At 34.2% G+C, this 72,089-nt stretch overlaps 6 protein-coding genes and 1 pseudogene across 7 annotated transcripts in view; all 7 read right to left on the bottom strand.

Moving 5' to 3' along the window:
* The window catches only part of LOC112801820 (disease resistance protein RPV1-like), a 2,803-nt gene extending 2,599 nt beyond the window's left edge, over positions 1 to 204 (bottom strand). Inside the window, exon 1 of the mRNA XM_025844760.3 lies at positions 1 to 204. This exon is cut by the window's left edge and continues 405 nt beyond it. Coding sequence (XP_025700545.1) covers positions 1 to 95 — 95 coding nt within the window. The 5' untranslated portion in view covers positions 96 to 204.
* A 23,316-nt stretch (positions 205 to 23,520) lies between these two features.
* LOC112801819 (disease resistance protein RPV1) lies at positions 23,521 to 26,364 on the bottom strand. Its single transcript, XM_025844759.3, has 4 exons — positions 25,778 to 26,364; positions 24,983 to 25,576; positions 24,330 to 24,903; positions 23,521 to 24,041 (listed from the first exon to the last, which is right to left on the bottom strand). Exons 1-4 carry the CDS (start codon positions 26,269 to 26,271, stop codon positions 23,958 to 23,960), a joined length of 1,746 nt encoding a protein of 581 aa, XP_025700544.1. The 5' UTR covers positions 26,272 to 26,364; the 3' UTR covers positions 23,521 to 23,957.
* A 15,371-nt stretch (positions 26,365 to 41,735) lies between these two features.
* On the bottom strand, positions 41,736 to 48,146 carry LOC112801818 (TMV resistance protein N). The gene is made up of 7 exons (XM_029298411.2): positions 47,524 to 48,146; positions 45,442 to 46,540; positions 45,055 to 45,330; positions 44,023 to 44,820; positions 43,174 to 43,924; positions 42,952 to 43,076; positions 41,736 to 42,860 (listed from the first exon to the last, which is right to left on the bottom strand). Exons 1-7 carry the CDS (start codon positions 48,009 to 48,011, stop codon positions 41,835 to 41,837), a joined length of 4,563 nt encoding a protein of 1,520 aa, XP_029154244.2. The 5' UTR covers positions 48,012 to 48,146; the 3' UTR covers positions 41,736 to 41,834.
* A 336-nt stretch (positions 48,147 to 48,482) lies between these two features.
* LOC112801817 (TMV resistance protein N) lies at positions 48,483 to 55,043 on the bottom strand. Its single transcript, XM_025844757.3, has 6 exons — positions 53,995 to 55,043; positions 52,441 to 53,536; positions 52,072 to 52,353; positions 50,787 to 51,989; positions 49,609 to 50,158; positions 48,483 to 48,889 (listed from the first exon to the last, which is right to left on the bottom strand). The coding sequence occupies exons 1-6, from the start codon at positions 54,486 to 54,488 to the stop codon at positions 48,846 to 48,848; spliced, it is 3,669 nt and encodes a 1,222-aa protein (XP_025700542.1). The 5' UTR covers positions 54,489 to 55,043; the 3' UTR covers positions 48,483 to 48,845.
* A 62-nt stretch (positions 55,044 to 55,105) lies between these two features.
* Positions 55,106 to 60,413, bottom strand: LOC112801816 (TMV resistance protein N). Of its 2 annotated transcripts, none has more exons than XM_025844756.3 (7): positions 59,767 to 60,413; positions 58,533 to 59,640; positions 58,039 to 58,320; positions 57,168 to 57,965; positions 56,451 to 57,066; positions 56,245 to 56,337; positions 55,106 to 56,089 (listed from the first exon to the last, which is right to left on the bottom strand). In XM_025844756.3, the coding sequence occupies exons 1-7, from the start codon at positions 60,264 to 60,266 to the stop codon at positions 55,239 to 55,241; spliced, it is 4,248 nt and encodes a 1,415-aa protein (XP_025700541.1). In that variant the 5' UTR covers positions 60,267 to 60,413; the 3' UTR covers positions 55,106 to 55,238. The 2 variants fall into 2 exon arrangements, with proteins under 2 accessions (XP_025700541.1, XP_072093520.1); XM_072237419.1 differs by having other exon boundaries at positions 58,533 to 59,637; positions 59,767 to 60,394.
* A 459-nt stretch (positions 60,414 to 60,872) lies between these two features.
* Positions 60,873 to 66,790, bottom strand: LOC112801814 (TMV resistance protein N-like; annotated as a pseudogene).
* Positions 66,791 to 70,268: 3,478 nt separating this feature from the next.
* The window catches only part of LOC112801815 (CDT1-like protein b), a 4,822-nt gene continuing 3,001 nt past the window's right edge, over positions 70,269 to 72,089 (bottom strand). The window contains exons 6-8 of the mRNA XM_025844755.3: positions 71,280 to 71,481; positions 71,105 to 71,195; positions 70,269 to 70,837 (exon numbers count right to left, since the gene is read on the bottom strand). Coding sequence (XP_025700540.1) covers positions 70,771 to 70,837; positions 71,105 to 71,195; positions 71,280 to 71,481 — 360 coding nt within the window. The 3' untranslated portion in view covers positions 70,269 to 70,770. The remainder of the gene's footprint in view (positions 70,838 to 71,104; positions 71,196 to 71,279; positions 71,482 to 72,089) is intronic.

Below are 72,089 nucleotides of genomic sequence, written 5' to 3'. Positions count from 1 at the left end.
CCTCTGAAGTTGATGAACACATCGAATTCCCACTCCCTGTCCCTCTCCGTTAAGGAAGGAAAAGAACAAGAGTTGGAAGCTTGCTGAGTAGCCATGCCAGCTAGCTGTTAGTATGACGCTGCTGTTTGCATCTTGATTGAAAACCGTATAAGTACTTAAATAAGAAGATCATGATCATGATCAATCAGTATAATAGAAATGCTTAGTAAGTGTTAGAAATATATAAATGTTAAATAAGAGTGTTTATTTGTAACTGAGAATTTAATATCCATACCTATTTCTTTTATTTTAAAGGTAGTTCTGATTAGTCGCCATCTTTTGAGATCCTTCTTTTAAATTGTAACAATTTAACTTGACTTTAAATATAAGTGATCTGTCGTCAACTCTTTTTCTCTTAGCAACTATCTCTCTAACTGTAAAATGAAATCTGAAATCTCATCTTTTACTGCACGAATTTGCTGTTCAAATTCTCCTTTCTTTTCCTCCAAACATGCCAACTTAGCACACAAACACAAGTCTTTAACTTCAAGTTCCTCCTGGTAATGCTATTATTTCATAAGTCACTAGAATAAAAAATGCGTGCATTGTTAGTTATCACTACAAGAATAATTTTTGTTGCCTTCCTTATTGTGTTTGTTAAAAAGTTAAATGAAATTTGTCACACTAAAAAATAATTAACTATTTTTAAACTGATTTAATTAAAGTACTCTTTCTGCTAGGGTTTAGGTATGAGTGACGGAGTGAGCGGAAGATTTACGAAGAGGGTGACATACAGTGAGGTAACCGGTAATGTCAGTGGTAGAACTAAGGGGAAGAGCGTCGAGGGGTTGTCTCTGGTGAGAAGGAGGAGGGTACTAGGGTTTCTAAAAAAGAACATAGCTTTCAAAAAGTTTCCTTCCGCGACATGGTGACTGGACAAAAGTCTCCGTCTCCTATGCTTTGGAATGAGGATTTAGATGGAGAGAGGCTAACCAAGGTGATAAAAGGGAACCACGGGGATTCGCATCCTCCTCGGGTCATCTTCTCAGAAAAAGGGCTGGCGGCGTTATCTGTACCATATAAGGAAGCGATCGTCGTCAAAGTATTAGGCAAGCATATGAGTTACACGGCGATGGTGCATAAGCTGGGTATGGTGTGGAGATTGAAGGGTGGGTTTCAAGTTCTGGACGTAGAAAATGGTTATTTTCTGGTGAAGTTTGATGCTTTCGAAGATCGGGAGAGGGTATTACTTGGTGGTCCTTGGATGATATCTGGGTTCTATCTTGTTGTAAAACCATGATCACCTGAATTCTATTCAGAGGAGGAGATTTTTGGATCCACCATTGTATGGGTATGCTTTTACGGCTTAGAGATTCGTTACTACCATGAGAAGGCTATGTTGAGGATTGCTGCTGCGGTGGGAAAGCCCGTGAAAGTCGATGTAGCAACTAAGATGGCAGCAAGAGGGAAGTATGCGAGGACTTGTGTGGAGATTGATTTAGGCATTCCTATTACTCGTAGTGTTGAGGTGGATGGGAGGGTTTTAGATGTTGAATATGAAAGCCTTGAGTTGGTCTGCAATACGTGTGGTTGTTATGGGCATGTTGGTGTGGACTGTAAATTGATTAGTTCAATTTCGACGAACATTGATGAAACAGGGGTGAATGAAGACAACGAACAAGATCATGAGAAGATGGATCAGGTGCCATTTTCTTCTAATATTGAGAAGCCTTTTGTTTTTGGTAGTGCTACAATTGGGATAGAGAAGAATAAGGATAAGGAAGTGCAAGTAATGGAATGGCACATGCAGGGGATACAACGTGGACCAAGGTGGAAAGAAAGACAAAGGGCAAAAAGGTCTTTTTGGGTAGGCATGACCAGAATAAGTCTAAAAAAGCTTATATGAATAAATCTTCTAATTATGTTGCTAAAGGAGAACCTGCTATGAAAGGCATAAGTGGGGTTGAATCATCTTTACACATAAGTAAGGGAAATCAAGTGTTAAAACAAGTGAGGAACTTTAAATTAGCTTCACCAGGTTCTACCTCTGCTCAAGGTGTGACGGGTGGCAAGCAAGGACCTAGTTCAGAACGGGCAGGGGCTTATTCGCAAGGCACGGAAACTTCTAAAATGCCATTCAGAAGCAATTTAAAGAGATTAAGGCCTAATTCTCTTCAGAATTCCCCAGTTGAGAATGGGAACAGTGTGGTTACAGTGGAGACCCCACTTACTACCCTCAAATAATCTGAGGTGTGGGTCTCACTCCAAGTAATATTAATATAAATTGTGCAAACATTATAGCTTGGAATGTGAGAGGAGCTAGAAATAAGCTAGCTCGGGTGCATCTGAAATAATTGGTAAAGAATTTTCATCCATACATTTTAATCATTTTAGAGATTCATTGTGCTTTCCAAAAGGTGGTTGTCTTTTGGAACAGATTAGGTTATACTTCTATTCATATTGAAGAAGCTCAGGGGCATAGTGGAGGTATTTGGGTGCTCTCTGCATGGCCCGGAGTATCTTGCAATGTCGTGGCAGTGAGTTTGCAAGTGGTGTGTATTGAGTTTTTGAATGACGGTTTCTCTTGGGTCTATGCAGCGATTTATGCAAGTCCCATTCCTAGCATAAGGGAAGAAGTTTGGAGGGTTTTGACAGATTTTTTTAGAAATTATTCAGGTCCTTTATTAGCTATTGGGGATTTTAATGAGATCCTTCTTTCATCTGAGGTTAAAGGTGGGAACTTTGTCTCTCGAAGGGCAGAGCGGTTTGGAGCTCTTTTAGATGAGTGTGGTTTGATTGATTTGGGAGCTCATGGATCTTTGTACACTTGGTTCAGACATATGCAGGGTAATCGGTTCATCGTGAAGAGGCTGGATAGGGCTGTGGCTACTGATGCTTGATGTTTTCGTTTTTTGGAAAGCTATGTGGAGAATTTGGCGAGGATGCATTCTGACCATTGTCCCATTATGGTACGATGTCAAGGTAATGATAGAAGAGTCGGGGTAAAACCTTTTCGTTTTCAAGTAGCTTGGTCTTATCACCCAAGTTTTTCGTCAGTGGTCAGGGGTGCTTGGGACAAGGGTAGATCCAATCCTATTTGTTGCCTTTCTCAGGTCAGAGATGATGCTTTAGCCTTTAACCGAGATGTCTTTGGAAATATTTTTAAAAGAAAGAGAGAATTGGAGAGGCGTGTGACTAGTATCCAACAGAGAATGGAGAGAGTTGATACTTTATCCCTTATACAGGAAGAAAGGGAGTTACAGGCTAAATATAGTAATCTGCTTATGCAAGAGGAGTTGTTTTGGTATCAAAAATCCCAAGAGCACTGGGTCAGATTTGGAGATAGGAATACTAAGTTCTTTCATATGTAAACCATTATGCGGAGGAAGCGTAACAAGATCCAGGGGTTGTTTTTGGAGGATAGAAGATGGAGTACTGATCCGCAAGAACTCAAAGACTGTGCAATTGGATTTTATAGAGATCGTTTTTGCAATGTGGAACAGGTAGACCTTGATATGCTGAGGGATCATGAATTACCTTCTTTATCTCGTGAGGCTATTGAAGTCTCACAAAAGATGTTTCTAAAGAAGAGGTTAGGAAGGTGGTTATGGGCATGAACTCTTTAAAGCCCCAGGTGCCGATGGTTTTCAGGCTTTTTTCTTCAAGGAATATTGGAAAGTGGTCGGTACAGAGGTATGGAAACTTGTTAAGAAGGCTTTCACTGGGTTTGATGTGGATAGTGCTCTGTTTGACACTTTGGTGGTGCTGATTCCTAAAGTTGATAACCCGTCTCGCATGAAAGAGTTTCGTCCTATCAGCCTTAGTAATATCATCTACAAGATTATAACTAAGGTGGTTGTGGAGAGGTTACGACCTTTTCTACAAAATATCATTGGCCCTCTGCAGGGAGGGTTTATTTCTGGAAAGGGTGCCCCAGATAATATCATTGTAACCCAGGAGGTTCTCCATTTTATGAAGAAAACCAAATCAAAGAAAGGTGTTCTTGCTTTTAAAATTGACCTAGAAAAGGCTTTTGACAGGGTGAGCTAGGAGTTTTTGGAGCAATCTCTTCTAATATTTGGCTTTCCAGGTACTATTGTTTCTCTTATTATGAAATGTGTCAAGTCTTCCTCCCTTTCTCTAATGTGGAATGGTAACCGGTTGGATGGTCTTCAGCCAAAGAGGGGTTTGAGGTAAGGAGATCCTATGTCTCCTTATTTGTTATTTGTATGGAGAGGTTAAGTTGCCTCATTGCTAGGCAAGTGGAGGTTGGTAGATGAAAACTACTGACTGTGTCTAGGGGAGGTCCTGTAATCTCCCATCTCCTTTTTGCAGACGATCTTATCCTTTTTTGCAAAGCGAAAAAATCTCAAGTGCTTCATGTTTTAGACACTATGGCCACCTTTTGCAAAGCATTTGGTATGAAGGTGAATTTTGACAAATCTCGTGCTATCTGTTCTATGAATATTTCTAGACAACGCAAGGATCTCTTCGCTGGTATTTCTTCTATCCGCTTTGCTAATTCTCTGAAAAAATACCTTGGTGTCCCCCTTAAGCATGGCAGAGTTACTAAAGCTGATTTTAATGATGTGGTTGATAAGCTTACTAATAGGCTAGAATCTTGGAAAGGTCGATTCCTTATTAAAGCTGGTTAGATTTGCCTTGTTAAATTAGTTTTATCTTCTATACCTATTTATAGGATGCAAGTAAGCTTTCTTCCATCAGGTGTGTGCTCTAACATTGATAAGTTTACTAGAAGTTTTATTTGGTCTGATAGTCATAATCACCGTGGTCTTCATTTAGCATCTTAGAGAGTTTTGACGACTCCAAAAAAGTTTGGAGGTCGTGCTTTGCGGGAGTCGCGGTTGGTCAATTTTTCTTTATTAGGAAAGCTAGTTTGGCAAATTTTGATGAATCAAGAGAAACTGTGGGTTAAGATTATGCTTCAGAAATACCTCCAGAATAGAAACCTATTTGCAGTTAAAGCAATGGGTTCTTCATCATATATATGGAAGTCTATTGTGCACACAGCTTCCATATTAAAGGAAGGGTTTGTTTGGGAAGTAGGAGCTCTTTCTAAGAATTTCTGGTTTGACTCTTAGTTGCACTCTGGGCCAGTAGAAACGAGGGTTGAATTTCTTGATATCTGTGAGGCTGCTTTGACCATTGAAGATGTTTACCGTAATGGAGTTTGGCATTTGGAGAGGATTTACTCTTTTATTCCTAGGGACTTAAGGGAAGATATTCTTAGTTTAGTACATATTTTGGCTTCTGGTCATGATTTGGATTGGAGTTAGAAGCACACTCTTTACCCTGCTAAACAAGGATATTTATGGTTAATTCAGAATAAGTTGAATTGGGATAGGAATATCAATTGGCTTTGGCTTTGGAAAGGTTTGGCTTGGGCTTGGGAGGCCGGTCTTAAGTTTGTTGTCTGTGAGACAGATTGCGCAGCAGCTTTTGAGCTAGTGACTGGTTGGCAAGTTTCACTTTGGCATCTTGAAAAATGAGTGATACAACTAATTTTTGAGTTGAAGTTAAAAAGGGATGGAATATTCGTTTTGAGCTTATCCCAAGAAAAGCTAATGTCGTGGCAGATCGGTTGACAAAGATAAGATCTGGAGGTATCAGAACTGATGAAGTTTACTTTTAGCACCAACCGTCAGAAGTAGTTTGTCTTCTCTTGTTATTAAAAACCTGATCTCTTTTTTTTTTCTACTCTTTTGTTTTTTCTTTTGGTTGTTCACCAAAAAAACTGATAAATCACAATTATATCTTCGTTATAAAATACGTATGATATTTCAATAGTGTGACTCTCTAAACTTAATTTTGCACAATGAAAAATCAACTATATAGAAGTCAGTTTTTTATCCTTTATAGTTTATTATAGAATGGCCCGCCAGACATATAATTTTCTTGTAAATTATTTGACCTTTTATGTTAGAGATAATAATGTTTAGTATAATTGATGCATGATATAATATATGATAAAAATAAAATAAAATATTAAAATTGAATAAATAACATATATAGTAGTAAACATAAATAAAAAAGTCATCATATTATTTATTTTTTTCCGTAAAAGGTAAAAAGTGTTAGAAATATTAGCCAAGAAGACATTTAAATTACTTGGACTCAAATTGTCACTATCCAATTCGACTATGACTGGAACTTAAAAAAAAAATCTTTTTTAGGAAGTTTTAAAAATTGATTTTACAGAAACAGAAACAAATAGAATTTTTAATAATATCATATATCTAGACATCATATTTAATATATACTCAGTATATTTATAGAAAATTATACTTTAATATTTATAGCAAAGCCTGATTTATTAGTTCTATTTACTAAAATATTTATAAAGCAACATACTTCAAGTCACTAAATTTGGGTTATATGAATCAGTTTAACAAGTCTAAAAAACTTTCAGGCTATTTACACAAAATATCAAGTCTTTAAATAATAAAAGGCTCACAAACTCGAGCAAAACTAGAACAGAACTGAAAAAAATGAAAAACAATAGAGTAAATTTTACAACTCAGTGATAATAAGAGCATTTATAATTCCACAAGAGACAATTGTATAAATAATAAACTTTTAGTTAAAATAAGTTCACTTTAATAATAGTGATAGATATATACTCAAACATATTGATAATTAATTATAGATATCAAACATTCAAACATTTTTATTTTATAAAAAATATGAGCAGAAGATTATCTAATACAAAAAAGTCAAAATAATAGACAGAAATCACACTTAGGTTTTTTTTTTGTGAATTCTGAAACAGACATATTCCACTATTTTTGTGGACATGAAACGAACAAATACCAATTTTCAACAATGCTAGGGAACCAAAAGGGTATTAGCCAAAAACCAGCCAAATAGCTCTGGGTGAATCCAAAATCTTTACGAGTTAATATATATGGATGTTTCTTCTGCTAAGTATCAGAATGTTTCTTTTTCATACTAAATGGATGTTCTTTTATATATTTTTCAAATTTTTTTGTATTACAAATGTGAATGTCTCTATTTCTTTAAGAATTTCATATTTTTTTTAATTTTATAGATATTTAATTATGTTTACTAAAATATAACTGGATATTTCTTTTGTTAAGTGTTAGAATATTTTTTTATATTAAATAAATATTTTTTTTATATTTCTGTAATTGTTCAAGGACTCCTTTTGGCTAAGATCAAGTGTGTAGTTTGCAGGACGCATTCTTTTGCTACAACACATGCAATGTTTCTTCAACTTGCGTTTGACATCATACTAACATTTTTATGTTTCGTACATACTTCGGAATCTACATAAATCACAATCTCACCGAAGTGTGATTCTATGTGTGGAGAATTTGAGATCCCTTACCCGTTTGGAATGAATGATCACGCATGCTATGCGGGTAAGTGGTTTGAAATAGAATGCTTGAACATATCCATGAACAACGTTCCCACTCTCACCCCTTACCTAAAAGCCACAGACCTAGAAGTGAGATCCATCGATGTGTTGCGTAGCACGGTTACAGTGGGGAGGCGGAGAGGGCCTGACAGCGAGAGAGACAGGTCTGTGTGTGTGATTGTTGGAGGTGAGTAGGTTAATGTGAGAGAGAAGAGGAAGGTTTTTATAGGTTTTAATTAGGTTTACCTAATCAATTTTAAATTTAAAAAATTTAAAATTAATTAATTAATAATATAAATTAATATGGTTTTGTTTAGTTTTTTGGCTGAAACCTCTTGGTTCCATATACTTTTCCATTTTCATTTCATATGACCCTGAAAATACAATTTGTTGAGTTTGGAAAAATTGAATTATAATAATGATCAAACATTATTAATATTAATTAGAAAATTGTTATTTCAATTTTTAATTTCAATTGTTTGGATGATAATTTTGCTAATGTGCAGGTTTTGATTATTGGGCTAAAGTCACATAAGCCCAATGTGATGAAAATAATCAGCTTCTATCCAAAAATGTTTCATACTAAGTGGCTGAAATATTTAAAAGTATATCAAAGCTATTTGGGCCAGAAAATATATACATAGTCCAAAACAAACCTTTTGGTAGATGATAAGTGGATAATTTATACACTTTTTGTCATTGTTTTTAGGTAGTTTTTAGTAGGATCTAGCTACTTTTAGGGATGTTTTCATTAGTTTTTATGAAAAATTCATATTTCTGGACTTTATTATGAGTTTGTATATTTTTCTGTGATTTCAGGTATTTTCTGGCTGAAATTGAGGGACCTGAGCAAAAATTTGATTCAGGCTGACAAAGGATTGCTGATGCTATTGGATTCTGACATCCCTGCACTCGAAATGAATTTTCTGGAGCTACGGAACTCCAAATGGTGCGCTCTCAACTGAGTTGGAAAGTAGATATCCAGGGCTTTCTAGCAATATATAATGGTTCATATTTTGTTTGAGCTTAGACGATGCAAACTGGCATTCAACGCCAGTTCCATACTGTATTCTGGAGTAAAACACCAGAAACACGTCACAAACCAGAGTTAAACGCCAAACAGACGTTACAACTTGGCGTTTAACTCCAAGAGAAGCCTCTGCACGTGTAAAGCTCAAGCTCATCCCAAGCACACACCAAAGTGGGCCCCGGAAGTGGATTTCTGCACTTAGACTTATTTCTGTAAACCCTAGTAACTAGTCTAGTATAAATAGGATATTTTACTATTGTATTAGATGTCTTTTGATTGATCTTTAATCAGTGTATCCGATTTAGACCTTCAAGGGGGGCTGGCCTCTCGGCTATGCCTGGACCATCACTTATGTATTTTCAACGGTGGAGTTTCTACACACCATAGATTAAGGGTGTGGAGCTTTGCTGTACCCCGAGTTTTAATGCAATTACTACTATTTTCTATTCAATTCATGCTTATTCTTATTCTAAGATATTCGCTGCCCTTCAACATGATCGAGAATCGACAGATAATTAGTCGTGCTGTGACAGAGCATTTGGACCATTTTCACTGAGAGGATGGGATGTAGTCATTGACAATGGTGATGCCCTACATACAGCTTGCCATGGAAAGGAGTAAGAAAGATTGGATGAAAGCACTAGGAAAACAGAGATTCAGAAGGAACACAGCATCTCCATACACTTATCTGAAATTTCTACCAATGATTTACATAAGTAATTCTATCTTTATTTTCTGTTTATTTATTATTATTTTTGAAAACCTCTATAACCATTTATTATCCGCCTAACTGAGATTTACAAGATGACCATAGCTTGCTTCATACCAACAATCTCCGTGGGATCGACCCTTACTCACGTAAGGTTTATTACTTGGACGACCCAGTGCACTTGCTGGTTAATTGTGCGAAGTTGTGAAGAATGTGAGTGAACCATAGTAGTGTGCACCAAGTTTTTGGAGCCATTGCTAAGAATTGTTCAAGTTATGAAAAGAGTGAATCACAATTTTGCCTATCAGTAGACCAACAAAGCCTTTGGTTCGAAATTAAAGAAAGAAAGAATGGAAAGAGAAGTGGTTCTGTTACCAACTCCTTTTTTATGGTGGAATTCAAATTTGAATTAAATTGAATGCATGCATTAGTTTCTGGAACTCAAATTCTAATTTGATTAAATGCTCTCATAGGTAACCGAAACTCACATTTCAATTTAATTTAATTTCACATTAAATGTGTCACAGCCCAAAATGAGTCATGACCGGCGCTCACGAAAATATTCCTATAGCAAGTCTAATATACTCAAATATAAATTGAATACAAAAGTTACAAATATTTTACAAGTTCTAAAATAAACAGTTATACATTTTAACAAAAATTAAAATAATTAAGAATAGTTGGACCCTGCCTGTGTCATATGGAGCATATATACATTTAAGAACTCGTCAACAAATAAGTACTCATTGCAGATCGTTACATCTTGAATAGAAAGCCTCACATAGACAAGTAATTGTTCCTGAAAAATGTTTTAAAAAAAAGGGGTGAGTTTTTTAACTCAGTGACTAGACAATATATCTATAATCGACTTGAGATCATATAAATATTATATCAAAATAATTTTAATTAGGAAATAATAGTTGGTAATAATAAATAAATCAATAAGGGAGTTCTCATACAGAAATCAAATCAAAAGTCCACAATTGGGCGGCTGTAAAGTCCTAACCCAACTTACAAGGAGATTTCCACAGAATTATAAAACACAACATAGATGTACAAAGGAACTCTAAGGACATCTATGGCTTTTTCTTTTAATTTTACACTCTCTGCCTTTTTCTGCTCTATGGCTTTTTCATACAAACTTCACTATTTGCCTTTTTCCATGAGACTCAAGACATGACAAAATTAAACAGAAAAATACAAAACAGAATACATTGAAGGAGAAGAAAATCTGTACGCTTAGGTAGCTATGAAACTTCTGTTCCTTGCACTTTCACTGCTTACTTCTAACTCCTTGAATCAAACTGTGGCTGTTCACCCTTTTTATAGAAGAGGGAAGCCTCCACAGTTAAAACCAAAACCCAAGCTTAACTTCTTTTCCTTCATACATAACCGGTTCGGCCAGAGAGAGAAAAGAGGTAACTCATGCAAAACCCAACATGCAAATACCTCTAGTTCTTCCTTGGTCATCAGACTTTATCAATCCGAGTGCTCCATCCTTGGCTTGCTCTCCAAGATGAATTTCTGGCCCTTGATGCTTCATGATGATGATAGTTCATCTGCTTCAATCTCTACCTCTTCCATCACGTAGCCACCCTAGCTACTTCCGATGGTGGTTGAGCAGAATCAGAGACAAGCCATTCTCCAAGGATCTTCACCTTGCTGGCCGAATCTCCTTATACCATTTTTGGTATGGAGAAGCCAAGATCTCATCACCATATCTTACCATAAGTGATAAGAATCTCAGCCACAGCATACTTTTCTTTTTTATGTTTTCTTGCCATCAGCTTGATGGTCTTGTTGCATGTAGCTTCTTCTTCCTTTTGGTAGCTTAACTTAGCTTTCATAATTTTCTGTGATATGACCGAAGGAAGAAGGAGAGATTAGAGAGAGAAAATTGCTCTTTAGTGAAGATAGGAAAGAGAGTGAGATAAATTAATTTGATTCGAAACCCAAGCCTAGAAGCGTGTAGTGCACTTAAGGTTATCACATCATTTCTCCACTTTCTCTTTCCATTTTCCAAAGTCTGCATTAAGTATAATAGAATAAAATTTGAAATCCATTCAAAAGTGAATTTGATTTCCGTGGAAACATGCATGGAGCTCTTTCTCTCTATTTCTCAATTTGGACCAAGTTAATGGATCTTTCCATCAAACTTAGTTTGGGCTAATTAACATAAATTTTGGCCTATTAATAATTCAGCTTCACTTTGTTTATTATAATCTTTGAATTAATGCTAGGTAAAATTCACACTTGGACTTGCATCATATCATTTAATTTTAGGCCCAATATAAACCTGCATTGCAAAATTATTTTAATCAACATTTAATCCAAAATTAATTTTGCAATTATATTAATAATGTTTAGTCATCACAAATATTAATTTAGAGTTTTCCAAACTCATCAATAACAATTTTAACATAATTCAAACCCCTCACAATGTTCAAGCAAAATTCTCCAATTATGGTTAGTGTGACCAATTATGGAAAACACGTATACAGAAAGTCGAAGATAAGTGAAAGAAACAGCTTGTCAAACTGACGTAAGACTAGATCAAACAAAAACACAAGGTGTGTGTGTGGACAAAATCTTGCTCCTAAACCCCCAAAGTTAAATCTCCAATACACTCGGTCGTTTAACTGCACAAAAACATGTTCGGGATTTAATTCCAATACCTCATCCAAAGAGAAAACACCACCAAAAAAGTTAAAACTAAAATCAAATCCTCTTATCATTGATAACCCCCCACAACCGATGCACCGCGTGATTTTGGTCAGAGATAGCTGGAAGCATAAACAACTATACCATCCATGTGATCAATCCAATAACTTCTATGTGCTCGGTCAAAAATAAAAAGCGATAAAAAGCAAAATTTAGTATATATGATACATTCAGCATTTATGGTAAACGACGACCAATAATTGCTCATTAAACGTTTACTCTCCTATCTCGAAAGTGTGTCAACAACTAGGATGGAAGAACAACACGTTGGGCCTATCACCATTCTCAAAGCTAACAGTCAAAATCATTAAAAACAACACACAAACTGCTGTACCGAAGTTAGAAGTCACCATATATGAGTATGGTAGTCAAAAGTATCGATTGGAAGACAACACTACAAAGGAACAGGAATTGACATGTTCATATTAAATACATGGAAAGAAAACAGAAGAGACAAAAGAAAAGATCTAGGGCATTCAAACTCCAGGTAAAAGTCACCAATTTCACATCTAAGTATCTAACTCGATTACATGGACAATGTTACTCAACCAACTCAACGAACATAGCGCTGCAAGAAAACAGGTTTAAATTGAACTTTGCACTAACCATTAATGCTAGAAAATAAATATGGCAGAAAAATTCAATAGAGAAGGCAAGTTTAATTTAAATCATTAGCCTGTACTATTTTTGTAGAGCTTCTTTCTTTTTTTTAAATCATATCTTCTGATAAAAAAAATTTTAAATTGTTGCAACCAATGAAAAGCATTGGAGGTCATAACAAAAGTGATATAATCAAGTTTTTTTTTTATAATATCTAAGGGGTAGAAAGAGAGAGAATAATATAACAAGGACATATCAACTTCGGAATCTTGAAAACAGTCTTGGTGTAATCCCATACCCTTCAATTGGTTCCCAAGAAAAAGAAAAAGAAAAACTAATTTCCAACCACAAGAGAGTAACGAAGGAAACAACACAAGTAGCAAATTTAAAATTAAAAAAATACAAAAATTAAACAAATGAACCAGGCAAGTGCAAAAGCATATCACTAGGATGCACTCAACACCCATGATCGGACAACACCACACGGGAAACCAACACCTTTTAATTCGAATGTTGCTAGCACAGTAGGTTGGAATGACCAAAAAGGAAAGAAGAGTTTGGAAAAACTATTGTAGGAAACTAGATTCAATCCATATACCACTGTATGCATCGTGCTCAACAACTAGGTTACATGCTGCATAGAATAGAACTACATTTTGATTCACATAATTTATAATTGAATCTAAAAATGGGTAAAAGTAGAGAATTTGTTCTGTTTTAAGGAATTATATATCTAGTCGTCCAAGTCCAAAATAATAGAAAATTATTTTCAATATCTTCGATCTACAAATCTCAACCTCCCAAATGCATTACGAACCAAGCAAAACTTAAGCTAAATCCCTCTACATAATAATGATAATAACATTTGAAGAATAGAAGTTTCAGGGGAAAAGCAAGGGTAAGGAGTTCTCGGTTTCTTCAGACCTAGGCAACAGCAAAATTCATCATTTAATCACCGACAAAAAGCAAGCATTCAGTGGGAAAAAATGCCATGTTCAACAACACAGTAACATAATAGAACAAATCATCAATTTAAAAGAACTCAACCAAACTTTCAAATAAAAAAAGATCTTCAATTCAGCTAACAGATCATCCAAAAAATTTCTCCACACCAAAACAAAGAAAATCACAATTCCAATCCAAAAAAAGAAATAAGAATAACACTCCGTTCAAAGGTTCATTGCGTAGTTCTTCTCCTTGAGTAATCGAATAACAATTCAGTTATTATTTTGAAAGAAAGAATCACGAGTGGTTTAAAATTATGTAAGCTTCAAAGATCATCCACAAAAGAAGAACAACTCCTCGTTTATCAAAATCCAAAAGAAAGCATCTCAATTCAACAGCTAAGTAAATTCACAATCCACAAATCCGAATACAGTTTTACAAAGGAATCAAATAGTAATTCACAGCAAGAACTTATCGAACCTTCTAGATCAGGAATGAAATCTTGAAACCAAGAATCATAGAGAAGATTAAAGCAAATATTCACAAAAATGAGGAAGAGCAGAACTAGCTAAAAGATAAAAGAGTCGCAAACCGGAACCAAAACTGAAATCATTGAAAAAGCAAGTTCAAGAAAAGCTGCCAAATGATAACTCAAGATTGAGTACAAAGAAGAGGAAAAGAGTGGCAAGAAGTGGCAGAATAATCCTATAGCAAGCCTAATATACTCAAATATAAATTGAATACGAAAGTTACAAATATTTTACAAGTTCTAAAATAAATAGTTATACATTTTAACAAAAATTAAAATAATTAAGAATAGTTTGACCCTGCCTGTGTCATATGGAGCATATATACATCTAAGAACTCGTCAACAAATAAGTACTCATTGCAGATCGTTACATCTTGAATAGAAAGCCTCATATAGACAAGTAATTGTTCCTCAAAAATATTTTTAGAAAAAAAGGGGTGAGTTTTGCAACTCAGTGACTAGACAATACATCTATAATCGACATGAGACCATATAAACATTATATCAAAATAATTTTAACTAGGAAATAATAGTTGATAATAATAAGTGAATCAATAAGGGAGTTCTCATGCAGAAATCAAATCAAAAGTCTACACTTGGACGGCTCCACCTCTATGGGTAGCCCTTTCCTTTCGTGTGTCCTAACAGAATAGCAGATCTAACGCGTGGCCTACACGTTAGGCTAGCAACACCCCTGCTAGCTGAGGTCTGAGTTAGATGCATCTAAGTTAACGTCATAATCGCCGTTAACTACGGTTTTCTAATACGAGCTTCCCAAACCAATTCAAAACATATAATTTCAAATACAACCAATCCTTTGATCTTTCAAATATATAAGGTATCGAATCAAATCAAATAATACTTTCTCATCAAAAATCCCTTTCAATCATATGAATGTCGAATATACTTTAAAAATTCAGAGTATATATAAGTGAGTATCAACAATATTTCAATGTTCCAAAAACACATATTCAAATAAAATCGAATATTCAAAAATAATACAAACTTCATCAAAAATACATATGGTCTCAAAAACAGATATTCAAGTAAGATAAAAAAATTTAAACTAATGCAAAACTTCATAAAAAATATATACAGTCTCATATGCAGATTAAAAATTTGAATTTCACAAAAATAAATATTTAGTTTTAATAAATCCATTATTAAAATCAAATTCAAATCCTTGGTTAATAACTTGTAAGTATAGTCATAAATTCAAGCGGCATATATCAAAATAATTATAGATGTAAAGCCAAATAATTATAAATGTAAAGCCTAATCACAACTTGGTCCCAAGGGACCGAAGATACCGAACCCGGAGTGCCAAAATACAAGGTGAGGAGGATTGAAGTAAAAGGGAATGAATGAGCGTAGGATTTGGATTAGGGTAGCGACAAGGTGGAGCTGGCGATAGTTTGTATTAGTGACAGGAACGGTTCAGCTCCAGTAGCAACCAAGGTTCACCCCAAACGGCAATGCAAGAGCGGTGACAGAACAACCCTCTATTCACGGCGGCTCCTCTTGCACATCTTGTTTCTCTCTCTTCAAGCTCTCTCTTCTCTCTCAACAATGGCGATGGTGACTTAGCATGGTGGCGGTTGAAGCTCAGCAACGACAGAGACAAGGCACGGCGGTTGTTGCAATTTGTCGGCGGCAAGGCAGAACGGCGGCAGTCCTTCTTCCGCGTCTCCTCTCTCCCGCTCGTCCCCTCTCTCGGACGCATCTCTCTCGATTCTGGCCCTTGATGGTGTTGCAACGCGAGATGAACGGCGGGCACCAGGCTGGCGGTGATGAGGCGCGGCTCTCTCTCTCCTCGCGTGGTGACTCGGTGTGGACAGCTCCCTCTTTCCTCTTCCCTTCTCTTCTTGCGGTCTCCCTCTTCTCTTTTCCTTTTCTTTCTTTCTTTTTCCGTCAAGTTTGGGTGTGTGTGCTGTGGGGAAGAGAGTGAGGCGAGTGAGGGTGTGTGCAACGGTGGGAGGTGAGTGAGAGAGTATGTGGCTAGGGTTAGAAAAAGAAAAAGGTAAAAATCTAGGAGTGGGTCCCACCAGCTTATCTACTTATTTTTTTCTGGCTATTACAAAATGCCTTGTCTCTTCTCTCTCTTGTTTTCGTTTGTCACCTCAATCAGAGAAAAGAATCAAGAGCAAGCTATCAAAATAATAAACAATGAAGCTATGAAGAATAAAAAGGCTAGGTTGATGATGGTTAGTGAAAAAGAAAGATCCGAAGCATGGTGTGGCTAAGATCTTTGCCATTAAAGGTAAGATTTCAAGAAGAAACTTCAAGTTCTTCATACCAAGAATAGGAAAGATCCATCTCGGTCAGAGAAGAAGATCTCAGTGGGTAAAGCTTATTTCCATTTTTGTTAATCCAACAGAGAAGGTAGGTACTGGAGCTACGAAGAAGAAGAAGCAAATATGGAAAGGAAGGAACTGTCAAGGATCAGAGGTTCATCAAGGGTCAGAATTCTTTCTTGGAGCTAAAGTCAAGATCAAGGGTTCATAGTGAAGGAACTTGATGAGAAGGGTTGAGAGAGGTACTTGCATGTTGGTTTTGCTTTGGTTTTTCCTCTCTCTTCTTCTCTGTCCGAACCGCTGCTGTCTCTGGGTTGGAGAAGATGTTGGTGGCTTGGTTGAACCGGTTTTAACCTTGGAAGCTTCCCCTTCTATAATAAGGGTGAACAGCCAAGGGTTGAGACAAGAAGAGAAGGCACATAGTTCTCATAGGCTCCGTTTGGTTGATGTATTTGATGAGACATAGACACAGAGACACAGACATTAAAGACATGGACATAAAATATTTGTGTCTATGTATTGTGTTTGGCAAAAATAAAAAATAAGACACATATATTTGAAAAAGACTGAATTACCCTTCATTCAACCACAAGTTTTACCACTATTACAATACACCTATTATCCCAAACAATGCATGCCATCACCATTAAATTTTTATTTCTTCTAATAATTTTTTATTTCTTCTAATACCATCTTAAATTATCATTTAAATATTAAATATATAATTGTTCTTGAAAAAAAATAGAAAATTAAAGTTCAGATTAATCAAAATTTAAATAAACAAAAAAATTAAATGTACAAATTTTTTTTGAAAAAAATAGAAAAGTAAATTTAGTTGTAGAATCTAAAAGAGAAAGAGAAAAAAAAAGATTTGGGAAGATAAGAAGACAAATTTTAAAAACTCAATAAGGGTAAAAGAGTAAAAAATTAGTGTCTCACAAGTTCTGTCTCAGTGTCTCACCAAATTGGAGGTACACAAATTTAGTGTCTCCGTGTCCATCCGTGTCCTCCCGTGTCCTTCGAAAATCTGTGTCTCACCAAACCAAACAGCAGACATGTGTCACCGTGTACCACTGTGTCTATGTCTCAGTGTCTATGTCTTAGTAACCAAACGCTACCATAGCTACCATAAGCTAACAGAGTTCTCCTTCAATGAGTTTCATTTTGTTTTCTTTTCTTTAGTTTTATCTGTCTGAGTCTCATGGTAAAAGGCGAACAGAGTGAGGTTTGTAAGAAAAAGCCACTGAGAGGAAAAAGGCAGAGAGAGCAAAATTAAAGAAAAAGCCATAGATGTCTAAGAGTTTCTTTGTACATCTGTTTGTTGTGTTTCATGATCCTATGGAGATTCCCTTGCAAGTTGGGTTAGCACTTTGCAGTTGAAAGCTTGGTAGGTGTCCAAGTCAAGTTCAGATTTGGGGATAAAATCTGGATTTGTCCCAGATAGGAATGGGTAGTTCCTAAAGAAGAATTGGTGTATGTAATCTGATGATTATAGTGAAATTACGTCACAGTTATGATGGAAACTGGATATAGGCTACATTGCACTTAGCAACTGAATTAGAATACTTCTGGGTGTGATTCTCTCTTTCTCTTCTACTCTATTCTATTTCTGTTGCGAATGAGACAAAAATGAAAAATATCTCCTGACCAGTTACGAGACAAAAAGAAAATGTCTCTTGATTTGTTATGAGACAAAAGCGGAAATATCTCCAAAAGTTTTTTTGAAAGCGGAAATATCTCCAAAAGTTTTTTTGAAAAAGCAGTAATTAATACTCAACAAAGGGGGACTAAGATTAAACCTCCCTTCTCTTATCGTTGATTTCCAATCACAATTATATAATATATCGACAAAGTGTACCAAGTCTAATATTTACTACTGCTAGCTACAGTTTCTGTCATAAAACCTTTTAAAATATTTTGATATACAAACTATAATCATGTTAATAGTTGTCAAACAAATCAATAAGTACATTATCAATCTAATAATAATTCATATGACAATTTGATCCAAATTCAATACTAAGTTTACATTTAAAGTTTAAATATAAGATAATATTTAAATTGTAATTTAATTTTTCAAATGACAAACTTACTTAATTTCAACACAAAAATGGAATTTTCTTTGTTAAAATATTTAACATAACATTATGTTAACAAATAAGTTAGTAAATAACCAAATAATTAATTCTAAAATTATTTTCTATAATTATGAAAATATAACTTATATGAATATATACACATTAGAGCTAATATTTAAAGTCATAATAATGATAACAAATGTTAAAGAATATTAGAATCTCATAGGGGAGTGGTGATAGAAAAAATGAATTATAAATCAACAATGTAAATCATTGCATGTTATAAATGCTTAAAATACGAAAATGAAAATTAAAATTACTAGCAAAGATATTTAAAAAATTAATTCATATTTAAAAATTATTAGAAGTAGTAATTGCTAGCTAAAAAGCTAACGTTTGAACTAATTCAAGTAGTTCTTCAATGTTATTTTATTTTATTTTAATATTTTTGTTTTAATTTTATTCAATAAAAATATAATTTATTTGTACTTATTAAAATAATTGATAATATAGATATATGAAACTTTAATTTTTGGAATAGAAATTAATAAAGATATAATTATGCTATGGGCATGCAAAAAAATAGTTACTCGCATAAAATACCTATCAAAATATAAAATAAATATTGAGAATGAAATAACATAAGTATTTATACGAAAATATATAGTGGTTGATTTTTTAATTTTTTATGTATATATAATATTTTTAGTAAAAATATTTATATAAATAATTACAAGTTTTAAAATTTTCATAGATTTATTACAATGTATATTTTTATGTGATTAAATTTTTATTATTTAAAAAATATTTTTCTATTTATATTTATAATTATTTTATATATTTATTAATCACTGTGCACAGTTCTCCCTAGTTAATTAGAGTAATGCTATGTAGGCAAAATATTATAGATAATAAATAAAAATATATGATTAATAACATTTGTGTTTATAAGAAAGTGTAAAGTACTCTCCTAATTTAATTGACACAATTAATTTCTTTCTATAATTAATTATCTGTTCTCATTTAATTATATTAAAAGTTAATTCTAAATTTAATGTGAATCAAATTCTAAAAATTTTTCTCTCATTATTACTAGATGCATTTATAATTCTATAATTTTTTTCTCCCAAATAAAAATCTCAAATTCTTATATTTTTAATTTTTAAAAAATCTCAAATCATATCAACACATTTAAAAATAAAAAATAAAAACATCTTAAATTTGATCGGTTTCTATTTATTGAAAATTATAAACATCCAAAATTATTAGTTTATGACCTGCAAAATAAAATAATAAATAATAATAAATTAGCACCAATTTATTGATTATAGATATAATGTGTATATAAAATATAAATATTATATGCATAAAAATATAGATATTAAATTAGAGAATTTAACAATTCCTGTTATACAACTCATATTTTACTTATAGACTATTATAAATTAAAAAATAAAAATAAAATATAAACAAAAATTAATAAATAAAATTTTAAAAATAATTATTAACTCGTCATATTAAAATCAATAAATAAGAATACGTATAAATAGTAAATAAAAAATATTAAAATTATGACTCTTTGGTGTACATATAAAATAATTTGAAATATATAATATATAAGACACGCAGTTTAAAATTTAGTAATATATATGAAATTATGAATGTTATTAATATGAAATTTTGGATGTTATTAATATGAAATTATGGATGTTATGTGTAGCTTATCTAACTATGAATGTTATGTGTATGAATTAACTTATAGATGTTATAAATAAATTTGCTAATTGAATAAATTAATTTAAGTATTTAATATTCTTTTTTCAAATCTAATTATAGTAAAATTTGAAAATATATCTAAATCAAAATAAATCATTTCACTTTGAAAAATATGAAACAAATTTTTAAATTATCAATGATTTAAAAAATTATACGTTAATTTAAATGCATAATATCTTAAAAAAAATTAAAACATTTTGAATCATAATTTATTAGTGCATATATGAAATAATTTAAAATATATAACAAAATATATGGCAAAACACATAAGTAAACCATAGCTAGGTCAATATTACATGAATCAGCCAAATTAAAAATTAGTTCATCAATCAACCAAAAGAGATTTCTATATAATTCGAACCAATTTGGTTCGAACTCAATCTCCATGTAATTCGAACCAATTAGGTTCGAATTACACCTTGTAAAGGTTTGCCAAATAATTCGAACCAATTAGGTTCGAACTTCTACATATAAGTCGAACCAATTAGGTTCGAATTAGTGTGAAGAATTAGCCAGCAAGTAATTCGAACCAATTTGGACACATGACGACGAATATATCTGAGTGTGTGAACTCGATCATCAAGGGTGTACGAAACCTACCTGTGTGCTCGCTAGTGAAGGCAACAAAGGAAAGGTTGGCCGAATTATTTGTTCGCAAAGGGAGTGAGGCTGAGGCGCAGATGGGAACCGGACAACAATTTAGTCAGCACTTGGTGAAGTGTATAGAGGCCAACTTGAAGACGGCTAGGTGCTTCACCGTTACTGTGTACGACAGAGATAACTCTGAGTTCACCGTTGCAGAGACAACTCCGACTGGTTCTTTCACACTAGGTAGCTACAGAGTCTCGCTTGCATCTCAGACATGTGACTGTGGATACTTCCAGGATCTTCATTTCCCGTGTCCCCACGCACTGGCATGCTGGCCTACTCACGGCTTACATGGGAGCCTTACGTCCACCACGTGTATCGTCTTAGTTCGGTCTTCAGTGTGTATCGGATGGGTTTCACACCTCCCATTCCGGAGGGTTTCTGGCCACCATATGACGGGCCGACTGTCATCCCTGACCCCAATAAGAGGCGTGCGAGAGAGGGTCGGCCGAGGTCCACTAGGATACAGACCAATATGGACGAGGCAGATCCGAACCGGCCAAAGAGGTGTGGGCTTTGTCGGCAGCCGGGCCATACACGCCGGAGTTGCCCACAGCTCGGAGGAGCAGAGCACACACGGGGGCATGATTAGGTGTTTTGGTGGATTTGGTACTTTTGTTGTTTCAATTTCGCGTTTAGATTCCACTATTATCGGTTTTCTTACTTGTAGTTGCTGACTGATAGAATTTGTTAACGTCAGTGTGATGTACTTTGAATGGGAATTTAGTTAATGAATATGTTCTTTCTCCGCAGTTTTAAACGAAATGTATGTCTAATGCACACCGGAATAAATAACTCTGCGAGTTTTATTAAACCATGATGCAGAAACTATGTTTGTAACTTAAATTGCTGTGTGGAACGAATTCTTAGTAATTCGAACCATCTTAGTTCGAATTACTTGCTGGCTAATTCTTCACACTAATTCGAACCTAATTGGTTCGAATTATATGTAGAAGTTCGAATCTAATTAGTTCGAATTATTTGGCAAACCTTTACAGGGTGTAATTCGAACCTAATTGGTTCGAATTACATGGAGATTGAGTTCGAACCAAATTGGTTCGAATTATATAAAAATCTCCTTTGGTTGATTGATGAACCAATTTTTGATTTGGATGATTCATGTAATATTGACCTAGCTATGGTTTACTTATGTGTTTTGCCCTAAAATATAGTTTAGAATTGCATAATATTAATTGTAAAAATGTATTAATTATAAAAATTATGTGTATAAATATATAAATGTTACATAATAAATAAAAAATGTACTTTTGTTATTATAATATAAATTAAAAACTATAAATATAAATTATGTATATTCATTTAATAAGAATGTAAATTGATAAGATATGTATTTATAATATACTATTTAATATATACAATTAATGTTTTTATATACAATAAATATTGCAATAATTAAAAGCAGTAGGCGCGTGAAAGCATAATAATTAAAATTTGTTCATCTAATTAAATAAAGTTAAAATAAAAAATTTTGGCAGATTTTGGTTTTGGTTACCAAACTTTTCCCAATTACATAGTGTTGAAAACATTTTGGCTTGTTTCATCATAAATTTCCAAATTTAAGAAAGTGTACGTTTTGCTCCTTTTGTATCCATGTCTCTGAGAACAAACAGTTCATTGTCCAATGAAAATAGAATGGAAAAATAATCATTTGTACTCATAAATTTTATGAATACCGACTAAAATATCCATTAAAAAAGGAAATTAACATTGTATCCGTACGACAAAAGTATCTAATCGTAAATTTATGTTGATTTTTTATTAATAAAATTTTAGAATTATCCCATCCTTATCTTCAACTCCTCTTTCTTCTTTCCCAAATCTCAAATAACTCTATTGCCACTATCTTAACCACCCTCTATTTTCTACAACTCCACTAACCACCACTGTTGCCGATGACAAAGACGACAACAAGGTAACCAGGCAATCCATCTGTTCCCACGCAACGGTACCACCTTCAACTGCAGCCACCCAAATTCTGCGGCGGCCCTAGCGCTGCCTCAAGCCCATGCATAGATCAACTATACCTTAGCACAGTGGCAAGTTTAGAGTTTAGAGCCACCGGATTCAAGCTCCGGCGGCACCGTTGCATAGAGATGCTGCAATGCCTCTCCGGCAAAGATCCCGTCTAATGCTGCCACAAGATGGAGAAGCTCCGGAAGCGAGACTGAACCGAGATCTAACGCACAAGGTCCCTTCCTGTAGTGCGATTCAACTCCTCCTAGGTCCACTTCAAGTTCATGAACTCCATGGAGAAAGGTCCTATATTTACAATATTACAAATTACAAATTTATTATATACTTAATGAAGTTGAACAAATTTCCTGTAACTAATAATTTATTTGTTTTTATCTATACCCAAATTGAACTAATTGAGTGTATTCATTGTTCAAATTCTCTCAAAATGACGCAGGGTTTGGGAAAGAGGGGGAGAGAAAGGGGAAGAGGTTGTATCGGTGATAAAGTTTCTTGGAGATGGTTCATGAAGATGGAAATGCCGTCATGGTATTGGTGGTGGAGTAGCAGAGAAAAAAGAAGGTGGTTAAAGTTGTGGTAATGGAAGGATGTAAAAGTTTGAGTGGGAAAGAAGAAATGGTTGGGAGTTGATGTTGAAGATAATAGTGGGGTAATTCTAAAATTTTATTAAAAAGTCAATATAAATTTAGGATTTTGATACTTTTGTCATACGGAATCCATCTTTAATGGATACAACGTTAGTTTCCTTCTTTAATGGGTATTTTTGTCAGCATTCGTAAAGTTTATAGGTATAAATGGTTATTTTTACAAAAAAAAATGAAAAATACACCAGTGTCACTAAAAAACTTGTATAGTACATGATATGCTTCTATAAATAGTTAAATACACTACAGTATAATTATATTACAGTACTGGTAAAACTCTTTGGTAACCACTCTATTTTGGTGAAAATGAACCTGAAAATTGCTAAGACTCTCCAAAGAATTGTTCTCCAAGTCATTACCACTATGCTTCGGTATTACCTTAGCGCTCGGTTCCTCAAATCATCCCTTTCAACTGTCAAACACTTCTTTTTATCTATTAGGCTCTTGGGACTTCTTGTTTACCACTATCTATTCTTTCTGGAAAACTAGTATGACAAAGGCTGGATTTTCATTGAAACCTATGATTTCTGTATATGATTCAGCTTGAATAACAGAAGCTTGTTTGCTCCTTCAAAGACTAATATCTTCAGAACCTAGAGGCTTTAAGGGATCATTGACTTGATCTTGGAAAATGATTTTTTTCACCCAGTTGATCTCCGTTGTCTTTTCCATCTGATGCAGAGATATTTGATTCCTGAGAAGAGAAGAGAAAATGGGATGATAAGATAAAAGATTAACAATTTCAAATGTCTTGTTTGCTAAAAAGTTCAAATTCTAAGTATCTTTTAAATTTCTATATTGTGGATCCTTTATAATGATCCAATGAAAATTTCCACTCTTATATACTTCAACCAAACAACACAAATTCCAAAATCAATGGAAGTCCCACAAGCACAAGTTACTTTACAATTTAACATAATCAAGTTACTTTGATTAACATGGTCAGTTTAAACATCATACTGAGCAATTCAAGGGTATTTACCGAATTTGAGTTCTCCATCTCATAGATTCTTTCAATCCCATGGCTCTCTAGTATATATTTGTCCCTTGTCGTAACGATGACCCTTGTTCCTCGGCCAAACCAATCAGGTTTTCCAGCAAGAGCTTGTAATTGCTCTGGTTTGTCAACATCATCTAGAATCAAAAGGATCTTCTTTTGTTGGAGCCAGTGCTTTATTGTTGAAATTCCTTGTAAAAAACTTGTTGCTTTGAGATTCTTCCTTTCGAATACATTAGAAAGAAGCATATTTTGAAGATACACTAAACCATGCTGATATGAATTTTCTCTCACATTTTCAAGAAAACATATACTTTCAAAACCGTTAGCAATCAAATTATAAATTGCATGAGCTATTGTTGTTTTCCCTGATCCACCATTTCCATGAATCCCTACCATGTGGACTCCATCATAGCCATCAGAGAATATAAGCGATTTTACTTCTGAAACTTGAGACTCTAGTCCAATTGGATAGTCAGCAACGTGTAAAGCAACTCGTTTAATCTCCCTTGACACCACTTCAACAATCTTCCCAATTAACTCGTGTTCATATTTTTTCCTGCTCAATATACAAGACAACAGTGAAATTTTATTCTTGGACTGATAAAATAAAAGTGAAACAAGACATGGAAAGGTACCCATCGAAAACAAAGCCAGTAAAATTAGCTGCTCGATGCAAAGCCCGCTTCCATTTTTCGACTTTCGACAGGTCATCCTTGAACTTCTCCTCATGTTTAGCCATTGCTGCCCCAAAACTACCCGTCTGTCGTCGCACGTCGCTATGATATACATCATAGAAAACGGGCAAAACGAACTGGCCATCAGACTCTTGGCACTCTAAGATCTTGACAAGTTCATCTAAGCAGTAAGTAGAATCAGCATAGTTCTGAGAGAACACAATGATGGCAATCCTGGAGCCTTTAATTGCCTCAATTAGTGTTCTTGATATATCATTCCCTCTGTGAAGGCCTACATCATCCATGAAGGTGTGGATTTTGTTGTCGCGGAGAGCTTTGAAGAGACTGCCAGTGAAACAATAGCGAGTATCACAGCCTCTGAAGCTGAGAAACACATGGTATTGGTATTGCCTTGGGAAAGAAAACGATGACAACGCTTTCACATGAGACTCTGCTCTGACTGGATAATCAGCAACAACAGGTACGCTGTCCTCTTTAATGATCGCCAACACCTGTTTAGCGATCCTCTCAATAAATTCGTATTCAAATTCATCCCTGCACAATATAAGAAAGCCTCGTCTTCAATCATGCCAATGCGCAAAAGGCCTGTTAGATAATTGAAACTTCACGTAAAGTTGATAATTGAAAGCCGTGTGATAAAAATTTAGTCAAATCATTCAAATCATTTAACAGCTCTCAACTATTACCTTCGCGTGAAGTTGACTGCCCTGAGTTTTCACCTAAATTGACTCATACCCTTTGTAATGCAAGCCGGATAAGTTGGCTGCTTCACGCAGAGCGGCTCTCCAAATTGGCGCTTTATCCTTGAACCGCTCCTCGTGCACCGCCATTGCTTTCTCATAACTGCCTCTCTGATGCCGCACGTCGCCGGGATCCATCAAATAGAAAATCGGCAAAATAAATTGGCCACAGCGTTGAGAGCACTCCAAGAGCTTGACAAGTTCCCTCAACAAGAAATCGGTGTCAGCATAATGCTCCGAGAACACAATAATGGCAATCCTGGAGCTTTCAATTGCTCTAGCAAATGTTTGTTGGATTTTATTGCCACTGATAAGATCCTCAAGATCCATGAAGGTACGGATTCCCTTCTCACAAAATGCTTTGTGGAGATAACCAGTGAAACCGTAGCGAGTTTCAGGGCCTCTGAAGCTGAGGAACACATCGAATTCCCACTCCCTGTCCCTGAAGGAAGGAAAAGAAGAAGAGGGGAAAGCTTGCGGAGTAGCCATGGAAGCTAGCTAGCTGTTAGTGTGAGGACCATGGTCGATCATACAAGTATTTAAAAAAGAAGACCATGGTCGATCATTACAAGAGAAATGATTTAATAACAGAGTTAAACAAGTATTTATGGAAACTACTTTCACATTTCCGATTAACCATGGGGTCAATCCCTCACCTCGTCCGTCAAAATTTGGAAATGCTTGGTAATAAAAAAATATTGGGAAAGTATGAGGAGCCAATGAAATATGTATACAATGTGTACAATGGAGGTTTATGGAATATTAGAGATATAATTATTAGTGTTACATGTTCTCATCAGCTGAAGCTTTTGGGATGAGTGGTATCATGACATGGTATTTAATTTTTCGAGAAGATGTTTATTATGCCTTGTACTCGGATGATTATTCTAAATAGTATAGGAGATGTTCATTTCATAACTCAATAGCCATTGTACACACCAAAAATGTCGAAACTTGTTTAATGCTAAATAAGATAAGTTTTAATTGTTTTTTTTATTTCTCTAGCATGACGGTCAAATTTAATCATGATGCCGCAATAAAAAAAACTTTACAAATCATTAATTAATGATAATGCTGCTTCTTGGAATTTCTTGGTCCAACTTACCTGGATGACAGCTTACCGTAGAAAGAATGAGTCAATGAGATGGTTTTACAGTTTCTCAGCTACTTCACGCTCATCATCAGTCCTCAGTCTCAACTTCGTGGTGTTTTCCAAGTCTCCATGCTGTATTTTTATATTCAAAAGATCAGCAGGAGTTTTGTTAAAAGTACCAAGCACAACATGGTGATTTTATACGTTCTGCTCCATGATTCGCTTATTACCTCCAACTATCTGCATGGAGTTATGTTTTTTCAGGTCATTTTGTTTTCTTAAACAATTAGCTACTATTTTTGGTGGTGGATTCTATGGTGTAGAAAGAAAATTATTTTTACATGTGTAGAAGGATAGGTGTCAATGCATTAGTAGTTTATGTTGATGGCTCTTAGATGGGGAAGAATTAATTCGAGTACACAATTGTTGATTTATTGGACCCACAAAAAAAGAGAGTATGTGACATTATATGTGTGTCATAAAGACAATTTATTAGGTTTTTTTATTTTAATAAATTAAATAAATATTTTATTTATTAAAATAAATAATTTAAAAAATTATTACCATGTAGACGAGATATATGTATTTATAAATATAAAAATATATTTTATAAAAATAATAAAAATATTAATAATTTAAATTAGACCAAACTCTTAAAAATAGAACATTTCAATTAATATGGAAGGTGGACGATCTTAACCGTACTACGTCCATCCACCGGGGTTTTTTATTAGAATTTACACTAAATCAATTCAAATAATAATAGGGGGGATTCGAATCCCCAACACTTGCTTAAGCAAATTAGTGAGCTAATCACTAGACCAAGTTCATTAATTAATTAGTTAAAACCACCTATTTCTTCTATTATTTTGAAACTGCTCATCTTTCTTATTATTTGAAATATTATATTTTTAAGAGTTTGATTTAATTTAAATTATTAATATTTTTTATTATTTTCAAAAATTATATTAATATTTTATTTTTGTCTAAAACATTTTATATAAATTAAATTATTAATATTTTATTTTTGTCTAAAATATTTTATATTGTTCTAATTTAGTCTTTTGTTCAAAGTTAAATATTTTCTTCTAAAAAATGGGATACCTTTAATAATAGTAAATTATCAATTCAATTTATAAATTAAAACATGTAAAATATTAAAAATATAAAAATAATTAGTAATATATTTAGGACATATAATTATAAAAACAAATTAAATTTGTTAACCACAGTAAATGAATAGTAATTACCTATTACTTAAATTATACATTTTTTCGTTTTTAATAGTAATAATTTTAAGAGTGAAAGTAAATTAGTCTCCAAATCTTTTTCTTTTTTAAATTCTATGAAAAATATTTTGGTTAATATTAAAAAAATATTTTTTTTTCAAAATTTTTTTCATCTAATGGACTTAATTCTAATTTGATTAGTGATATACATATTTATTAACAATAAATCAAATAATATGTGGGAATTTTTTATTTTAATAAATTAAATAAATATTTTATTTTTTGAAATAAATAATTTTAAAAATTATTAGGAAAATACATAAGCATCTCTTATCTTGTTTATACTGTAAACGAGATAATTTTATCCGTATTGAGATATGTGTATTTTTTCAATTTTCATATATCTCCTCACTGTAAATGAGATATATGTATTTGTAAATATAAAAATATAATTTTTGAAAATAATAAAAAATATTAATAATTTAAATTAAATCAAACTCTTAAAAATAGAATATTTCAAATAATAAGAAAGATAAGCAGTTTCAAATAATAGAAAAGATGAGCAGTTTCAAAATAATAGAAGAAATAGGCGGTTTTAACTAACTAATTAATGAACTTGGTCTAGTAGTTAGCTCACTAATTTGCTTAAGCAAGTGTTGGGGATTCGAATCCCGCCTTATTATTATTTGAATTGATTTAGTGTAAATTCTAATAAAAAACGCCGGTAGATGGACGTAGTACGGTTAAGATCGTCCACCTTCCATATTAATTGAATGTTCTATTTTTAAGAGTTTGATCTAGTTTAAATTATTAATATTTTTATTATTTTTATAAAATATATTTTTATATTTATAAATACATATATCTCGTCTACATGGTAATAATTTTTTAAATTATTTATTTTAATAAATAAAATATTTATTCAATTTATTAAAATAAAAAAACCTAATAAGTTGTCTTTATGACACATATATAATGTCACACACTCTTTTTTTTTGTGGGTCCAATGAATCAATACTTGTGTACTCTAATTAATTCTTCCCCATCCAAAAGCCATCAACATAAACTACTAATGCATTGACACCTATCCTTCTACACATGTAGAAACAATTTTCTTTCTACACCATAGAATCCACCATTTTTGGTAGGTAATACATACAAGTTTTTTTATCAATCAAGTCAAATTAAATTGTTCTAATTTCAACAAAAATTATTTTTATCACTTTCACTTGCTCAATCACCCAAACCTTATTGTTTAACTTAGTTAAATTTGATTCATAAAGATATTTCTCTTAAAATAATAATAAAAAATTTAAATTGCTAACAAAAATAATCAGATATTTTATATATATTTAAAAAATATTTTAAAAATTAAATTTTGATATAATTTTTTATAAATATTATTAAAAATAAAAAAATATTTTTATCTTTTAAATTTTGATAATTTTATTCCAAATGAATTTCTTTTAATGAATGGCCCAAACTTTTTTAAAAAAATAAAAAGTCTAGAAATTATTTTTTTTATTATTTTGATATACCTTTCAAATAGTTATCTGAACACTTTTACAAAAATTCGAATCAAATATACCAAACATTTGTTAAATGCAAATGTGATTTGACTCTTATGAAAACAATTTTTTATCATTTTTATCACATATTTAAATTATTTGAAATTTATTTATTGTTCTTATCTTTAGATATTATTTTGTCTAACAATATAAACTTTTGAATACCATAATTTCCCATAATTGTTACTATTTTGTTGTAAAATTTCATACATATACATTACTTAAATTTTTAATCTTTAAATTTCAACCCTAAAGCTTAGTAAGAGAAGTAAAGCTAAATTATACTACCAAATATAGTTAGTATAAAATAATCAACACAGTATTTAGTATCGATGAGTTTGGAAAACTCAAATTTATTTTGATGATGAACAAATATTATTAAAATAATTAATTATAAAATTATTAAATTAATTTTTATTTAACATATGTTAATTAATAATTTTGTGATGCAGGTTTTCTTATTGGGCCGAACAAAAAAGCAGAATTATTACAAGCCCAATATGCTTAAAACCATTCAGCCTTGTTTAATGTTTCCTATATTATGTGGCTGAAGCAATTTGTGATTATTTGAGTCAGAATCCAAACATTATCATAGGCCCAAATTAAATTTAACATTTAGCATTGATACAAAAATCCTTTGATCCATATGGCTGAATTAATGGTTACATTACTTGGGCGAAAATTGAACTATTATTGCTACAAGCCCAAGTTAATAATTTTTGTTATACAACCAATGCATGATCCGAAAACAATTAACCAGGAAAGCAAACGTTGTTATTGCTTTATGCCTTCAACGGATCTCACACTTCACCATGTGATGGAATTCAAATTTCATTAAAGTGAAGTTAATAAATGCATGAGAACTATGAGAGAGAAAGTGTCATTGATTTGATTGAGGACATCAATGTTGCACGCTAAACTGCAAGGGAAGTAAAAGCAATCTCATTTCAATTAATTTGATTCATTTAATTGCTTTTCTTCTAGCTCTATCTTCTCTCTCATCTCTTTCTTCTCTTTGGTCATATCGCAGAAGAAATTATGGAAGCTAAGTTGAGCTACCAAAAGAAAGAAGGAGCTATATGCATCGAGACCATCAAACTGATGGCAAGAAAACATAAAAAATATAGTGGCTGAGATTCTTATCACTTATGATAAGATATGGTGATGAAATCTTGGCTTCTCCATACCAAAAATAGTTGAAAAAAATTCAGCCAGCAAGGAGAAGATTCTTGGAGGGATGGCTTATCTCTGCTTTTGTGTTCACTCATCATAGAAGGTAGCTAGGGTGGCTACGTGAGGGAGGAAGCAAAAGTGGAGCAGATGAAGCTATCATCATCATGAAGCATTAAGGGCCAGAAATTCATCTTGGAGAGCAAGCCAAGGATGAAGTGCTCGGATTGATGAAGAGTGATGACCAAGGAAGGACTAGAGGTAATTGCATGTTGGGTTTTGCATGGGTTATCTCTTCTCTCTCTCTCTCTCTGGTCGAACCGGTTTTGTTCTTGGAGAAGAAGAAGTTGGCTTGATTTTTAGCTTCAAATGTGGAGGATTTCCTCTTCTATAAAAAGAGAGAACAGCCACAGTTTGGAGCAAGGAGTAAGTAGTGAGAGTGCAAGGTACAAAAGTCTCAGAGCTACCTAAGCTAACAGATTTTTCTTCTCCTTTAATGTATTCTGTTTTGTATTTTTCTGTTTAATTTTGTCATGTCTTGAGTCTCATAGAAAAAGGCAAACAGTGAGGTTTATATGAAAAAGCCATAGAGCGAAAAAAGGCAGAAAGTGCAAAATTAAAAGAAAAAGCCATAGATGTCCTTAGAGTTCTTTTGTACATCTGTGTTGTGTATCATGATTTTGTGGGAATCTCCTTGTAAGTTGGGTTAGCCCTTTACAGTCTGTAATCAAGAACATTATAGTAAAATTCCATCACAGTTGTAATGGAGACTGGATGTAGGCTGCACTGCACTTAGCAGCTGAACTAGGAAATATCTGGGTGTAATTTTCTATCTTTTCTACTCCATTTCTGTTCTACTGCACAGGAGCTTAAACTGAAAAATATCTCGTGCCAAGTGACGAGACAAAAATAAAAGTCTCGTGGCTAGGGACGAGACAAAAATCAAAAGTCTCCTGAAGTCATTTCAAAGACCAGAAAGCATTACTGAGTAAAAAGGGGGCTAAGATTCAACCCCCCTTCTCTTAGCCACTAAAACCATCAATTGGTATCAGAGCTTGGTCTCAAAGAGATCAAGCTTTGCAACTTGGAGAAAAGATCTATATGGCAGAAAGCAGTGGCTCAAATCTTGTGTCTTACAACCTTACAGAAGGATAGTCAAGCAACAAACCGCCTCTTTTCAATGGGAAAAACTACACCTATTGGAAGGAGAGAATGAAGATATTTGTGCAAGCAGTAGACTACAGACTATGGAAGATTATCATGGAGGGTCCTCAATTCCCAACTAACACAAGTGCTGAAGGAGTAGTCACTCTTAAACCAGAAGCAAGCTGGACCGAGAAAGATAGAAAGAAGGTAGAGCTAAATGCCAAGGCTGTAAATCTGCTCAATTGTGCTATCAGCTTTGAGGAATACCGACGGGTATCATGATGCACAACGGCAAAGGAAATCTGGGATAAACTGCAAATCACTCATGAAGGAACCACCATTGTGAAGAAGACTCAGATAGACATGTTAAATAGAGAGTATGAAATGTTTGCAATGAAGAAAGGAGAATCCATTGATGAACTGTTCGAACGGTTCAACACCATCATTGTTGGCTTAGATGCTATGGGAATAACACATTCTGATTCTGTGCTTATGAGAAGAGTGTTGAGATGTCTCACTAAAGAGTGGGAAACAAAAGCTTTAATTATTTCCGAGAGTAGTAACCTAGATTCCATGACATGTGATGATTTGAGAGGAAACTTACTTGCTTTTGAAAACACTTATTTGAAAAAAGATTCAAAAAAGAAATGAATTGCTTTTTCTTCTGTAACTAACCCCCTGGATGATGAATCCAGTGATAATTCCTCTGAAAATGAGTTTGTGTTATTTACCAAAAAATTCAGAAAAATGGTGAAGTTCAAAGGGAAAGGCAAAGGTAGTAGCTCAAGAAAAATGAAGAAAGACCTAAGCAATGTAACTTGTTACAACTACAAGGAAATGGGGCATTTCAAATCTGATTGTCCCAAGCTGAAGAAGAAGGAGAAGCCAAAAAGAGGAAAGAAGAAGGGACTGATGGCTTCATGGGAAGACTTGAAAAATGACTCAGACGATGATGAAGAATCAGAAACCAAGTCACAACCTTGTCTCATGGCAGATCACATAGATCAGGTAGTCTTTCACAACCCTAACACTGAAGATTTTCATCTTATGATAGACCACATTTCTGGAAAAATAAGATGTTTTCTCCTTGATAACCAAGATCTTGAACAACAAATTATCATTCTTAAAACTGAAAATAATTTTCTCAAGAAAAAGCTAAGGGAGGCCGAAACTGCTTGTGATCTTGTTGAAGAAAATAAGCAGTTAAAATCCCAACTTAGAAGTTGTGAAAGTAACCATTCTGTTGTTGCATATGTAAATTATTTTAAGGAGAATGAAGAGTTGCTGAAAAAGATTAAAAATCTTGAAAATGACTTAGCCAAGTTTACTCAAAGTTCTGAAAATTTAAATCAAATATTGGCTAGTCAAAAATCACTCTTTGATAAAGCTGGTTTGGGATTTTACAAATCTGCTGAGAAACCTTCTTTTGAAAATAGAGCTTCATCTTCTAATGACACAAGGTTCCAAGATCCCACCTACTTTAACAAATCAACAACTCCAAGGTTTTGTAGACTATGCAACCGAAATGGACATTTTCCCATTCAATGTTTTTTGGTGAAAGAATGATTGGTGACAAATTTTACAAAATTGTTTTTTATTACAATGGTTTGGGTCATAGGAGATGGTTTAATGTGAAAAGATCCAAGAAAATTTGGATACCTAAGGTCACTTGAGCTTGTTTTGTAGGTATGCCTAGCATCCAAACGAAAGGAAAATATGTGGTACATGGACAGCGGATGTTCTAGGCACATGACCGGAAAGACAACCTTCTTCATAAAGCTTGATGAGTATGATGGAGGACTTGTCACTTTCGGTGATGATGGTAAAGAAAAAATAGTAGCCGTTGATAAAGTTGGTAAAAGCTTCTCATCTTGTATAAATGATGTTCTTCTTGTAAATGGTTTGAAACATAACTTACTTAGTGTAATCCAATTGTGTGATTTAGGTTTTGAAGTTGTTTTTAGAAAATTTGTTTGTTTGGTTGTTTGTGAAAAAACTGGGGATATTCTTTTTGAAGCTAAAAGATGCAACAATGTGTATGGATTAACTCTTGAGGACTTGAAAGAACAAAATGTAACATGTTTTATTTCTCTTGAATCTGAAAAATGGCTATGGCATAGAAAGTTGGGTCATGCTAGCATGTCCCAAATTTCTAAGCTAGTAAAGAAAAATCTGGTTAGAGGAATTCCTAAAATCAAATTTGATAAGGATCTTACTTGTGATGCTTGTCAATTAGGCAAACAAGTTAAATCCTCTTTTAAACCAAAAGATAGAATTTCAACCAAAAGGCCATTAAAGATGTTACACATTGATCTTTTTGGTCCAACAAGAACTCAAAGTCTAGGAGGTAAACATTATGGTTTGGTAGTGGTAGATGATTACTCTAGATTTGGTTGGGTACTTTTTCTTGCTCATAAAAATGATGCTTTTCATGTTTTCTCAACTCTTTGCAAGAAAATTCAAAATGAAAAAGATTTAAAAGTGGTTCATTTAAGAAGTGATCAAGGAAAGGAATTTGAAAACTAAGACTTTGAAAAATTCTGTGATGACTTTGGAATTACTTATAATTTTTCATGCCCTAGAACACCCCAACAAAATGGGGTTGTTGAAAGAAGGAATAGAAGCCTTCAAGAGATGACTAGGGCTATGTTATATGAGAATGAGGTTCCAAAGTTTCTATAGGCTGAAGCTGTAAATACAGCATGTTATATTTTGAATAGGACCTTAAAGGTTAAAGAAAACTCCTTATGAGCTATAGAAATGAATCCCTCCAAATCTTAAGTATTTCCATGTTTTTGGATGCAAGTGTTTTGTGCTTAATAACAAAGAAAATCTTGGCAAATTTGATCCAAAATTATATGAAGGCATGTTTGTTGGATATTCCACTACTAGTAAAGCCTATAGAATTTATCTCAAAGATCATAGAACCATAGAGGAATCTATACATGTTACTTTTTGTGATTCTAATTTAATTTCCAGTGCTGTGATAGATAATGATTCAGATTGTGAAGAAGCTGGAACAAGCAAAGAAAATTCTAAGTCTGCCCAAAATGAAGAATCTGCCAGTCCAGTTTTGTCTTGTCAGATTGGAGGAGATATTTTCATTTTATCTCCTGAGCCAGCACGAGAAACTGAAATAGTGAGACCCACAGAAGCTCATCAAAGTTCAACACCACTTCGGAAGCCTAGAGAATGGAAGTCCATGAGGGGTTATCCTCACGATTTTATTATTGGTGATCCCTCTCAAGGTGTAACAACAAGATCCTCAACCAAAAGGCAGTTCGAACCAAGCAATCTTGCCTTCTTGTCACAAATGGAGCCCAACAATGTGAGACAAGCTCTTGAAGATCTATCATGGGTCAAAGCCATGCAAGAAGAGCTTGCTCAATTCGACAAGAATGAGGTTTGGACATTAGTACCTTATCCGGATGGTAAGAAGGTAACGGGTACTAAGTGGGTTTTTAAAATAAACTTGGTGAGGATAGACAAGTTGTTCATAACAAAGCTAGATTAGTGGCCCAATCTTTTGCTCCGGTAGCTAGAATGGAAGCAATTAGGTTGCTTCTTGCCTATGCTGCCCATAAGGGTTTTAAAATATTTCAAATGGATGTAAAATGTGCTTTCCTTAATGGCTTTATTGATAGAGAAGTGTTTGTGGCACAACCCCTCGATTTTGAATATAAGGACTTTCCAAATCATGTTTTGAAACTCTCTAAGGCTTTTTATGGTCTTAGACATGCTCCAAGAGCTTGGTATGAAAGGTTTAGTGCCTTCTTGTTGGAAAATCAATTTCGAAGGGCACCACGGATACTACTTTATTTATTAAAGCATCTAATGATGATATTCTCCTAGTTCAAGTTTATGTGGATGACATAGTGTTTGGATCGGCCAATGAGACCTTGTGTGAAGAGTTTGGAAAACTCATGACTAGTGAGTTTGAGATGAGTTTAATGGGAGAGCTTACTTTCTTTCTTGGCCTCCAAATTAAACAAACTCCTAGTGGTACTTTTATTCATCAAGGAAAGTATGCAAAAGAACTTATCAAAAAATTTGGCCTAGAAAGTTCCAAATCAATGGGAACACCAATGCATCCTAACACAAAATTTGAAAAGGATGATAATGGGAAAGATGTGGATGAAACAAGGTATAGAGGAATGATTGGTTCACTCATGTATCTAACCTCCTCTAGACCGGATATTGTTCAAAGTTTGGGTGTATGTTCAAGATTTCAATCTCACCCGAAAGAATCTCATCTTTCAGCCGTTAAACGCATCATTAGATACATTAAGGGAACTAGTGATTATGGCTTGTGGTATCCAAAATCTGATGATTTTTGTGCAGTAGGGTTTTGTGATACAGATTATGCGAGAGATAGAGTGGATAGACGAAGTACATCCGGCATGTGTTGCTTCCTTGGAAGCTCACTCAACATGTGGTCAAGCAAAAAATAAGCCACAGTGGCTCTATCCACAGCTGAAGCTGAATATATATTCACATCTGCATGTTGTTCACAATTAATTTCGTTAAAAACACAGTTGGAAGATTACAAATTAAAGATCAATAGTATACCCTTATTTTGTGATAATATGAGTGCTATTAATATCTCAAAAAATCCTATTTTGCACTCAAAAACCAAGCACATTGAAATTAAGTATCATTTCATTAGAGAACATGTGCAAAAGGGTACTATTGATATTCAATTTGTAAAATCTGAAGACCAACTTGCTGATATTTTTACAAAACCCCTCTGTGAGACAGATTCTGCACATTGAGAAAAAGTTTGGGAATGATTGATTTAAGTTATATTGATAACTTTTGAAATTCTGATTCTGCTAAGTTTTGTCTCGTAGGAATGGACGAGATAAAAATAAGAGTGTTGGAAGGGTTGTGATCAAGGTGAGGTTGCGCAGAATTTAATTTTTTGTCGGCCCTACCAAATCTCTTTGACCCCACCATGACAGTTTTGTTAGTTCCTCATTTTTTGAAAGTCACAATCTCTTTGTTGTCTCATCAAATCTTATTGGAAGAGGATGGTGTCAAATCAAATCTTTCCCTCCATCTAATCCCTTGATTCTAGGAAACCACCTTTGTCAGTTTATTTCAAATAAAAGAGAAACTCCTTGGGTATTAACCGCCTCTTAATGGACATTTAATTCCCTTAATTCTCTCTCCACTCCACATTTATTGCCTCTCTAACCTCCTTCCACTCACCTCACCCTTCGGCCTTCTCTTCAACTTCAATCTCCATTCATTTTCTTCATACCATGAAAAAGAAAATGGCTCTAAGAAGAAGTAGCCGAACCACTCTGCCAAAAAGTCCACCATTCTCATCACCCCAAACTCACACCCATATACACCTCTACTCCACGTCCTCTTCTACTCATACACCTCCCTCCAAATAAACTGAGACAATGCGCCGGAAAGTCATCGCCCAGAAAACTTCAGGGAGAAGAAAAACAAGAAAGAACAAACAACCAAGCGTTGAAGAAGAGGAAGAGGAATCTCATACATCACTACCTCCATCACCACCAAAGAAGTCCACTCCACATGCATCTGGAAAAAGCTCTCAGAAGACAAAAGGTTTCATGTTGCACGACACCAAAGAACCTGCAAACTTGGAATCATTGGATTTCAAGAACAAATTCCATAAATCTCACTCGCACTATGATCCCTCTCGGTTCTATTCTTGTGCCTTCTACGAATTCCACAAAGAGGTATTAGAAAAACGTCATATTTGCCCATCATATTTGGTGAATCTTGACTCTCTGGCTGGTAAAGGGATCAATTTCACTTCTCTGTTCTATGCCTTGAAGTGGACTCCCCTGCTCCACATTAAGAAAATGGTTTACCCGGGGCTGGTCCGGGAATTCTATGCGAACATGCACCTAATAGATGGCTCAATCCATTCCTATGTAAAACGTGTTTACATGACTCTCAATTCTCAAACCATAAGCGCTGCTCTAGGGTACACGGATGAAGGGTCAAAAGTATACGTGACTGACAAATGGGATGACCAGATTGGAGTCACTCATCAAACTGTTCTGCATCACATTTGTGCAAACTTGTCTGGTTTAGATGGGTCAATTCCCACTCATAAAGCTTTCGGCCCTGAGAACTCACTGCTACACAGGATCATCACTCACATCCAGACACCACAAATGGTTCTCACCATAGAGTAACGGTTTCTGACTCCATTATTCTCTTTACCCTTGTTACCTCTTCTCCAATTTCCTTTGCTTATCTTATGATTCGTCACATGTGGGAATCGGTTAAAAGTACTAAAAAGGCTAATCTTCCTTATGGAATGTTCCTCACTAGTATCTTTGAGTATTTTAAAATTGATTTGACTAATGAGGCTGTTGAGAACAAGGTTTCATAGATCAAAGGAGGAGGAGCTTCTGGTAAGAAAAGCAAGCGCTCAATGCCCTCTGAGCCGTCACTCAGTGACCTTGAGAGTCGCCCTACCAAACCATCTAAAGTGACCGAATCCATCAGGGAAGTTCTTAATGAATTTCTTAATATGTCCAAGCTAATGTTTCAATCACACAAGGCCACACGAAAGTTAGCATATGAAAATGAAAGAGCTTGGCAGAAATGTCAAGAAAGGGTGGGCTTGATGATTCAAAGCTTTGAAGATGAGATGTGGAGAGAGGACAAGAAAGAAGACTCTGGCTCGGAGTACAACCTTTCAGATGACTGATGACTATTCTTTCTTTCATTATTGATATTGGCATGTTTTAGGCTCAATTTGATATTCTGTTTTGTTTGTGCGGATACTGTTAGTCCTATAACTCTGTGACACTCTATGGATACTTTTGAGAAATATTCTGGCTATTTGGCTTGCTATGTCAAATTCTTTTTGCAGGTGCCCTTGATGCCAAAAGAGGGAGAGATAGTGGTGAAAATTGAAACTGAAAAATAGGAGATGAAATTCTTTTTGAGAGTTTATGATCACCCTTGTTGATGCTTGATAATGCATACTGATAATGCATTTGATTTATGCTGTGATTGATGTTGTTGCTTGATGTCTATCTTGGTAAAATGCTTGGTTGATTATAATTATGATACATTTATTTTTTCCATATGGCTGCTGGTTGTTAATGTGCATGTTTGGATTATCTTGATGAATAAGTTTTGGATTGGGAACACACTTCTGACTCATCTTGGTAAACATGCTGGCTGAATACTTTATTGGCAGTTCCTTTAAGCATTAGGTATGAAAATAAATATTGAAAATTGTTGTGATCATGTCATGATTAAAAATATTTTCTTACCATAAGTATGATGCTCTGATTTGATTGGAAAATATTTTTAAACAGCATTTTATTTTCAAAGATTTTTTGGTTAAATATGTTGTGTGTTTGACCAGAAAATCAAATTATTGATAACAAATGAGTTTTGATTATCATCTAATTCTACTCATAAATCAAGTCATTCAACATCTTACATTAAATATGTTGGATAACATTGTTGCCTTAGACTTGATAAAAATTGTTACAGGTTGAAACTTCCCTTGGTAAAAATGGTATATATTAAGGGGGAGCCATGTGACAATTAGAAAGGGGGAGAAATTCAAATATTCAAAGGGAGTACTCTATACTCTAATATTTAATTTCTTTCCATTTCAATTTTAATAATGTTTGTCATTAAGGGGGAGATTGATGAGTTTGAAAAACTCAAATTTATTTTGATGATGAACAAATATTATTGAAATAATTAATTACAAAATTATTAAATTGATTTTCATTTAACATATGTTAATTAATAATTTTATGATGCAGGTTTGCTTATTGGGCCGAACAGAAAAGCAGAATTACTGCAAGCCCAGTATGCTTAAAACCATTCAGCCTTGTTTAATGTTTCCTATATTATGTGGCTGAAGCAATTTGTGATTATTTGGGTCAGAATCCAAACATTATCATAGGCCCAAATTAAAGTTAACATTCAGCATTGATACAAAAATTCTTTGATCCATATGGCTGAATTAATGGTTACATTACTTGGGCCAAAATTGAACTATTGTTGCTACAAGCCCAAGTTAATAATTTTTGCTATACAACCAATGAATGATCCGAAAATAATTAACCAAGAAAGTAAATGTTGTTATTGCTTTATGCCTTCAACGGATCTCACACTTCACCATGTGATGGAATTCAAATTTTATTAAAGTGAAGTTAATAAATGCATAGGAACTATGAGAGAGAAAGTGTCATTGATTTGATTGAGGACATCAATGCTGCACGCTAAACTGCAAGGAAAGTAAAAGCAATCTCATTTCAATTAATTTGATTCATTTAATTGCTTTTCTTCTAGCTCTATCTTCTCTCTCATCTCTTTCTTCTCTTCGGTTATATCACAGAGGAAATTATGGAAGCTAAGTTGAGCTACCAAAAAAAGAAGGAGCTACATGCATCAAGACCATCGAACTGATGGCAAGAAAACATAAAAAATATAGTGGCTGAGATTTTTATCACTTATGGTAAGATATGGTGATGAAATATTGGCTTCTCCATACCAAAAATAGTTGAAGGAAATTCGGCCAGCAAGGAGAAAATCCTTGGAGAGATGGCTTGTCTCTACTTTTGTGTTCACTCATCACAGAAGGTAGCTAGGGTGGCTACGTGAGGGAGGAAGCAAAAGTGGAGCAGATGAAGCTATCATCATCATGAAGCATCAAGGGCCAGAAATTCATCTTGGAGAGCAAGCCAAGGATGAAGCGCTCAGATTGATGAAGAGTGATGACCAAGGAAGGACTAGAGGTAATTGCATGTTGGGTTTTGCATGGGTTATCTCTTCTCTCTCTCTGGCCGAACCGATTTTGTTCTTGGAGAAGAAGTTGGCTTGGTTTTTGGCTTCAAATGTGGAGGCTTGCCTCTTCTATAAAAAGAGAGAACAGCCACGGTTTGGAGCAAGGAGTAAGTAGTGAGAGTGCAAGGCACAGAAGTGTCAGAGCTACCTAGGCTAACAGATTTCTCTTCTCCTTCAATGTATTCTGTTTTGTATTTTTCTGTTTAATTTTGTCATGTCTTAAGTCTCATGAAAAAATAAAAACAGTGAGGTTTGTATGAAAAAGCCATAGAGCGAAAAAAGGCAGAGTGCAAAATTAAAAGAAAAAGCCATAGATGTCCTTAGAGTTCCTTTGTACATCTGTGTTGTGTATCATGATTCTGTGGAAATCCCCTTGTAAGTTGGGTTAGCACTTTACAGTCTGTAATCAAGAAGATTATAGTGAAATTCCATCACAGTTGTGATGGAGACTGGATGTAGGCTGCACTGCACTTAGCAGCTGAACCAGGATATATCTGAGTGTAATTTTCTCTCTTCTCCACTCCATTTCTGCTCTACTGCACAGGAGCTTAAACTAAAAGATATCTCGTGCCAAATGACGAGACAAAAATAAAAATCTCGTGGCTAGGGACGAGACAAAAATAAAAAAGTCTACTGAAGTCATTTCAAAGACCAGCAAGCATTACTGAGTAAAAAGGGGGCTAAGATTCAACCCCCTTCTCTTAGCCACTAAAACCATCAAGTATTTACTTAAATATTTTAAGAGAGTTTAATTTTGGTATTCTACGAATGTAAATCTTTTTTTTTACATAATTATTCAATTAAATTCATGTATTTACTAATGTTTTTTGTGTAAATTTGAAAACTAATAACTTTTAATGATATCATAATTTACTATTGAATACCTATATAAAATTCTATGCATATAGAAATTAAATTAATATTTGAAATGGAAAAAAATAAAATCAAACATGCTAGAATATATTTCCTAGTGCCATTCTAGTTGTTATGTTTACACATAAGACTGGTATATTATAAATCTCTTATTACACCCACTCTTCATTCTTCAAAAGTAGTGATTCCAATGACTTGTTCTGCAAGCAATGACCACTCTGCTTCAATATTAACCTGTGTTACCTTTGCCCATTCTTTCTCAGCTTTCAACCTTGGCACTTGGTTCCTCAAACCATCCCTTTCACTTCTCAGAATCTTTGCAATCTCAAATACTTCTCTCTTTCTCTTAGCAGCTATGTTACTCTCTGCTGATAAATCCGCAATCTCAGTTTTTATGGCATTGATTTGCACTTCAAGCTCCCTCTTCTTTTCCTCCAAAGATTCCAACTGATCCCGCAGAGTATCTTCCACCATCTTAACTCCCTTGTATTCTTCCTTGTTCCCTTTAAGTTCCTCTCTCACTTTCTCAGCTCTCAATAGTTCTTTGTCTGCTGATTCAAGTTTCACACTCGCAATGTTGTAATCCACACTCCATTGAGCAAAACTTGTTGAAAGCTGTGATAGCAATAAATTTGTTCTCAGAGAAACTCCTTCTTCTGGAGGCAAAGTGAGGAGATACTTTAGCTTATCTTTCAACAATCCAGAACGCCCAGGGTGTAACAAAAGAGAGAACTTTTTCGTGACCAAGTCTCGCAGAAACTGCAATTCTTTCTTTGTTTCTTCGCTAGGTCTTGTTATGACAGATACAATGTTGGCTTGGTTTCCATGGGGATAAGACTCAGAATCTGTCTCTGCTTCAAGGGAGGCATAAAATGTTTCCATGTTGTCCTCATTAACAGAAGATTCAACAATACTTGTGTATGCTTCTGCATTAGGCACTGATTGTTGACCATTATCGATTCTTGCTGGAAAATGAGTATGAGTATGATAAATATCTACTTGGTTTTCATTTATATCAATAGCTTCTGCATTCGCTTCAACTAGGATAATTGATTTTTGTTTGCTCTTGTGGAGACCAATATTTTCAGAAACATGAGGATTTGATGAACCGTTGATTTCTTTTCCAGAATTGATTTTATCTCCCACTTGTGTTCCATTGTTTATTCTTCTTGATGCAGTCATACTTGACTCCTGAAATCATGAAAAGAATAATAGTAAGAATAAAAGAATTTTCCCATATAGCAGAACTAAGAAAACTGTATTTTAATTATTTTAGGCTTACTGGGCCAATTCCATCCTTGTTAAATTTTCCTTTCTTATGATGCTTTAGCTCTTCCTCATTGATACTAACAAAGGCTTCTTGTGTTCCTCTTGAAGGATCCATAAGTATTTTGTGGGAATTGGCATCTACAAGATCAACAAAGAAAATGCAATTAGATTAGTAACAATACTTACTCCAATATCATGATATTTTTCAACGTTGTATGGATCTTATTTACCATACCTGTTTCTTTCTCATGATTTGAGATTTTGCATATTTCTGGGATTTGAAGATTGATCGAAGCTGAATATTGCTCCTCTTCAACTTCCATGGACTGGTTGTCAGTCTCACTGTCTAGTTCCAACTCCTCATCATAGTCAGACAAATCATCACCTGTTCTTTTTCCGGAATGAAGATTTCCCAAGAGCTCAGCTATATTCTTGGGGAAGAATTTAGCTAATACTGTAGGGAAAACAACATCTTGGCTTGTTTCATCATAAAAATCCAAATCATCATTTATGTTATCATAGGCACTATTTGAGCCATGTAGATCAGGACTAATAAAGGAGACATCATGGATGTTCATTCTTTCTTTGTAAAGATGGATTCCACAGCCTTTAACAATTACATCTTTTGGCTCATTCATGACTGAACATGAAATCTTCACATGATTCCAGCCGGACTTTATTTGTTCCCTGATGTTGTGCCGTTCGCTTTCAGTGAGGTGAATTTGCAGATCAAACAACCATACATGATCCACTGGCCATTCTCTTTCTCCTTGTAATACTAGGAGGTCATTGATGAACAAGTGGAATTCGCACATATGATCGGTTCTCTGTTCGTCTTGGCCTCCTAACAGAAAAAATAGAGCAATGTTGGGGAACTTTCTACGAACCCAGAAATCTGCAGACCCTCCTTTGCAGCAATGGTCAAACCATTTTGGAATTTGTCTCCTGAGCACAACAATGTCTAAGTACTCAACTTCATGAAATGCCTGTTATAGGTTAACAAAATTGATCATTCTTAGCAGCTAAAACAAACATGCCAATGATGAAGTTCAAGAAAGAGAAAGGACAAAGGAGAAATATGAACCTGACTCAATATTACATCTGATGACCGCGAAGTCAATGACATGCAATTCCTTGCATTTATGTATTGTAAGTCTGGTGGAAGCACTGAAATATCTCTAAGCTGATTGCAGTTATCAACATGTAGCAGCAAGAGGCTTGAAAGATCTTCAATACAATCAGGAATTGTTGTGAAGCTATTATTTGATAGGATCAACCATTTCAATTGGAGAAAACAACTGAGAATTAACTCAAGATCCTCATCTGATAGATCACAACTTTTGAGAGTTAGTCTACTTAACTTTGGGAGCGAATCAATTCTGTCCTTTAATAACTTCCACAAGAGTTTTGGAAGTTGAGGACATTCTTCCACATTCAGCTCTTCAATATTTTGAAACATGGTAGGATTGCTAGGTAGAACCTCAAAACTTTTGCAGGATCTCAAAATTAACTCTTCAATACTACTGAAGTTTTCAACTGAGTTTGGAAACTCTTTTATGGCAGTCCCTCCTATATCAATATTTTTCATATTTCCCACTTTTTCCAAAACATTTGGGAAACTCTGAATGCTAGAACATTCCCTAAGGTTAAGGTATTCAAGAGATTTTGACCTCAGGCCACTTGGAAATCCCTCGAGTTTGGGACATCGTTCGGTGCTCAGTGTGACTAGTTTGCTGAGATGTCCAACAGAATCATGAATCTCAACCAAGTTTGGACAATCATTAGCAAGAATTCTTGTTAAATTTGGTGTTCCAGACACATCAGGTAATGTAGTTAGAGAGTCACAACCACTGAAGTTCATATATGTCAAATGGTCAAATTTCTGCATGATACTCTCCCCGGTTCACAATAGCTATTGTCTTAACCTTTCTTAACATTCATAAACCAATATATCCAAACATGATTTACATCTAAATACATTGATTTGTGAATGTACCAAAAAGGCTAAAAACAACAGTTATTATGAACCGGATGTAGTAAATAGGAAGAAATAGTTAGTTCACAGAATATATGTATATGACATAAAGGATAGAAATAAGAATGATCATGAACATGCCTTGAATGGCTCATCCATTGTGAGAATACTATGAGGCAAGTTGAGTACAACAAGTGTCTCTGGATGAAAATCAGCTGGCAAAGAAGGTAAAGGATATTCATCCCAATCAAGCAATCTCAAATTATTTGGCAGATGATTGGGGGCTCCAGAAACTTGTGCATTCCGAACTATGAGAATCCTAAGTCTTTTCATATTCTCAAAGGTGTTGGAATTTAATGGAACTTTTTGTTTCAGGTTGGTCATGTCCAGCATTATGCCTTCAATTGCATCAGTTCCCTTTGTAATTACAAGCACCATTAATGAAATATCACATATGCTATCTAGTAAGTATTTCTAGAAAAAGAAAAGAAAGTATTGCTTTGAAAGTAAATAAAGCTATGCACTTACTGTGTTTTTTGTCAGGACCTCAAGAACATCATCACAGTGCCATAGTCTTCTACGTTTCCCCGGATCGAATGGCGAATCCTTTCTAGCAATGTCTCTTCCAAGGTCTTGTATAAGATCATGCATCTTAATTGTGTTGGCATCACTAATAGTTACTAGAGATTTGTCAATAAGTACTCCAATGCCATATTCTGGAAAGAAACGTGAGGCCACTAGTGTCTTTTCCACATCCTGTCTAAAGTTTCCTTTGAAGAAACATGCAATGTCAAGGAAAATTTCCTTCTCATTATCATCCAAATTATCATAGCTTACTCTGAGCACATCTAAGATCTCTCTGCTTGGAATTCTTTCATATTTCTTCAATGCACTTTCCCATTCTTCAATTGTTTTGCCAAACAGATCAGAACCAATCACATTCAAAGCCAGTGGAAGGCCTTTGGCATATTGAACCATGCGGTTCGCAATGTTGACATAATTTTCCTTTGGCTGCTTTCTTCTAAAAGCATTTAAACTAAATAGCTCAAGAGATTCATGATCATTCAACTGTTTCACTTCATATATGTTTCCATTTTCAACCCCATGAGCAGTTAGTAAATGTTTGTCCCTTGTTGTTATGATGATCCTACTTCCGGAACCAAACCAATCATGGCTGCCAGCCAATGATCTCAGTTGTCGCAGGTTGTCGACGTCATCAAGAATCAGAAGAACCTTCTTGGTGCAAAGCCTTCTCTTTATTATGGGAATTCCTCTGTTCACATCACCCAAATTGATGTTTTCTCCAAGAAAATTATGGAGGAGAGTCTCTTGTAGTTGGACCAAACCATGTTTCATTGTATTTTCTCTTACATCAGCAAGAAAGCTTGACCCTTCAAACCTGCTAGAAATTGAGTTGTACACAGCTCTAGCAATGGTTGTTTTGCCAATTCCACCAATGCCATAGATTCCAACCATTTTGATATCATTAGAATTTGGTGCTAGGAGCCTCACCACTTTTGACACTCTATAGTTTAATCCAACTGGGTGATCAGCAATGTGTAAGGAGGTAATGTTTAGTATGCTTGATATTTTCTCAGTAATCTCTTGAATAAACTTATACTCATACCTGTGACAATAATGATAAAAATCCATCTCCTTTAAATTGAATTCATTGGGTTGCTCAGGTTTGCAAAGTGAGAAAGTTAGAGAAAACTAATCATTCTTAGTATTTAATGAGATGCACTTATGCTCAATGAAAGTTATCAATTATTTACAAGTGATTAATTTTTAGTACTTTTTCATTTTGCAACCCTACACACTTTAGAGGGGCCAAATTAAAAAATTATATTAAGACTATCCAAAAATAAAATATTATGACTTAAAATGAGAACATATAAGTGTACAGTATAGGCATTCTTAAAAGACAGATGCATAAGTATCTTGCATTAATATAGAGTATGAGAAAGAACTGTATCCAAAGAGTATATATAATATAAATAGCCTAACCTGATAATTAGAGTGTAATGTAATTATCATAAAATAAAAAGTTTTATTTTCCTTCATAATACAAGATAACCAATATTTTGTTATCATCAGAATGTTGTAACAACAAGAATTACTCTAATAAATTTGTGCTATCTACTTTAATTAAACATTTTGTTCTTATTGATCATATGGACAAATGATATTTCTTTAATCACGTATAGCACTTTAAGTATACAATATTCTCTAACAAAAGATACTATTACTACATTTTAACTTGAAATTAACTTCAAGTTGGGTGTAAGGATTACTGGCTAGAGCTCATGATGATAAGCTAGGAGTCAACTTTCAAACAACATGATTATTGGCTTATTCCCTTATTTTGGTGCACTATAATATGAAGCCAACAAAGTGAAGATAATTCTCAAACTTGGTAAAGAAAAAATTTAAATCTTACAATGACTTGAATTTAATATATAATCAATCAGACACACTACTGGAAAATGATGATTCAGGTTTGCAACACACAACTGGAGCAAAAATTAATCTAATTTACCAAAACTAATATCAAAATGACCATTAAAATAAACTTGAAAGAAAAGCTTATAAAGCAAGAAATGTATATACCCATTTTTGAAACTCCATCCTGACAAATTGGCTGCTTCTTTCAATGCAATCCTCCACTTACTTACTGTCTTTTTGCCATGCCTTTCTTCATGCTTTTCCATTGACCTTCCAAAACTCTCCCTTTGATGCCTTACCACAGAAGCATCAACAAAGTAGAAAATGGGAATCACCAACTGTCCCTTCTTTTTCATGCACCCCATGATCTCAACCAACTCGTCAAGACACCAACTTGAGGATGCATAGTTTTCTGAGAAAACAACCACAGCAATTCTAGACTCTTCAATTGCTTTGACTAGTGCATATGGAATCCCTTCTCCTTTCTTCAGCCTTATGTCATCTCTGAAAATGTGGATTCCCTTTCTGTCCAAGGCATCGGTAAGGTAGCCGGTGAAGTTGCGACGCGTGTCTTTCCCGTGGAAGCTCACAAAGACATCATATGTCCAACCATGGTTTAAGCAAGAAGTGGAAGAAGAATCTTGATTTGCCATAGATAGCTCCTAAAGCTATTCTTAGCAATTCCTATACATGCTTATTATTATGCTATCACAAAAGAATGTGAAAGAGTTTTAGATGAAACCATATGAAGTGCCATAAGAACCATCAAGCTAGCTATATTAACTGATTTTTCCAGTTGACTTTGGTTACATAAATTGTTGGCACTTGGCATTATAATGGAACATATAGAAGTCAACGAAATGAGAACCCACTGTTAACATTGATATTGGTGACAAGTTGTCATATATTGATTTGGATTAATTAATTGTAGTTTTCCAAACTGACAAACTAACAATGCGAAGTATAAGTCACCATTAGATACTAATAAATAACTTTTTTTTCTTTTTTATTTCCTTTAATGATGATACGGTGTGTAAGCTACTAAATAATTTAACCTGTTATTATAATTATTCTATCCAAAATCTAGAAGAGAAAACCGAGGGAAACAAATACTGGTGAAAATATTGTAAATCAATTCATAGTTTCGCTTATATAGTGAAGAATAAGTTAAAAATATGAAGGTTCTGCTTCAGGGAATAATAAAAAGTAAATGTTTAATACATAATGCATGTTTAACAATATATATAAATATGAAGGCTCTTATAAATTCCTGTTTTTCACCATCTACTAAAATTTTCTTGCAGTAGTGATCATGACTCATGAGCATTCGGCAATGGTTTTTTTATTGTTTTTCTTTGTAAAAGATTGATCACATTCCCATTGGCCACTTTTTCCCTCAAATTCATCCAGTTGAAAATCCCTATACTCCTGTGTCCTGTCGAAAATCTAATCCAAGGTTTCGCACCTCTTCAAAGTTCAAAGCTCCATTAGAATGTTCGGGAATAATTATGAGAAATGCGCTTCAAATTCACTGAAGGAACAAAATTAGCACAAAATTACTAGGACAGATAAAATGGAGGAGGAATATACTATTAAGTTATTTAGATACTAAACTTTTAAAATAACAAATATCCGCATGTCTAGCAACGAATATATAGTTCAGACAGTGCAAATTATTAGAAAATTGTGGATACAAATATTGTGTTCTTTACTTCTTTTAGATATATATTAGTTTATGAATACATTAAAAAATGAAAACAACTAAACAAGATATAATGAAAGAAGCATATTTTAAAATGACTAGTTCATTGTAGAAAATGTTGGTGATGAGACAACTATGTAGTCGAAAAATATAAGCCACTTCAAAATACTAAGATATTAATTAAGAAAATAATAATATCACTCCTTGTCTGATTTTTTTTATTGTATTCTGTATAAATTTATAAAAGAAATATTATCAAAATAAGAGTGATATAACGATATTATCATCTTTTTATTAATTATAATGAATAAATAAAAAAATACTAAGATACTAAAAATTGTCTAATAATGAAATTGTAATTTATGCAAATATTTAACTGCATATTATCTAATATAATAATAAATAGCTTAAAGCTATACCTTAATGTTAATGTTGTTAACAATATAAAATATTTTATTTTGAAAGTGTATTAAAAACAATGATATTGTAAAAATATAAAAGCACACGTATTAAAGAAAGAATAATAAGAATACCACAAATGCATTTACCTTGCACTATGCTAGTTCCACTTTGCTGTGTTGAATCCACTGAATTAGATTCCCCAGTAACATTATTATAAGGATTGGTGAATTGGACATCCTTCATGCTATTTTTTTCTTTGAATACATGAATTCCAATTTGCATGTCAATTTCTGTCCACCCCCTTGGAGAATAGACATCAACAAAAATCTTGGCATGATTCCATTCTTTATTTCTCACAAGTGCTTCATTCACACTGTTTTCATATTTCATTTGTTTTTCATGGAGAATGAATATATGATCAGCTTCTGCCTCTTGCACAAACCAATACTTCTTGTTCTCTAGAAGCCACTTATTTACTGTATTGCCATTGATCTCCAATTTGGGGCAAAAATAGAATGCTATTTGGTGTTTACCCAATGCTCCAAGGAAAACACAAAGTGAAATGGCAGTAAACTTATTTCGAAACCAGAAAGAGACTGATGAATTTCCATTATTACAGGGATGGAACCACTCTGGAATGCAATTCCCTGACCCTGGCACAAAACGCCATATGTTTCTACCCACCTCGCGTAATTCCTGCTGGCCATAGTTTTATTAGTGTATCAATTAAAGTTATAAGATTATGGTACCAAGAACTATTAAATCAAATATGATTCAAATTCGTTAATAAAATTTTTCTAAAAATATTTTAAAATACGATAAAAATAATAAAAAAATATATTTTCTTAAAAGTAAGAAATAACTTTTGTAATTAAGTATATGAATCTATTTACAAATTTGATAAGGTTGCACAAATTTTTGGATTAATTAAACTTAATATATATTATAAACACAAAATACAGATAGTATATATAGCACCTAAATAAATGTAATGTAATGTAACTAAATATAATACAAATAAATGATATTTCATTTTTAATCACGTATTTATTCTTTCAAATATTTTACTAGGATTTAAAATTTAGAAGTTTAAACACTTTTTTAACACAATAAATATTAAAAATCTGAAAAAATATCATTTTTCAATACGATATTAGTGGAGACTCACATGCATTTGTCTTCAAGTGAAGTTGATAGCTGAATATTGTTAAATGATTTAATAAATTTAATTAAATTGTGATCTAACCATTTTCAACCGTCAACTTGGCGTAAAGATAACTACATATGAGTATGGAGAGGTATCAATTACTGAAGAGACACAAACCTCATTCAATAGCATGCTTATATATGAGGAAGGCAGGCTCAAGCAATTTGTTGCAGATAAACCTTCTGGTGGAATTCCTTTTATTATCTGAAGATTTTCACAATTATCTACAATGAGTCTCCTGAAATTGTAGTATTCTTTGGTACTTCCAGGAAGAATTGTGAGGTCTAAATCTTTTAAACATCTACAACATGTCACGGAAAGTGTTTCCAAGTTGGGTGGAAGCCATCTAATACTTTGAAGATTATGACACTGATCCAAATTCAATTCCTTCAAAAGAAGACACTCCATGATGCAATCAGGAAGGAATCTGAAATTAACACGGAACAAGTCTAATTCTTCCATATACATAGAAAACCAACCAAATAAGTTTGGAAATATTCCATGCGATATAGTACACTGAGATGCATGTAGTGTGCTGTTTGAAGACTCCATCCAACTCAATTTTTCTTCACCTTCATCTTGGTTAGGTGTTCGACAAAACACGATGTGTCTCAGTTCTGGCAATAAGGTAATGTTGCTCGGTAACTGAAGCATTCCACATTCAAGCATTTCCAAGTCTCGAAGCCGAGTAAGATTTTGGATGGAATTTGGCAATTCTTTTATGGGAGTATACTGCAATCTTAGCCGTGTTATCTTTTCCATCTTGTCTAATATCTCTGGAAAATTCTCAAGGCTTGAACACCATGAGAGATCAAGTTCTTCAAGAGATGGCAACAAAAGGGATGGAAAGCTTCTGAGCTTACAACAACCAAAGGCATTAAGTAATCTAAGTTTAATCAAAAACCCAACTGACTCATCAATTTCAATCAAATTCACACAGTATGAAAATGATAATTCTACTAAATTCTCTGCAGAAAATAGATCAGGTATAGCTTTTATGGCAGTGCAATCTAACTCAAGCTTTGTTAAATTCTCCATCTTTTCTAAGATTTTTGGAAAATTCTCAAGATTTGAGCAGCTGGTGAAGTTGAGTTCTTCAATAGATGGTAACTTAAGGGGTGGGAAGCTCCTAAGCTTGCTGCAACCAAAGGCATTTAATATCTTAAGCTTCCTCAGATTTCCAACCGATTCATCAATTTCAGTCAAACTCTCACAGTTTGAGAATGATAGTTCTTCCAGATTTGGGGTAGAAGATAGACTAGGTATAGCTTTTACACATTCAGCATCATCAAAATTCAAAACTCTCATGTTCACAAACTCCTGGAAAAGTCAATTAAAAGGAATCACATGAATGTTAGTTAATAGAATGAGTCATTCAATAGGACATAGTTTTAGAACTTGCCTTGAGAAAATTGAGTGACATTAAGCGATTACTGGGTAACTTGAACAGGATAAGTTCCTTTGGACAAAAATTAGCTGGTAAAGAATGTGAAGAATATCCTGGCCATTCAAATACTCTCAAACTATTGGGAAGGTGATTGGGATCTTGCGAAAAATAGACATTTCGATTTATAAGAGTTTTGAGACTTTCCATATCTTTGAAGCCTTCTCCATCCCATTCCACCACTTGTTCTTCTGAGCTGGAAAGGTCTAGAATTATCATTTCAATTTTATCATGAATGCCCTGTCAACATATATCATTCAAGTCAAGTAAAGAAATCTAGCAAGAGCCAAGATGAGAAATCAATTCAGTTACATAGATCTTACATACCTTGTGTTTAAAAAATTGAACTATAGCTTCATAGGACGACAAGAGATAGCGGTGTCCATGCTTTCCTTCTTGTTCAATTTTCCTACCCATTTCATGTATCTTGTCATGTAATCTCACCTCATTGTCTTCAATCATTATGAGAGATTTCTCCTCCAAAAGTCGAATAGCATATATTGGGCAGAAACCATGATGTGCACGAAGCATATTGTTGACCTCTGTCCTACTGAGTCCTTTAAAGCAACAAGCAATGTCAAGAAACACACTTTGCACTTCTTTCTCCAAACGATCAAAGCTTCTTTTAAGTTTATCATAGATTTCTTTGCCAAGATTTCTTTCATAATGGCCTAATGCAGATTCCCATTCATCTGCATTTATACTACCCAAATCAGAACTTATTAATTCCAAAGCCAATGGATGCTTTGCACAATAAGTCACTGCACGATTTATAACATCATCAAAATGTGGATCAGCTTTCTTCTTCAGTTTCAATTCAAACAATTTACGAGCATCTTCAAATTTTAACCCATTTAACTCATATTTTGTTTTAATCGCATGAAGTCTTAGTACTTGTTGGTCTTGAGTTGTAATTATGACTCTGCTACCAGAACCAAACCAATCTAGCCCTCCAGCAAGTTCTTTCAACTGCTTTTCTTCGTCAACGTCATCAAGAATCAAAAGAACCTTCTTTTGGCGAAGCCTGTGCTTTATTGGAGGAACACCTTCACTGGGGCCTATCAAACTAATATTCTTTTCTCCAACAATGTCAAAAAGAAGCTTCGCTTGTAGATGTTCCAATCCATGCTTACTTGAATTTTCTCTCACGTTTTCAAGAAAGCATGAACTGTCAAATTGGTCAGCTATATAATTAAAAACTGCTTTAGCGAGAGTTGATTTACCTATTCCCCCAATTCCATGAATTCCTACCATGCAGACTTGGTTCTTATTGCATCCCGGTCTTACATCCAAAAGCTTGCATACTTCTTGCACCGGAGACTCCAATCCAACTGGATGCTTTGCAACGCAGAGAAGAGTGCGATTGACATTTTTGGAGACCACTTCAATGATCTTTTCAATGAACTCAAATTCATATTCGTTCCTATCCAATCACAAAATTAACGCTACTATCCGAGTAAAAGTTGACAAACTTTTGATAACTTCTTATAGAATGTTATTTTCATTACTTCAATCCTTGAACTGTACAATCTTTACTTACATTTTCGTTGCATAATTTTACAAAACAATAGACATTTAATTTGAAATTTCAATGCTAATGCATTCCTGAAAAAATAAGGAATGCAATGCTCATTGAACTCTAAAACATAAATCTTAAATCCTAAATTCTGAATTATAAACCCTAACTCTAAACTCTAAACTCCAAACTTCTGAATATTAAACCTTAAATCCTAAAATCTAAAGTATAAATTTGACTCATTGATATAAATATATAAGAGATAGAAAGTAGCAACAAGAAAGGTTTAAGGATATAAACTTTTAATAAAACAACTCATTTTACAAAGAAAAAAAAAATATTAAGAATATGGATGAGGTGGTTACTGAAATTTGAAACTGCTGCCGGACAAGTTAGCTGCTTGCTGAAGAGCTTCTCTCCATTTCTGCACGACGTGGTGGTCATTCCTACGTTGATGCTTAGCCATTGCCTCTTCATAAGTCCCAGTCTGACGTCGAACATCAGAAGCACTTACACCGTAGAACACCGGAAAAACCAACCGTCCCTTCGCCTTGCTGTTATCCATGATGGCTGCAAGTTCAAGCAAGCAGAATGCAGAATCAGCATAACCTGGAGAAAACACAGGGATGGCGGTTTTCGAATCTTGAATTCTCTTCAGGAGCGTTGGCTCGAGCTCCTCTCCTCCCTCAAGCTCTCTGTCAGCATAGAACGTCCGGATTCCCCTCTGTTTGAGAGCGTAATAGAGATTTCCGGCGAAGTGCTTGCCGGTGTCTAGACCTCGGAAGCTGAGGAACACCTCGTAGTCCCATCCGTAGTCTGAGGACAATGCAAGTGATAAACGACGATCTTCCATGCTCATTTTTACAACTTCAAAGACTAAGAGAAATTTGTAAGCAAAATAACCATGGATATATGCTTACAAGTCTCCTTTAATTATTTGATGTTATAGGATATAAGATTACATAAAATATTTTGCTCAGCCTGGAATCACGTGAAACTAGGATCTATTCACATTTCGAAGTCAATGGTTAGGGTTTTTTATATTACAAATTAATGCATCGTATTCAAACTTATTAGGTAAGGGACTGGTACTTCATCAGTTTAATATATTTACTCTACTGTCGATCTTGACTTGATGAAACTGTAAGAGCGACTTATTATATTAACTGTCTAGCATCCATCAATCTGACACCTTGGAATGAGATCTGAAGAAAATTTTATATGAAAAAATATGTTATTCTCTATCATCACAACTGTTTGACTCTCCTTCAAAACATGATATAAGACTCATGGTGAGGTAGAGACTAATATATTTTTTGTTGTTGATTAATTGTAGCCTTATCCACAGCTAGTCACAAGACTAATTCAGTGGATTGCAATAATCCTGGATTATGAATAATATAAGCATATTGCTATTGTTCTAGATTTGTTCACACACACACTTATGTAATTCATTATGCAGGAGCAGGATTATTATGCTATTAACAACTAAAACATATAACCATAAGCACTTGGCCACCTTCAAATGTTAGCAAACCAATAAATGAGAAATGCACAATTCTACAATCGTTTAGATTCATCATTTATGATGAGAACTCTAGTGGAGTTCTTAAAAATTCCAGTCTTTCTCAATATTTTGAAAATTCTCTCGCAGTCTTGACCATTCAGCTATGATTGTTGCCTGAGTTTTCTTTGCCAAAGTATGCTCATGTTCCCATTGTGGTAAATTCTTCTTTAACTCGTCCAACTGAGTTTTGACTGTCTTTCCTTCCTCAAAAATCTCTCTCTTTCTCTTACGAAACATGCCAGCTTCGATTTGAGAAACAGACATAGCTTTATCGACATTGAGTTGCCCAACTTCCAAGAACCTTTTCTTGTTACTTTCCAGACTCATTTCCAGTTCATCAGCTTTCTGCAAATGGGACATTATAGAATCAATTTTCACACTTGCTTCACTGTAGTCCCTACTCCAATGAGTCAAAACCCGTGAAGCTTCCGATATCACTTTGCTAGCTTCTCTTGATATTCTGCCATGATCTGCAGATAACTTGCAGAGGTGATCTAGGTTGGCTTTCAAGATACTGCACAATTCAGGATGCAGCAAAACTGAAGCATCATGCGAGATGACGTGTTGTACTGATCTCAATGCTTCTCTGGCCTCTTTATCTTTCGAAACAGTGGTGGTGACCAACTTATCACGGGAACAAGGAAGCATAGGGATGCCAGAAACATCTAGTGAAGCATAAAAGGCATTCATTTCTACATCATCATCATCACTTATTACATTTTCATCGCCCAAATATTTGTCAGTTGATGTTGATGAAGCAGTACAACTGGATATTGAAGGTACATCTTCTTCACTAGCCTTGCCACTTAATGACAGGGGACTTGAGCCATGAATATTTAGAGTATCCCCACGACACGAGGTACGAGAAGATTCACCTGGAGCCTTTTTTGAAGCTTCAAAGAGCAAAAAGGTAAGCATATACATAAAATCTGGAAATGTCATTTTCAGTATTTTGTTTTGCACATGTTCTGTTAAACAAAATTAACTCAAAGAACATATAACAACGCAGCAAATTAAGACATATCTAGAGAGAAATATATTGACTCACATGGCATGTGGTCTTGGGTCTGAGTGATACATAAAGAAACATCGGTGACAGGAGACCATAACGTGAGCTTTGATCTATTGGGTCTAATGTAAACTGTGGTTGTAACAGAAAAAAAATTAAAAACTAAAAAAGCTTCTTAAGAAACAAGTATCCAAGGAAATTAGTCAGAAAAATTGAGGTGATTGCTGAGAGTATTTAGTATTTACGTCTGCGAACGATGTAGGAACGAGGGTCCCAATTCAGATTATCAACCGGTTGCAATAAAGGCAAACTTGTTTGTTGTTGCTGCATATGGTGCTTGTGAGAATCTTTCATGTGCAGTGCTTTATGATGATCTTTGTCCAAAAGTGGAAGAGTGAATTGGATATCATCCATGCTACTTCTTTCTTTGATTATATGCACCCCAATTTCTATGCTGCCCCACTCCTCTGGCCTCAGTTCCCTCTCACCAGACTTATCCTCAACTGAAAGAGAGACCACCGCTTGATTCCATTCATTTTGTTGAAACTGTTGACCCTCATCATCTTCTAAATCATAAATCCTCATATGGCTGCGAGTAGCACGCGGGCAACTTTGATTTTGATCACTAAATATGCACCCACCATTGTCACTATCATGGGTGACCAATTTTAGATGAGGGAAAAGAGAACACTGATCATCAAATTCAAGTGCTTCCGTGAAAAGAAAACAAAGTGATATGGCAGGGAACTTATTACGGAACCAGAAAGAAACTGATTCTCCACTCCTCTGATGCTCAAACCAACTTGGTATCCTTGTTCCTGGCAAAATGAATCTCCTCTTTCTACCCTCCTCATGCAATTTCTGTTGGTCATAAATAGTTCATGAGTTAGTTAATTTAGCAACAACACATAGATCATATTACCAGAATCACCATATTAATTATCGGTGAAACAAAAAGATACCTTATCTGATAATGCTTCTCTACTTGAACAATTCAAGGATGTATTGTCAGTTGCATTCAAGATTTCTATGTTGGGTGGAATCCCTCTAATCTCTTGAAGATTCTTACAGCTAGTCAGATAAAGAATTCTCAAAAGGTGACAATCTTTGATACATTCTGGGAGAATTGTGAAATGACTTTCTGACAAGTTCAACTCTTGCACATTGGAAAATTGAGAGATAAATATTTGGAGGAATGTATCTGACATATTGCATGAAGACAAATCAATGCGTTTTGTGGTTGATGATGCTGACACTGAGGGCATTTGCTCCACACCACCTTCATTAGATAATAGCAAACTCTTATATCCATGAAATTTCAACTCAAGAAGTTCTCCAAACATGAAAATGCTACTTGGCAATAGAACAGTTCCACCATCACGCAGATCGAATTCTTGAAGCCGAGTAAGGTTACAAATGGAATATGGCAATTCTCTTATAGAAGTTGAATACAGATCAAGATATGTAATCTTTTCCATTTTTCCTAATATTTCAGGAAAACTCACAAGACTTGAACAATTCACAAGAGTGAGTTTTCTAAGAGATGGTAACATAAGGGAAGGAAGATTCCTAAGCTTTATACAACCTTGAAAATCCAATGATCTAAGTTTACTCAAATATCCAACTGACTTATCAACGTTAATCAAATTTCCACAACATGCAAAGTTTAATTCTTTTAAATTTGGGGCACCTGAAACATCAGGGATATGTTTTATCCAATCATTCCAACTAAAATCCAAAACACTCATCTCCACAAACTCCTGCAAAATTCAACACACATATATTAAAATGAATTTACTAACAATAAAAAAAAAAAAAGCTTGTTGTGCTTGCCTTTAATACTTTAACTAGCCGGAGCAGTGTTAAGCAATTTTTGGGCAACTTGAGTATGGCAAGCTTCTTTGGATGAAAATCAACCGGTAAAGAATATGAAGGATATTCCCGCCATTCCAACAGTCTTAAACTATTTGGAAGATAATTAGGACTTCTGGAAAAATTGCCACTTAGAATAATAAGTGTTTTGAGGTTTTCCATCTTCTTGAAAGCCTCTCCATCCCATTCTATTAATTCAGATGTGGGAGCTTGCAGAATTATGAGTTCAATTTCATTGGTTCCCTTTGAAAACAACAAGCCTCAAATAAACTTATAATACCACCATACATGTAATATTAGGATGTCAATACTCCTAAATTAAGAATGTTTTGTATTAAAGAAACAAGCACAAATAAATAAATTATTATTATGGGGATCAAATTTGAAATAGATCAGATAATCAAGATTATAATATTAATGAAGAGAAAACAAATCACCCTCATAAATTTACTTACAATATTCTCTTGTAGAACTCGTATTATATCTTCAGGAAGCCATGACCGACTACGTTTACCAGGATTTTTTGGTGATTCTTGCCGAACAATTTCTCTGCCCATATCTTGAATCAAGTCATGCTGTGTCACATGGCCATCCTTATCAATATTTATTAGAGATCTTTCAGCCAACACTCGAATACCAAGTATCGGGCTAACATCATAAAAGGCATGGAGTACATTTTCAAGATCATCAAAACTATATCCTTTGAAGCAACAAGCAATGTCAAGAAAAAGTTTCTGATGATATTCCTCCAAAGCATCAAAACTTACTTTAAGTTTCTTTTGGATATCTTTATTAGGAATTCTTTTATACTCATGTAATGCAGATATCCATTCTTCTACACTTCTTCCATACAAATTTGACCCTATTACCACCAGAGCCAATGGAAGGCCAGAAGCATAGGACACTACTTTACTTAACATGTGCATATAACTTGGATCAACATTTTCATATTTGAAAGCATTCCACCTAAGCAACTCAAGTGCTTCTTTCTCATCAAATTTCTTCACTTGGTATGTTCTCTCCACCATATGACTTGCCAACAAATGTTTGTCCCGAGTTGTTATAATGATTATGCTGCCAGGACCAAACCAATCGGGCCTTCCAGCAATTGCCTGCAATTGCTCAAGTTTCTCAACATCATCAAGAACCAGGAGAACCTTCTTGCTCTTCAACCTTTGCTTTATTAATGAGATTCCTTCACTTACACTTGCTAGCTTTATATCTTTCTCTCCAAGTGTTTTTGAAAGAAATAACTCTTGGAGATATGCTAAACCATTTTTATTTGAATTTTCCCTCACATTTTCAAGAAAACATAAACCATGAAATGGGTCAGCAGTCAAGTTATAAACTTCTTTAGCAAGTGTGGTTTTACCTATTCCACCAACTCCATATATCCCTACCATAAGGGCTCCACTATTGGATCCACCATTCAGAAGCTTGTTTACTTCCTGTACTCGAGATTCCAGTCCAATAGGGTAATCAGCAACATGCAAAGGAGTACGACCGATCCTGTTTGAGATCTCCTTCACAATCTTCTCGATGAAAGCATGTTCATATTCCCTTCTGTCCAATAATAAATGTCACAACAAAGTGATGCTAAATGCAGCATATACAAAGGAACTCTTTCCTCTAAAGGTTTTGATATAAAATGTTTTCGTAAATCAAAATATCAGATAGTAAAAACCATACTGAAGCTTGAAATCATTGCCAGACAGGTTGGCTGCTTCATGCAGAGCTGTCCTCCATTTCTGCAATTTCTTCATGTCATCCTTGAACCTCTCCTCATGCTTAGTCAACGCAACTGCATAGCTTCCTTTTTGGTGTCGCACGTCACAAGGATCAACATCATAGAAGACCGGAAAAACCAACCGTCCGTTCCCCTTAACACACTCCATGATCTTGACAAGTTCATCTAAACAAAAGGAAGAAGATGCATAGTTCTTGGAGAACACTACAATGGCAATTCTAGATTCTTCAATTGCCTTGACAAGTGATTCTGTGATTTCCTCTCCTTTCCGAAGCTCCTCATCATCAAAGAAGGTGCGGATTCCTTTTCTATCGAGAGCATTGTAGAGATTGTTAGTGAAACCATAGCGAGTATCACTGCCTCTAAAGCTGATAAACACATCATAGGTGAATGCATAACAAAAGGAAGAGGAATAAGAAGAGGTGAGTGGTAGTGTTGACATGATGATACTGAAAGTCTCAGACCAAAAACAAGGACCTCAGTTAGCATTAGAACATAATGGCTAAAAGGGTAGTATTTATGCCAACATCAAAACTAACATTATTACCAAGTAAGTAAGTATTGCCAAAAAGTAAAAGGAAGAAGAAAACTGTGAGGGAATATAATACAAACAAAAGGGCAACAAAGTAAATTACTGATGACTCCTCTGTCATCATGTCCTTATTCTTTTGCCATAGTAAGTAGGTAGGAAGATAGGGTTGCTCTAATAAAATACTAACTTCAAGCACTCCCATCTTGACTATTCTTTTTATCTTTTTCATGTTACACAAAAACCAAAAAAGGAAGTCTTATTTTTACAACTTGCTTTACTTCACATTTTTTATTAGGCACTGATCGGATATATTGGTTTACTTGCCCTTTCTATTTAGCCTTTTTTAAGCATATACCTATTAGTGATGTAGAGGGATTTGGTGTACATCATTTTTTCTTAAAATACCTTTCATCAATATAATTCATAAAAGATAAAAGATATATTTTACTATTTCCAAGACTTGAACTCATAGTCATAACCTTTTAGTTAGAGTCTAAGATACTTATTACCTCAAAATGAAGAAATAGGACAAAATTACTTACTACCTCAAAATAATGTATAAATTTAAATATACATTTTATATACAGATCAAACCTAAATACATTACATGGAAGACAGAAAGTACTGTCATAATCAATCTGAGTTTATTTAAAAATAAAATGGCAAGATTTAGGTCTCATGTCGCATTGAACCAAGGAAGTTTCCATACTCTGATATCACCAAGAGGACGATGACCTGAAAATGATAATAATAAAATTGTCATTACTTTCTTCGACAAAAGATAAATCACCAATCAGATAAAAGCTTGCAAATATTGTAACTTACAAGTATTCATTCATTTTCTTTTTCTTTTTATCAGAAACTTCAGCTTAGCAGCTGAGGAAAACTTTTACCAGCCATTATATATGGCCTCATAAGAAATAGAACTATATATATGTATGTGTTTAGAAATTTAGCAAACCTGGCCATTAAATTTCAATCATTGAACAATATAAATAGAAAGAGCCAACTTACCTTCTAAGCCTTGATTATAGGAGCCTTTCCCTCAGAGAAGAGGAGGAAGAAGACATGGATGAAGAAAATAAACCACATAACCACAGTTTCCACTTGGCAGTTCTATGACTCAATCTCGTCATTTCAGAGTCACTATCACTCATGGTTATTTCTTTACTTGAAACTAGTTGGTTTGTTGTATCTGTCCCTTCACAATCAATTGAATTCCATGATTCTCGTGCCACTGATGGATTCCATGATCCCTGTGGCTGTGTCACTGGACCCCATGATTCCCATAGCATTGGATCCAATGAATCCAGTGGAAGCGATTCGTGTCTTGGATCCCACGGTTCGCATGACATGTAACTCCATGATTTTGGTGTCATGTTCTTGTCATTTGAGGCCTCCTATTCCATTGCATACAAAATTACCTGCCTTAAAATTCATAATCCATGCATATCATAGATATTATACAAACATGTAATTGTCTTGAGTACAAATTCTCTCATGTGAATTTTTTAGCATGATTTGGTTATCTGTGAATTTTTTAAATTTAACACATGTCAAACTTCACAACTCACACTTGTAAGAATAACAATATCCTGCATGGAATTGATGTTGAGCATTGTTCCTTCCCTTTTTGCTTTGTTCACTTTTTTATGACCTTTCAACTTCTTATGATCGATCCGAGTTAAATTTTTTTGTTCTTGCAAACCTGAAAGTGAAAAAAGATTATAGACTTAGCCGATGAAAGAAGGGAGAAGAATATACAAGATATATGCAGAGAAGCAAAACATACACAAGTAAAAATTAGTAATGCTTGCCAGAAAGAAAACTATGTTACCTTGGACAGTGACTGTTGAGGTTTCTTGATTCAGTAAATGATATTTACCCTGAGATAACCATCTGGAATTAAGAAGAATTGGACTATACTGGATATGAGTGTCAGGATCGGAGAATCGGATATCTTGCATGTTACTTCTTTTTTCAATTACATGAACTCCAATTTGCATGCTCCCCAAATCCTCCAATTCTCGAGGCACAAATATGTTGTAATGGTAAAGAGATATTACTGCTTTGTTCCATCCATTTTTCAAAAGCATTTCATCCACATCAGCTGCAAAGGTTACTTGCTTCATACTACAGATATATACATGATGAAGATGTGATACTATATTCAAAGTTTCATTAAAAAGTTCTTCAAAATTGTTGTTGCCTTTGATGATCAATCTCACTCCAATCCGAAGTTCTCTATGATTAGTAAGCCTTTGGTTAAAAAGAACACAGAGAGATAAGGCAGGGAACTTATTACGAAACCAGAAAGATATTGGTTGTCCATCACTCTGAAGTTCAAACCAATCTGGAACCTCTGTTCCTGGCAAAATAAATGCCTTGTCTCCACCATCCTCATGGAACTCCTTGCAGCCATAAATAGTTCTTGAGTTAGTTGATAAACATGTAGATGTAGGTATCAAATCAAAGTCAACCTAAAATACCTTATTCAACAATGTCATTCTGCTGGAGTAACTCATGGATGTGTTGTGCATTGCATACAATATTTCTATGTTGGGTGGAATCCCTCTAATTTCTTGTAGATTCTTGCATTCATTCAGATAAAGAATCTCCAAAAAGCGGCATTCGCTGATGCATTCCGGGAGAATTGTGAAATTACAATATGACAAGTTTAAAACTTGCACATTGGGAAACTGAGGAAGAAATATTTGAAGGAATTCATCAGATATATTGCAAGTACTGAAATCAAGACTTGTTGCATTTGAAGACAGCACTAAGCTCACTTGCTCTATATCATCACCTTCATATGCTAGCAAGCACTCACATTCCCACAAGTCCAAAGCATTAAGTTCTCTCAACATGAAAATGCTGCTTGGCAATAGAATAATTCCGGAGTGACGCAGTTCTAATAGTTGAAGCCCAGAAAGATTATAAATAGAATAAGGCAACTCCTTTATACAAGTGTCAATCAAAGAGAGTTGTCTTAACTTCTTCATTTTTCCTTGTATTTCTGGAAAACTCACGAGACTTGAACAACCTGAGAGATAAAGTTTTTCAAGAGAGGGCAATGCAAGCGAAGGTAACCTCCTTAGCTTTTGGCAACCTTGAACATCGAATATTTTGAGTTTACTCAAAAGTCCAACAGATTTGTCAATTTTAATTAAATTCTCACAATCTGCAAAGCATAATTCTTCTAAATTTGGGGCACCGGATGCATCAGGTATCTGTGTTGTCTGTCTATTTCCACTGAAATTCAAGACTCTCATATTAACATAAGTCTGCAAAATAAAGAAGAAGAAAAATTTTCTCAAAATGAAACTACAAACATAGAGAAAGATAAAAACCTGTTAATATATTTTACCTTCAGTATCTTGAGAAGCTGGAATGATGTAAAGCAACTATTGGGTAAGTTGAGTATGGCTAACTTCTTTGGACGAAAATCGGATGGTAAAGAATCTAAAGGATATCCCTGCCATTCCAAAACTCTTAAGCTATTTGGAAGATGTTTGGGACCTTTAGAAAACTTACCATTTTGAATGATAAGTGTTTTGAGATTTTTCATCTTCTTGAAGGCTGTTCCATCCCATTCTAATACTTCATATATGGGAACTTCCAGATTTATCATGTTAATTTCACTAGTTCCCTTTGAAAACAAAAAGCAAAAGTCAAATACAATGCATGCATATAATGTTAGAACATTGAAATAAAAGATGTCCTAACCTAGTACAAACGACAAAAGAAACTAGTTTAATTAGATATAGTTAATAACAGAATGGAAATTGGTAACAAAGGAACAAATAACTGTTGTGATAAAATATGTTCAAGGGAGATTGAGCAAGATAAAAGGTTCATGATGGAGGAAACCACCCATAGTTACAAGTTATACTCACCGTGTTCTCTTGTAAAACTTGCATTATATCTACAGAAAACCATAACCGGCTGCGCTCCCCAGGCTTTTCGGGTGATTCTTGACGAACAATTTCTCTGCCCATGTCTTGAATCAAGTCATGTAATGTCACAAAACCATACTCGTTAATCTTTATGAGAGATTTTTCAAGCAACACACTAATACTAGATTTCGGGTTGACATCATGATGAGCATGGAGTATGGTTTCAATCTTTTCCCTCTCATATCCTTTGAAGCAACAAGCAATGTCAAGAAAAAACTTTTGTTGATATTCTTCCAAAGCATCAAAGCTTATTTTGAGTATCCTTTGGATATCTTTATTAGGAACCTTTTTGTACTCACATAATGTAGACATCCATTCCTCAATAGTTCTGCCAAATAAGTTGGAACCTATTATAATCAAAGCTAGTGGAAGACCAGAAGCATAAGACACAACTTTATTCAAAACATTCTTATAACTTGGATCAACCTTTTCATTTCTAAAAGCATTCCAATTGAGCAACTCGAGTGATTCTTCCATATTTAGGTCATCTACCTCATAGGTCCTCTCTACCCCATGTGCTGCTAGCAAATGTTTGTTCCTAGTTGTTATGATGACTCTGCTACCATAACCAAACCAATCAAGTCCTCCGGCAATCATTCGCAATTGCTCGAGTTTGTCAACATCATCAAGAACCAAAAGAATCTTCTTTCTTGAGAACCTTTGCCTTATTGTTGAAGTTCCTTCACCAACACTTGCTAGCTTAATATCCTTTTTTCCAAGTACTTTAGAAAGAAGTATCTCTTGGAGATATGCTAATCCATATTTGATTGAATTTTCTCTCACATGTTCAAGAAAACATAATCCTTCAAATTGGTCTGCAATCAGATTATAAACTGCTCGAGCAAGTGTTGTTTTACCTATTCCACCAACTCCATAGATCCCCACCATTTGGTTTCCACCATTAGATCCATCACTTAGAAGCATGACCACTTTTTGCACTCGAGATTCTAGCCCAATAGGATAATCCGCAACATATAAAGGAACACGACTAATCCTACTCCAGATTTGTCCAGTGATCTTCTCAATAAAAACATATTCATATTTTTTCCTGTCCAAGGAAATATATCATGTTAAACTGAGAATTCTCCCACCCCCCCCCCCCCCCCAAAAGTAATCCCCTTAATCGAAACCAACTTGTTACAAGGATTAAAATCTTAGCATGTTTTCTTGGTTATATTAAGAGTACGTTCGTGAATTACAATAGAAAAGATATCAACTCTACAAGATTTTATTTGTATATTTTTCTTTTTTTTTGAATAATTACATTAAATTATATATAAATTACAATTATTTTTTACAAACGAGTCTTTAAATTTAATATTAATTTATATATTACCTAACTAATCCCTAAACAATATAACACTTTTAAATTTATACTATCTAATATAATTAATTTAACTTTTCACATAATACCTAAATTTTAGTCTGATTTGTATAAAAGAAAGAAATTTAGGTTCAAATTTTTACTCACTCATCATATGTATATATAATTTTATGTACATTCATATTTTATATATATTAAGAGTGTGTGGTATAGTTCAAATGACATAATCTCTCCATACTCACCTAGAGTTATATCCGCTGATAGGAGTTGTGTACTTCCCATCCCTTATCTCTAGTATGATTGTGAGACTTGAACTCAAAACTTCTAGCTGAGAATGGAGAGAATATGTTATTTGAATTATAGCTCGTATGATCTTATTTTCTCCTTTTATTTACATTTGACTCACTTAAAATTAACTTTTCACAAGAAAAATAAACAAATAACAAAGATGTACAAAAATATCGGCAGAAACGATTCTGATAACAAAAGTTAAAGAAACGATTATGAGACACTGGAATTGTAAAAACATACTCATAAAGTTTGAAACCTTCACCAGACAAGTTAGCCACTTGATGCAGAGATTCTCTCCATTTATGCACTTTCTCCTTGTTATCCTTGAATCTCTTTTCAAGCCTAGCTAGTGCTTCCCCATAACTATTATTGCAGTGTCTCACATCAGAAGGATCAACATCATAAAAAAACCGGAAAAACCAATCTGCCCTTTCCCTTAACATATTTCATAATAGTGACAAGTTCTTCTAAGCAAAAAGAAGAAGCAGCATAGTTCTTAGATAACACAGGAACTGCAATCCTAGACTCTTCAATTGCCTTGACAAGGGAAGGTGTAATTTCATCCCCTCTCTCGAGCTCCTCGTCATCAATGAATGTTCGGATTCCCTTGTCATGAAGAGCTTTGTAGAGATTGCCAATAAAACCATGGCGAGTATCAATTCCTCTGAAACTGAGGAACACATCGTATTTCCAAATATAGCTGAAGGAAGAGGAAGGAGAAGCTTGCATAATCCCAAGAACAGATCTGATACAGTTGAGAAAAAAGAGATAATGCAATGCAGATTGAAATAAGTCAATATATAAATCCAATCACCACCATTTATAATTGTTACAGTTGAGTTTAGCATTGCTATCCAGGAACAGGAAATTAAGGCCAAGTCAATGAACCATAAATTAAGCCACCCAATACTATTAAATATGGAGTAAATGGTCTCTATCAAAAGTCAAAACAAAATTATTTTTATTTTTACGCTCATTGGTGCCGGTGTTGCGTGCCAGTGTGCTGGGAAGACATAGTGGTGGCACCCTCAGAACACAAAACAAGAGGCATTGGCGCTAATGCTAGAGAGACAAAAAATACAATCACAACTTGTCTTATTTAGCATTCATTAATTGTTGGCTAATTTTTTTTTATCAAATATTTCTGTATGATAGAAATTCACGTGCAGTCAATTTCACGTGATGTTGATAACGGAGAGCCGTTAAATGATTTGACTGACTTGACTAATTTTCATCTAACAGCTCTCAACTATTAACTTTATGTGAAGTCGACTGCACCTGAGTTTTCACCTTTCTGTGTTTATTTGATTATTAAAATATAGGGATGTTTGCGGATCGGATCGGATATGGCCGAAAATTCGATCCGATCCGCACAATTTCCATCGGATCGGATCGGATGTGATATCCGCACTTTTTAGTGCCGGATCCGATCCGATCCGATCCGTAAATGTACAGATCGGATCGGATATCGGATATCGGATATATCCGCATGATTAAACCTTTTCTTTTTAATCATATTTCTATGTAAAAAAATTCAATAAAAATATTTTTTTTCATACTTTTAAACTTATTTATTTTTAAAATATTTTTAATCAAACTCTTTCTAAATAACAAAATAAAAAAATACAATATATGAATAATAATTACTAACTAAAACATACAAACAAGTAAATATAATACCAAACATATATATTTATTTATTTTTTAATTATTATTGTGCGGATCTGCGGATGTAGAGCAGATATCCGCGATCCGATCCGCAAAGGATGCGGATCGTATCCGCAATTTTCGGATCGGATGCGGATATTTACCACGGATATGCAGATACGATCCGATCCATGGACACCCCTATTAAAATACAAGTAAAATACAGATTTTTTCTTAATTTTTAAATAAACAAAATAAATACATTTCTTATGGAAAGATGTATATTTGTGTAATTTATTACTTTTCCTTGGCATAAACAATGAGATTGAAGTGAGAAAAAGTTATATTTTTTATGGAAAGGATGTACCTACTTTTCTTTGACTGTGAGGTATAAATATTTAATATTGTTGTGCTTGTGCATTATATTTTGTCGTTTAATATTTATTAAAAATAACAAACTTATTGAAAATGTTAATTTGTATTAGGTTGGAGGGTCTAATCCAACTTGTTATTGATATTATCTGAATCCAAAATTTGAAAATGTTAATTAATTTCTGTATGTCTTTAGGAGTTTGCTATAAGAAATTGTGCTTTTAAAATTAAAAAAAAAATTGGAAAATATGAAAGTTTCAGTAATAGAAAACATAGAAAATTCAATAGCAGAAAATTCAGATAATGTGTCTGTTTCTCGTAAGAGAAAGAGTGAGATTTTTGAGGAAGAAAACAACACCTAGGCCCTCCTTTCGAGGCAAGCATAATTCTGTAGTGGCATTATACAAACACTCAATTAACAGTATATGAACTAAGGAAATATATGGATTTTCTTGTTTTAAGTAAAGATATAGTTATAACTTCAGTCATTATTTAATCATTTAATAGAAAGTTCTACAACATGATATAAGAGTCAAGATGAGGTGGGGGAATAGTGAAGAACAAGTTAAAACTTTGAAGGTTGTGCTTGATGTCTTAGGAATGAGAGATATTGTTTCAAGAGCAGTTACATATTTCATGGTTGTTGATTAGTTATATAATCTTCTCCACAACTAGTCACAAGGAATCATGCAGTGGATTGCCACAACAATCCTGCATTACAAATAATATAACCCTTGGGTGGAATCCCTCTTATTTCTTGTAGATTCTTGCATTCATTCAGATAAAGAATCTCCAAAAAGCGGCATTCGCCGATGCATTCAGGGAGAATTGTGAAATTACAATATGACAAGTTTAAAACTTGCACATTGGGAAACCGTGGAAGAAATATTTGAAGGAACTCATCAGCTATATTGCAAGTACTGAAATCAAGACTTGTTGCTTTTGAAGACAGCACTAAGCTCACTTGCTCTATATCATCATCACCTTGATATGGTGTTAGCAAGCACTCACATTCCCACAAGTCCAAAGCATTAAGTTCTCTCAACATGAAAATGTTCTCTAAACTTTTTTTTTTAATTAGGTCTATATACTACTTTTAATTTTGTAATTAAATCATTTTCATGTAAAAAATATTAAAATTAACAAAATATTCTTTCCAAAAAATATGTGATCAAAGATCTAATTAAACTCTTAATTGTGAGTATCTTCAATTTGCGGATAAAATATTTCGTTAACTCTAACATTTTTTATACTTGCAAGACCTAATTACAAAATTAAAATTAGTATAGAGACCCAATTAGAACAAACATGTATATTACACAAGGTTCTGAAAATTGGACCGGTCATCGAATCGTTTTACTCACTAATTCATTGGTCCAATTGGTCCAACCGTAATTCAACCGAAAAAAACCATTTTAAAATAAAATAATAAATAAATTATAAAACAACTCTCATTAACACAATAAAAAAACAATCAAAAAATCATTAACATAATAAAATTATAGAATGTGTATTGCTATAATATAAAATTACAGAACATGTTGTCTACTGGCATAGTGGCATGTTACTTATTATTATGACAGCCTCTATCACCAGTTCATTGTGCTGATGGTTTTCAATGCTGCAAGCTACTCCACTCCTAATTTTGAGCTGCTCCCAAGTTTCAAATAGAAATTTCAAAACATTTTAATACTATGGTTTAAAACATATTAAAGATTGAGGTGCATGCATGTATTCAATGAAATCAAAGCAAAACTAACTGAGAAGAACATTAAATTTACTCGTGATTTTTATAGAAAGCATTCCATCTGTTTTACAAGCTTCAAATATAAACAGCTCAAATGCTCATCAATGAAATATGAAAATTATGTAGATGTTTTTCCTCTCTAAAATGAATAGTCCAATTGTTAAGTTATTCCAATTGTCAGCATCATTGTTAGAAGAAAATCTCAAAACTTGAAATCAACCTATTATACATCAAACTCGAAAAGATTATCAAGTTTAACCCAATTTTAACAAGATCTGCACAATGATTAACAACAAAAAAAGCACAAGAGTGAGATAATGAGCACAAAATTTAGTAAATTTACTAGTATTTTAAATTTAAATTTATAATATATAATATAATTAATTTAGTTTATCAGACATCACGTGGGTCTTAATCTTAGTCTGAATGAACCACCCAATGAATTTCTCTTAATTCCCCAGCCTAATTCTCCCTCATGATAAATTCTTCTTCCCTCTCAGTTACATTACATCTCCACATAGTCATCACCATTCCAATTACATTCATTCCCTCATAATTTCATTCTAAGTACGGACTAGAGTAAAAAATATAATATTAAAATTTCTAGCAATGCTTATGATTTAGTTTATGTTAATAGTGCAAACCAAACAAACAAACTAAGGCTAATTAGTTATAACTCAAATGGCATAGTCTCTCCATACTCATCTATGAAGTCACGGGTTCAAGTCACCCTATCTTTGGTTTTTTTTAAAAAAAAACTAACAAATTAAGGCTTGGCAGCAAAGGCTCCTTTCAATGTAGCCAGTCATCTTCAAGTCTTGTCTTCGAATTCTGAGCCTCCCTATAAGCATGCTCAGAACTTCTCATCCTTTTCATAACCACTTTGTTCTCCCCAACCCCGCAACTAAAAAATAGAAAACTGAGATGGGACTTTGCCAGAAACCAACGACTTGGTACAAATCCAACCTCTAATTATCATATTAGGCAACGCAACTATCAAGAAACATTTACAAAACAACAAAGCAAGTTTTTCCAATCACTGCTTATCACCCGGGCCAATCCAACAATACCCTTTATTCAGCTCCGAGTCACGTTGGCAAGAAGCCTAGATCGAACTGAGTCCAAATCTGACACTTTCTTCATGCTGCAAATGTTCATTAAACCCAGGGGCTCAATATAAACTAAAATTATCAGAAACAAAATTAAGAAATAAGTGATTCTACTATATCTTAAAAACTCAACCATATTTGAGCCATTAAGTGAAAGGCTCAAGATTTGTTTTCAATCTCTAACTTAGTACCATTTATATTTTTCCTATGCAGCTCTTCATATTTTCATAGTTAACAAAAGAAAATGATACTGACTCTCTAATTATAGAGCTATAATCAACAGTAAACAGGAAGAGACTTACCTGTAGATATCATCTCCACTAGGAAGCAACTTCCTGCAGATCCAGTCTGGCACCAACTTTTCAAGAAAATTGATTTGTTCTTCAACTTCACCTGCACAGATGTCAGTGATCATTCCTTAGCAAGTAATCAATAAAGATTTTCTGGTACATGATAATAAATGGCACTGGAACATACTAATCTCAACAACATCCAAACTGTTCATAAGTATCTTTTGCAAAAACTCCTCTTTCGTGATTGAAGCTCCTCTGACAGAATGAAATATAGAGTGAATCACATTGACCAGATCAAGCAACGAAGATGATTTTTGATCCCTTGTATCTAAACCACCTTGAATTTGGTTGGTATCCTCACGAGAGTGACCAGACCTCTCTTCTACCTGAATCAAGAAATCAGGTTACAGAAAAGAAATCACACGCACAAGAGAAAAAATTATTTTTCAATGCAGATTCATATAAAATAAGTTAAAGTTTATTCATGTCTTGTCAAAAGAAATCTTCAAGGAAGGAAGGCCACCAATCATGATCAAATCATAGCATATCATGCACATCAAGTGTGCCCCGTAAAATTAATACCATGGATTCTCAAAGCTAACAGCATGCAGTCAATTAAAAGAAGGGATAATGTATATACAAAGGATATGGTAATTATCAACAAGCCTTAACACAAGTTAAAACTTCAAGATCTCTTGCAACACCTGTCACAAAAAAATGCACAGCACAACCATACCGCTTGTGAAGCATGAAAACATAGCAGATTTGACCACCAGTAGAGAGAGAGGGAGAGGTGGGGGCGGGGAGGGGGGGGGGAAGAAGGTATTGGCAAAACCCTTTGTTGTAAACGTAGAAAGACAAGGATGTCTTGTTCTACCGGTAACCTTATATAAACTAAAAGAGTAAAGTATCGTTTTTGTCCCCAACGTTTGGGGTAAATCCTATTTGTATCCCTAACGTTTAAATCGTCCTATTTGTATCCCTAACGTTTGTA

Source organism: Arachis hypogaea, chromosome 5 (genome assembly GCF_003086295.3).
Source record: "Arachis hypogaea cultivar Tifrunner chromosome 5, arahy.Tifrunner.gnm2.J5K5, whole genome shotgun sequence".
NCBI lineage: Eukaryota > Viridiplantae > Streptophyta > Magnoliopsida > Fabales > Fabaceae > Arachis > Arachis hypogaea.
Note: the sequence above shows the minus strand (reverse complement) of the source record. Positions and strands in the feature narration are given on the sequence as shown.

Excerpts from the sequence above, each read along its gene's own strand:
- LOC112801816 (XM_025844756.3), bottom strand. The coding sequence starts at position 60,266 with ATGTCAACACTACCACTCACCTCTTCTTATTCCTCTTCCTTTTGTTAT. Across the intron at positions 59,641-59,766 it reads GGCAATGATTTCAAGCTTCA|AAGGGAATATGAACATGCTT; the intron begins GTATGGTTTTTA and ends ATTATTGGACAG. Across the intron at positions 58,321-58,532 it reads GAGTTCTACAAGAGAATATT|GGAACCAATGAAATTGAACT; the intron begins GTAAGTAAATTT and ends TTGTTTTCAAAG.
- LOC112801818 (XM_029298411.2), bottom strand. The coding sequence starts at position 48,011 with ATGGCAAATCAAGATTCTTCTTCCACTTCTTGCTTAAACCATGGTTGG. Across the intron at positions 43,925-44,022 it reads CAGATGTAATATTGAGTCAG|GCATTTCATGAAGTTGAGTA; the intron begins GTTCATATTTCT and ends AACCTATAACAG. Across the intron at positions 43,077-43,173 it reads AAATCATGAGAAAGAAACAG|ATGCCAATTCCCACAAAATA; the intron begins GTATGGTAAATA and ends TTGATCTTGTAG.
- LOC112801819 (XM_025844759.3), bottom strand. The coding sequence starts at position 26,271 with ATGGCTACTCCGCAAGCTTTCCCCTCTTCTTCTTTTCCTTCCTTCAGG. Across the intron at positions 24,904-24,982 it reads ACTGGCTTTGTTTTCGATGG|GAAAAAATATGAACACGAGT; the intron begins GTACCTTTCCAT and ends TATATTGAGCAG. Across the intron at positions 24,042-24,329 it reads AGATGGAGAACTCAAATTCG|GAATCAAATATCTCTGCATC; the intron begins GTAAATACCCTT and ends TTCTCTTCTCAG.
- LOC112801817 (XM_025844757.3), bottom strand. The coding sequence starts at position 54,488 with ATGAGCATGGAAGATCGTCGTTTATCACTTGCATTGTCCTCAGACTAC. Across the intron at positions 52,354-52,440 it reads TTCAATTTTTTAAACACAAG|GGCATTCATGATAAAATTGA; the intron begins GTATGTAAGATC and ends ATATGTTGACAG. Across the intron at positions 48,890-49,608 it reads TGGAACTAGCATAGTGCAAG|TGAATTTGAAGCGCATTTCT; the intron begins GTAAATGCATTT and ends TTGTTCCTTCAG.